At 41.6% G+C, this 72,089-nt stretch overlaps 1 protein-coding gene and 1 pseudogene across 4 annotated transcripts; both read left to right on the forward strand.

Annotated features, from left to right (window-relative positions):
• Positions 1 to 1,694: 1,694 nt before the first annotated feature.
• On the forward strand, positions 1,695 to 7,876 carry LOC111588292 (sulfotransferase 2B1-like; annotated as a pseudogene).
• Positions 7,877 to 18,839: 10,963 nt separating this feature from the next.
• LOC111588291 (sulfotransferase 2B1-like) lies at positions 18,840 to 52,511 on the forward strand. Of its 4 annotated transcripts, none has more exons than XM_055004582.1 (6): positions 18,840 to 19,100; positions 28,216 to 28,427; positions 28,527 to 28,653; positions 28,851 to 28,945; positions 29,049 to 29,229; positions 50,422 to 52,511. In XM_055004582.1, the coding sequence occupies exons 1-6, from the start codon at positions 18,962 to 18,964 to the stop codon at positions 51,291 to 51,293; spliced, it is 1,626 nt and encodes a 541-aa protein (XP_054860557.1). In that variant the 5' UTR covers positions 18,840 to 18,961; the 3' UTR covers positions 51,294 to 52,511. The 4 variants fall into 4 exon arrangements, with proteins under 4 accessions (XP_054860557.1, XP_023154347.1, XP_054860558.1 ...); XM_023298579.3 differs by lacking the exon at positions 50,422 to 52,511 and adding an exon at positions 36,669 to 37,380 and having other exon boundaries at positions 18,850 to 19,100; XM_055004583.1 differs by lacking the exons at positions 18,840 to 19,100; positions 28,216 to 28,427; positions 28,527 to 28,653; positions 28,851 to 28,945; positions 29,049 to 29,229 and adding an exon at positions 43,052 to 43,742.
• The last annotated feature ends 19,578 nt before the right edge of the window (positions 52,512 to 72,089 follow it).

Here is a 72,089-nt window from a genome sequence, read left to right on the forward strand (position 1 = left end):
TCCAAATACATGATACTGAATAGTAATGGAACTTGGAATCCTCACCAAAGAGAGGATCAGATACCAAACTAAACTGTTTAGACTGTCTCCTCAAGTACTGACGATTGGGAAGAAAGACAATAAGATGCCTTCTTACAAGGCTGCAGCATTAACTGATTCATTTAAACCATAATGTTAAAAAGCTAATAATATTTTCGAAGTTAAGGACTGTATGGACAATACTTGGAAGAAAAAACCTGAAGGTATGATCAGTAGGACCTATTCTGTCCTGGCTGACAGATAGCGAACAAAGTTGAGAGACTCAGTAGTTCCGTCTGAAGATGCTTTACTGAATCTTCTCAATACGTTTTTTGTAAAACTGCAACACAATGAAATATACACAATGTTACAATTAAAATATGAATGAAAATAAATATATGCAGCAACACTGGTCACACTTTCCTTCTTCCTTTTCAGGTTGTAAATCAGGTAAGTACATCACACTTAAATAAAGCAAACACATCTTTTACAGTATGCTTCTGCATGTAAGTAACAGCATAAACACAATTAACAGCAATACTGGTTCACACATAAACATAGCATACAACACAACAGGTTTAACAATGAACTGAATTAGCCATAGCAGCTAAACTAGCCTCTTGCTAGCGGTTAGCTTCGCGATTAGCATTAGCATCGTTAGCACGGTTTTCGTGACTCAAAATAAACGTCCTAAACACCATCTTCAAATTCACAGTGCCACAAAACAACTAAATTAATCATTGCATCCATACTCACTGTTGGTTCCACTCCAAGACTCAGACAATCAACTTTCTGTGGTGGAGCACTTGCAACGTATGCCTTAACACTGACACTGCCTGGTCCTTAAAGCTGCAGTAACTAAAAATCACCACCAGGGGGAACTTAACCTTTCAGTCACTGCCAGGAGTCAGAACAGGACCTTTTGATGGTTGGATGGAGTTTATTTTTTCTGCAGTGTTTGAGTAAAGTGATTGAATTTTATTTAAAACAAAAATTCCTTCAAATTCAGATTTTTTTTATTTAATGTCAAACCAAGTGTTGTAGTATAACCAGCAGGAGACAACTGATGGCTCCAGTGATTTTGGTGACACTACAAAGTATAAGAGTGAAGTTACTGAATTTTATGACTAATAAAATAATAATAAAATAATGAAAATTCCTTCAAATTCAGATTTTTTTTTATTTAATGTCAAACCAAGAGTTGTAGTATGACCAGTAGGAGTCAATTGAAGGCTCCAGTGAATGTGATGACACTACAGTACATAAGAGTGAAGTTATTGAATTTTATGACTAATAAAATAATAAGAAAATAATAAAAATTCCTTCAAATTCAGACTTTTTTTATTTAGTGTCAAACCAAGAGTTGTACTATGACCAGTAGGAGACAACTGAAGGCTCCAGTGATTTTGATGACACTACAGTGCATAAGAGTGACGTTATTGAATTTTATGACGGATAAAATAATAATAAAATAATGAAAATTCCTTAAAATTCAGATTTTTTATTTAGTGTCAAACCAAGAGTTGTAGTATGACCAGCAGGAGACGATTGATGGCTGCAGTAAATTTGGTGACACTACAGTGTATAAAAGTTAAGTAATTGAATATTTGTGTAGTGTCTCTCTTCGCTGTTGCAGCGGTTTTGCTATTTGCAGACGGTCCCTGTTCACTCGTTGCACAGCCAGCTGCTCATAGACATCAATGTTATTTCTGCAGCTTGAAAGACAGCGACTTTTGATAAAACTGGCCTTGTAGCACATTGTCTAGCTTACAACGATGGGAAAGAGGCATTGTTTATGTTTTTACAACGTATATCTCATGAGTTATTGATGCCGGAAGTCCGAATCTGTGAATATCTTGCCAACTTTACCTAACGGGAAGACCGTCTGATACTGAACCCAGGTACAGTGGAGTCCAGCAGTTTGAGCTCCTCCAGACAGACAGATAGACAGACAGACAGTAGTTGCTCTGAACCATGACTGAAGCAGACCTATACACGCTGTATAAGGGCGTTTATGTGCCGACATGTGTGCATCCTCCTCAGAGCCTGCAGTACTACGAAGAGTTCACCTTCCGTCCAGATGATATCCTCATTGTAACGTATCCAAAGTCAGGTGAGTTATCGGCTAATTTATGCACCTAAACAAACAGCGCTGTTAGCTTCACGTACTCCTGTTCGAGACCTTAAAAACAACTTTTAGTAACTTCTACGACTTAATAGTGTGAGTTTTCTTTTGTCCAGTTCCGTATCTTGTTGTACATATGAACTGTGAGTAGTATTGGCTACATACTGTTTTAGCACACATCAGGTGAAGTAAGCTAACAAACGAGTGCTCTACTGTTAGCCTTATAAGACCCATTCAGTCTCTTCCGAAAAGTCTCGGTCGGTCCTCGGAACTTTTCCGGTTCACTTTGGTATACATTCGTTGCTGGTATGGGTCTTTTCAGGCGATTTAGTGGCAGTGAGAGAAATCACAAGTCCTATCCTCTAACCGAGAATCCAATAGATCAGAAATGATGCAGCTCAGTTTGTGAAAGTCCAGTCTGATAATGAGTGTTTCATGTTTTGTCTTGAAGGCATTGACGTGAAAAGAGAAACTATATTCACTGCAGTGGACACTGAGAGTGGGCTGTACATTTTTATCACATGTAGTGTTAGCAATTTTTTCGAAAGAGTGATAGAAAATGGGAAGTAATGCAACCTCAAACTGGATGTGAACCACACAAAAAAGAACTGCAACATCCAATTTATTGTGTGGTTTCTTTTCAGCTGTATATTTTCCATAAAGCGTACAATTCAAGTGGCATAGAGGTTATTGTACATTGACAGCATTTTCCATTTAGGAGGGATAAACCTAAGAGATAAATGAAAAGACAGATGAATAGAAAACATGCATAAGTTGCTACTGTAGCTAAACATTTCAGACAAGCTTGTTTCCTCTGTGTAGGTACAACTTGGATGCAGGAGATCGTCCCTCTGATTATGAGTGGAGGCGATCCAGCCTCTGTTGAGACTCTTCCTAACTGGGACCGTGTTCCCTGGCTGGAGGAGCAGCGAGCCTGCATCCTTAACCTTGAAGAGAGGCCATCTCCACGCATGTTTGCAACACACTTCCACAACAATATGATGCCTCCATCTTTTTTTAAAGTAAAGCCAAAGGTAAATCTGCTACATTGTAGTCGTATTACATAGTGTCACAGATAATTAAGGCATTTAGGATGACTGTTATGTTTCCTTCAATAGAAGATATGATCAAAAAGTTCCAAGAGTGTTTGTGTTGCGCATGCGTATAGGGAGACAGTAACCTTGGTCCAACATATCTGAGCAGTAACTTTCATGAGTCAGGATACCACTTGACATCCTGCTATAAACTTTGGTATCTGTTTTTCACATTTTATGTGACTACTTTAAAGGTACACATTTGCAATTTTGCCACAATCCTCACACTGAATTAGAGAGCAACAATCCCATTCTGTGTCACTCAGCTGCCTAGACGATCCAGTCGTCAGCAGGACAAAAATCATCCCTGGTGATGAGACCTCGGTCTGTGGCTCCCACCAAGTGAAGAAACAGTAGTTTCCACAGTGGTAGAGCCGTCTGCAGAACTGGAGACTGGATTGTCAGGTCCGGAGCACATTTGGAGCATGTTTGCTTAAACATGCCATCATTCTCTGCGAGTTCAGCCCACATGACAGGACTCTCAACTCTGAGTCCTACTGTAGTGTCTGTGGCGTCTGAGGGAGAACTTTGGATGCAAACAACCTGAACTGTGATGCCATGTCATGCAGTAGCTTCAGTTGCTCAATGTGCCTAGTCACAGTACAGTGACCTACCCTGCATGCTGTATTGGGCTCCCTGAGACTTTCTCTTCCTCAAAATTAATTTCAAGTTGAAGTATTGTTGTTTATGACACATTTTAGGAGACTGAGTGCATATTGTCATAGTGATTGAAGCACTGACATAATGGTACTCCCAAACGTAGCCATAGCACTGGAGAGCTGGATTGATGCACAAGGGACTATCATGAAGTAGATTACAACCAAATTTTATTGAGCTATGGGTTTTGATTTTTATAGGCAGTGTCAGAACTTTTTGATCACATCTCATACAATATATATGAAAAAAAACCTGAAAGTAATGTATGGCACAATAAGCTCACTGACTCAAACACACCTATGTTGTTGCATAACTAGAGCTTGAACTGCAGTCTGAGGCCTTGCCCACACGTAGCCGGGTATCTCACAAAACGAAGATATTTTTCTACGATTCGGCCTGTCATCCACACAAAAACGCAGATTTACGTCATCAAAAACGATTCTTTTTAAAAACTCCAACTAAAGTGAAGATTTGCGAATTCTCCGTTTTATGCGTCTGCATGTGAACATCAGTAACCGGGGTTTTGCGTTTCGAAACGCCACCGCCTGCGACAAAATATGTTCTTACGTCACATATGCGACCTGTGTTTACATTCGGTAACAGTATGGATGCTCTCACAAGGTTTTGGGCGCTGTTTCTTGTACAGGCGCTTTTTACTTGCTTGTTTTTACAAGCCCAGATACTGCTCCACATTCAACAAGACAGGCGAAGGACGACGTTAAGGACGGTTATTCTCCACCACCTTGCTAGGATTTGGGGAACTACTGCCATCTAAAGGTCCGGCATGCTTATGAATGTGCTGAAAAACGCACTTATGCGGTTAGGTGTGGATGAAGTTTTTTTCTAAAAACGAGGTGGTGTGTACGTACGTTTTTTTCTAGATGGAGGGGACAGGATATTTGGTTTTACAAAAACCCTGCTACGTGTGGACAAGGCCTGAGTAACAAAAAAAAAAAAAATCCAATTTTACAAGTCATGTAAAACCACATGTAGTTGTAATTAAACAGAGTAGTTGTTACAGTGGATGCAGGCTTAAATGCAGGAAATGAGACTTTAGACCAAGGAGCAAATTAAAAAGGTTTTATTTAACAATTCAAGAAAAGATACAGAAACCACAACCGGAAACTGGAACTTAGTCGAACATGTGAAGGCATCCTTCGATACTCAGGACAGCTAGATTCTTCCAGTCGGGGAGGTGGACTAATTACAAGACAGAAAGTTATATTAGCAAAAACCCACATTTGGTAACACCAAGGCAGGAATAAATCAAGAAGTATAACAGAATATAACTTGACTCAGATATAGACCTACATATATTAACAGTAAGACAGGAAATATTTAGAAATACAGATTTAAGGAGAACCCTAAGAACTAGCAGACCTACATATGGAAAACCACAGCAAGAATATTCTAATCGAAAGAACGAACAGACAAATTGTGATAAACTACCAACTATGACTGAGGAATATGCATAAGCCACAATAGAACTACCAAGTCTAGTATTGCTCGAGAAGGAAGACTTAGCTGGCATGGATGTAACCAAATTAGGCCGGTGCATAGGTAGGTGGTTGTGGAGAGCCAGCGGTGGTGTGGCAGCTGTGGGTGGCAGTGACTGGATCAGCGGTGGCGTGACAGAACTCCAGCAGCTGGAAGCTGGCGGCTCCTTGCTGTCGAAGGTGGCTTGTAAACCAGGGTTAGTGGTTGGGCAACAGAGGCAGCGAGCGGGTGACAGACGTCCAAAGTTTAGGAATGGAGGAACCAAATCCGTGGGAAGACCACACGAGGAATAGCAGGAGGTTTTTAGGAAGAGTGAACCAGGAATCCAGGGAAACACAAGCAGGCAGGAGCAGGTCTGGAACACAGCAAAAATAAGATTACAAAAAAACCCCAAAAGCCAGAACTGAGCTGTGCACTGCACTAACGAGAGCACAATAATGGTCCAGCTCCAAATAATGAGTGGCATCAGCTTATATGGAGGAGCTGAAGTGGTTGATTAACTGCTCACACCTGCTTGTCAGAGCTCTCACTGATTAGTGATATGGATCACCTGCTGCCAGCCTCTGTGCCCAAGCAATTAGGGAAGGAAACCAAAACACACAGCAGAGGGAGAGAAAACTGTGGCTACCTGGCATCTGCAGCCGCGGTTGTGACAGTAAAATCACTGTTAAACTTGTTTGCTTCAACTGTGGTTGGCCTACTGTGAAAAGTGGAAGAGCCTACTATAAAAACAGGCCTGCCTCAACACGTCATGCAATCAGACAGAGATGTCAAGAAGAACTGACATTTCAAACAGAGTAGACTAGAATGTCTGAAGACTGGTTTAATGAGTGATTACTGAATGTCATATGATCATTGCAGGTGATATATGTCATGAGGAACCCCAAAGATGTGTTTACATCTTCCTTTCACTATTATGGGATGACCTCCTTCTTGGTGAAACCAGGCCCACAGAGCGAATTCCTCTGCAAGTTCCTCGATGGACAAGGTTGGTCTCATTGTCATACCTACAGTACGCAGTATTTGTGTATAATACAGTACAGTACGTTCCATTAACCTTCAAATGTATTTCACACTAAGTAACACCATTTAAGATAGATGGTGTCCAAAGAACATAACATTTTAAATGGGAAAAAATGTACCTTTGTATTAGATTTTACAAGGAATACTTTATTTTCCTTCCAGTTATGTTTGGCTCCTGGTTTGACCACGTAAAGGGCTGGCTGAATGCTGAAAATAAGGACCACATACTCTACATCTCATATGAAGAGCTGATAATGGTGAGACCTAGTACAAAATATTTTTTTCCTTTTAGATCTTTGACAATTTTTAATGAGTTAATATCAGTTCACCATGAATATGAGCCTGAGCTGAGGGTTCTGTGTGTGATGCAGGAGCCTGAAGTGACTCTGTGGCAAAAATCTCATCAGTTCTTGGAGAAATCTCTGGGACGCTGAGGTGATTAGCGAATAGATTAGCCTGACACGATATGGATGTTCAAGAACATAGAAGTCGAAAACAACATTTCAACGGACTCTGCAGTTCCTCGTGAATTCATGGACCAGAAACAAGAAATCTGAATTCCTCAGAAAGTGAGGTTTCAGTAAATGACATTTCCAAGGCGTTGGGGGTGACCACTCTGCTACTGGGATGTTAGTTCTTCCATGAGTTGAACATCAGTATTGGTATTTAAAAAACAAATTCCCAAGAATGATTAACCTAGCACAATCTACTATACAAAACACTTCATGCAATTCATAGAATTGTTTGCTGTATTTCTTGAAAGCAAAACCATCAAGTAAAGCAAGGATTGGACAGTTGTAATTAAGGGCATTAATGACTAGCAGTTAATTAATTTTCATTAGCTCACTGAAAATATATTAACCGATAAGGCAGAACACGAAGGTCATGCATTACGGAAAATGTATATTAGCTGTAGTACCTGGTTACACCACCAGCTGGAGCCTTTTACTGTTTATCACTGGGGAAACTTGATGAGGCGGTCACTTGGATTTCTTTGTTGGTGAGCAGACAGCATTGGGTGGGTTTGCTAGCAAAAAGGCCGCCGTGACAAAGTCTTTTGTGATCGTTATCAGCTACCTGCAAGAGATCATGTATTGAAATGTGCTGTAGTTTCCTCAGACAGTGCTCTTACAGCCTGAGGCACATGCAACCTGACTTAATGACAAATATCCTATCCGCTATTGAAAGTATATATATCATCTTATTAAATGGTGTGTGCAGTACTCACTTCGTGTTATTAATTGAGCATTTTATGATTGACAAAGTAGCTGCATCTTGTTTAAATAAATAGTATGAAATTTGCATCCCAAGTTGTAATCTAAATCCTCTCTGATATGTTGTTTTCAGGAATTGCTGAGAGACTGGAAAAATCTGCTAACAGCATCAGAAGCAAAACACTTTGATGCCGGTTTACAAAGACGAAATTGAAAAATGTCAAATATATAAGTTTGTATGGGATTAATAGAAATCTCATGAAATGCACCAAATTATACCAAAATATACTAAAACCTGCAAAGAAGTTTTGGCTGCCTGCCATTTACTGAAAGTGGTTATTGGGTTTGTGTAAAGGGCGTACTGAGTATTTGTATCATCAGTCAATAGATTTGCACTGACTGTACTGAAAAACCATGATGAATGCACGTTTTCTCACTGTAAACACTGTCATCTGTGTCCATGATGACATTTTTTGCTGAACTTAAACATCACAGCAACAAAAACTTAATCGTATGTTTGTCGCTTTCTTCCAACCAACCAAAGGGACTTTTATTTTTAATATCAAGAGACTTTAGTTCTGTTGAGAGGTCAATTGCTGTTATTTACTTTTATATCAACAGTATGAGTGTGCCATACATTATTTACATACATTGTTGTTAGTATGAAAACATTGAATGGACAGTTGAAACCTGCAATATAAACATAGTATAGCAGTCTGTTTTATAATAAATGCAATTGCTGTATTTGTACTCACATTGTCTGAACAAATACACAGAGCAATAAAAAGTTCATTTACGGGGTTAACTGCTTTTGTTGCACCATAAAACGTTATTTGTAAATGGTCATTTATTAATTGAACAAAAGTGAATAAAATTGCTTTTATAAAATGGTATTGAGTTGCATCTTAGTCCAGTCACGTTCATTGGCAATGGTCGTCCCAAAGACAGTTCTTATCTCTGGAAACTGTCACCGTTGCCTTATTCCATTTCAAAGTTAGTATCTCCATTTTGTTGTCACATTCTGCTTTCTATTTATCATACTTTAAGGAATATCTACAAGTCCATAGAACACTTGCACTCAGAGAGCACAGTACTCCGTCAGGGCTGCTCAGTCTTTGTATCATTTCCGACGGATAAAATCTTTAATTAACAATGATCTTGCGCAGAGCACATGCCTGTGTTGTGCATGTATACATTACTTAGGGATACCGAATCGTGTGACCTAAATATGTAGTGGGTGGCGGAATTGATTTAACTCAGAAACACCCCCACAATTTAATTGATTGTTCCTTGCATGATATCCGACGGACAAGTCCCAATAACTCTGCAACGGTCGATTTTTAGTAGGATTGCAGTCATGTGATCGTCAGCAGGCAGCTGACGTAGTGTTTACTGGTAGTCATAGTTACAGTGGCGGCACTCCCGTTATCTCACAATGATACAGAAATCTTTAACAAATCCATGGATCCAGACTATAAGCTGCATCACTGCCAAAATCTAACCATTTGGTGCCATGTCATTTCTGACCTTCCCTGAAAATTTCATCCAGATCTGTTAGTCTGTTTTTGAGTAATGTTGCGAACAGACATACAGACACCCATCATCCAAAAAGTAATAATCACCTGTCCCTCAACAATGCCACAAATATCTTCCAAAACATTGTAGTTTCTGCCTGATGCCACAAGGAAGGAGCTTAGGATGGAACTTAAGGAAGGACCCACAAATTTGTTCTCATAACAATAATAACAATAATTCATATACTATTAATATATAATATATTATTAATAATAATAATAATAATAACAACAACAACAACAACAACAACTATTATTATTATTATTATTATTATTATTATTATTATTATTATTGTTGTTGTTGTTGTTGTTGTTGTTGTTGTTGTTGTTGTTGTTGTTGTTATTATTGATTAAGTCCATCAACAGAAAATTAATTACCAGATATTTCAACTGTAGGTTTTGTAATTTTCTATCATTTTTTTTTAAAATGAGACTTTCCTGGAATCCACAAAATCCCACATGGTTTCACAAGAGCAACAGTATCAAGACACAGAGAAAAAATGAAGTTTCTGAGTTCATGCTGAACAGTTGACATCAGCAGAACTTCAGGTGAAGCTCGAAGAACCGAGGTACCACAATGCTGCTGCTGTTTCTTCATTTTTTGACAAGAAATATCTTGTCAGCTTTTTGGACCAGCTCTAATTTTCCACCCTAAATTATATGTTGTTATATGTAAGACAATCATATTTATTTCAAATACCAATTCTCATTTATTTCATTACAGACATCAATGGACTGATTGTTGTATAAAATGTCAGGAAGCAGGTAAACCTCAGTCAGAATACCTGAGGTGATGTCCTCAGCTGTTTTGCTTTGTGCAAGACTCAAAGAGACTCAGTTCATTGTCAGAGAAATTCTTCCTATTTCATGTTGTCAGATGGAAAAGGGAATGCATTTTATTTTGAATGACTGTTGAAATAATATCTCTGTGCCAAATTATTTATTTCATCTCCTAAAGCTGATTTCTAACTATTGTAACTGAGCAGAGCTTCTTTTTTTATTTATTTTTTTACTATTTTCTCTTCCTTGGTAGTTTCTAATGTGTATTTTTCAATCAAGTGCAGTGTTCAGAACTATATTCCCTCCAGATCTGCTTGTGACCACATCTTTAACAGACCGTATGCATCCTCTGAGCACATGAGGATGTAAAACACATGTACATAGCAGCTTTTTGATGATTCTTGTTTGACTCTTGACCAAGCTGATCAGGTGTCTCACAGCAGCAGGCGTTAGTGTTTTCTTCATTGATCATGACCGTGGCACAACTGTCGTGCACTTTATACTTAAAAAAATATTGTTTGGACAGATATTACTTTTGAACAGACAAATTTTAAGTTATCTAAGTGGTTAGATTAAAGAAACCAGCAAACTTGCCTTTATATGGGAGAATATGGAAGCATTGGCACCACCGAGTGGCTGGAGGCCTATATATCCTCGTCTTCCATATTAATCAAGATAAATAAATACAGCTAAGTAGACAGACTTTGTAAAGAATAATCCTTCTAACTTAAAATGACAATTGGTATGAATATAGCTGAAGTTCTAATAGCTTCAATGTCTTCAGTCAGTGAGAGCTTTGGTCAGCACACTGTACATTGAGATGACTTATGAAAAAACAAGTCCTGATGCAATGAGACTCACACTGAGTGAAAGAGGACAAAAATGCCTACATGTTTATGTAGAAAGTGTTCATGTAGAGTAGGAATTGTGAGAAGGAGACAAGTTTAATTGCACATTTTAATAAAAACTTTTCTGGTCAAAATGTATGTCTGAACAAAAAATCTGAATTTTCTGAAAAAAAATATCACAAAACTTAGACTGTGACTGTGTAAAAACTTTAAAAGATATCAAAAATGGTTCTAGACAAATAGCAATCAAAGCCTTGTGACCTGTTTAAACTTTGAATATAGTCCTACTGTGAAGTATGCCAGAGCTACAGGGTTCCAAAGATGGCTGGGCTTTGGCAGTTGTCCGGTCGACTTTCCATTCATTACAATGTGAATTTTTAACTTAGTTTTTTAGAAATTTTTTTTTGAAAGAATTTCATTTAAAAAAAAATGTACAGCAAGTCACTACCAAAATTCATAGCACACCATTCTCAATCAAGCTACACTTTTTGATACAGAATTTTTACAGATTTCCTCAAAGCAGTAGAAATTAGACCAGAAGAAGAATCTATGAGAATAAGCCAGAGGAATAGTTTTTACTAGATTCAGTCCTTTTGTCACACCCTCCACCTCAGCTGCAAGGTAGTGTCAGATCCTCCTTCCCTTGCCCCGTCTCTCTCCCTCTCCTAGGTGAGCGTTGTGTGTGGCATGCGGATGGGTGCTGGGCACTAGTTCTCTCTCTGTTCCAGTTTGGATTCCTGCTTGCTCATCCTGTCCTGCCTTGATCTCCAAGGATCACCACAGACTTCAGTCAACCACCACAGCACCAGCCAAGACGCCAACCCATGCAGCGCCTGTCCAAACTCCGATCACCATCAGACCACACGTCACCTCACCCGCTCTATACTCCTGTCACCAGTTCTTAACCTCGGAAGTTAAGTTCTGTTCTGTTCCTAGAATGCCTGGTTAGTTTTCTGTGTTCCCACTGTTCATGGTAGTTTTGCTTTGCACTGAATTATTGGTAGTTGTTTTATTCTTGTACCTGTTCTTTTTTTCCCCGCTTTCCTGCCTTGGTAGTACCAAGTTTGAGTCAGTTTTGCTAATCCATTGTTCTTGTGTATTGAATTTGGTTAGAAAAACCCACCGGTCCTTGGGGTGGGTAATTTCCACCCCAAGGACCCCGGTCCAGGGGCCCTGTTCTGTTCTAGCACTCAGTATTTTACCATCCTGTTTTGGTGATCTCTTGTATGTCACATCCTGTTGTTTTTATGTATTCTGTAATAAGTCTTTACTCCAAGCACAAGTCTGTCGCTTCTCTGTTGCCCTGCATCTGAATCTCGGCGTCGTAACACTTTATGCATTGGCACACTTAATAATCTCTTCAGGGAAGATGAGGAGACACTAAGGATTGCTACTCATGTTGACAAAAAGCACCTAATATGTAGCTAACTTCATTCATTGCAATCTTACTTTTTCCAGTCATGTGAAAGAAATGACAGTCAACCTTTTACTTTCACAAAAACAGCCAAGCTTAAGGCCTCATGTCAAAACAGTGATCTAGAAGAATTTAGTCATATTTGCATCTTTAGCAGGGTTCACTGCTGTAGTAGTCTTTCTTCCTTCCTTGCATCTTCCTTAAGAAGCCCTCAAACAACTTCCTTTTGTGTAAAATTCAACTGCTGGGGTCCTTCCAAAAACCAAAAGAAATGAGTCAGATTAATCTCCATAGTTATGCTCTAAGGTCTTAATATTAGTAACATTAAGTTCTGTAATTAGGGTCTCAGCTGTTATACAGTTGCAAAGGGAAAAAGTATGTGAACCCTTTGGGATTGCTTGGATTTCTGCATGAATTGATCATAAAATGTATTCTGATTGTCATCTAATTCACAACAATGGACAAACACAGTCTGCTTCAAATAATACCGTGCAAAAATGATGTTTTAATATTTTTACTGAACACAACATGTTAACATTCACAGAGCAGGGTGGAAAAAATGTGAGCCTTTGGATTTAATAACTGGTTGACTCTCCTTTAGTAGCAAGAACCTCAACCAAATGTTTGCTGTAGTTGCAGATCAAACCTGCACAACAGTCAGGAGTAATTCTGGACCATTCCTCTTTACAAAACTGTTTCAGTTCAGCAATATTCTTGGGATGTCAAGTGTGAATCGCTCTCTTGAGGTCATGGCACAGCATCTCAATCGGGTTGAGGTGAGGACTCTGACCAGGCACTGCAGAAAGTGTATTTTCTTTTGTTGAAGCCAATCTATTGTTGATTTATTTCTATGGTTTAGCTCGTCCTGTTGCATCACCCATCCTCTGTTGAGCTTCAGTTGGCGGACAGATGGTCTTATGTTTTCCTGCAAAATGTCTTGATAAACTTGGGAATTCATTTTTGTCTGACAGGAATTTGTCCAGCCCCTAAGGCAGCAAAGCCTCCTCAAACCATGATACACCCTTCCCCGTATTTCACAGTTTTGATGCTGGTGTGCTGTGCCTTTTTTTCCCCTCCACACATTGCATGCTCCTTCCAAACAACTAAATTTTTGGTTTCATCTGTCCACAGAATATTTTGATAGTAGTGCTGTGGAATATCCAGGTGCTCTTTTCCAAACTTCAAACATGGAAACAATGTTTGTTTTTTTGGGACTGCAGTGGCTTCCTCTGGTGTCCTCCCATGAACTGCATTCTTGTTTAATGCTTTACTTATTGTAGATTTGTCGACAAAAATGTTAACATGTGGCAGAGATTTCTGTAAGTCCTTAGCTGACATTCTAGGATTCTTCTTCACCTCACTGAGCATTCTATGCTGTGCTCTTGCAGTCATCTTCAGGATGACTATGCCTAGGGAGAGTAGCAACAGTGCTGAACTTTCTCCATTTGCAGACAGTCTGTCTTACCATGGACACATGAACATCAAGGCTTTTCGAGATACTTTGGTAACCATTTCCAGCTTCATGCAAGTCAACAATTCTTAATCGTAGGTTTTCTGAGAGCTCTTTTGTGCGAGGCATGGTTCACATAAGGCAATGCTTCTTGAGAACAGCAAACTCAGTGTCAGGCCTGCTGCTGAGGCCTAGATAGTGCTCTCCCCTTCCCCCACCCTTTCTTTTTCTCCTAGGTGTGCTTGGCACAGAGGCTGCAGCGGCAGGTGATTGTGATCAGCAATCAGCATCAGCCGATGCAGGAGCAGGTGGAACGCATCCAATCAAGAGCCACTCCTGCTGCAATAAAATCAGACGCCACTCACCATTCCATGCTGGACCTGTGATTCTATCAGTAGTCAGTTCTCTGCACTGTTCTTTCCAGCCGCTGAAACCTTTTGGAACTCTTGGTAATTTTGTCTTTGTTCTCTTCCAATCTGGATTCCATCTGCTCCTGCTCCGTTCCACCTGGTTCCTCCGACTCCGTGGCTCAAACACCTGTAACCATATTCCCTCCACCTGTGCTGGCAACTCAACTTGGATTCACTCACCTGTACCATTCACTGTCACTGGCGTCTCCTGTCACAAACCTGTAGTTTAGTCTACTAGTTGTTGTATTCTTGCATAGCTTACAAGTTAGTATTCGTAACTTTGTTTCTTATTACTCATGTATTTCTCTGTATCTTTCTTGCCTGGGTTTTAACCTCCATGAGCTAGCGTATTCTACTTAATGTAATTATTCCACCCGCCTGCTAGTGGTCTTCCTGAGTCAGCCTGTGTCTGTAGGATCTAGTTTTATTTGGCATTTCCGGTTGTAGTCTTCCAGTTGGGTTTTGTAGTCCTATTCTGTTAACATCTGTAAAATTCTTGATTCTTTATACTCCTGTCTGTCATCTCATTTCCTGCGCCTGAGCCTCTTGGAAACCGTAACACTCGGAACTGGTGTGTGTGTTTTTTTTTTTTTTTTTTTATAGGGCAGAGTAGCTTTAACCAACACCTTCAATCTCATCAAATTGATTGGACTCCAGGTTGGCTGACTCCTGGCTGCAATTAGCTCTTGGAGAAGTCATTAGCCCAGGGGTTCACATACTTTTTCCATTCTGCACTGTGAATGTTTACATGTTGTATTCCATAAAAAACATGAAAACATAATTTTATGTATGGTATTAGTTAAAGCAGACTGTGTTTGTCTATTGTTGTGACTCAGATGAAGATTAGCATCCATTTATGCAGAAATCCAAGTAATCCCAAATGATTCACATACTTTTTCTTGCAACTGTATATGTTGCAGTCAGGTAAAGGAGTATTTTATATCATTTTTGTAGGGTTTTAATCCCTAATTTGTTATTACTCAGGTAAAATCACACCATTAACACTTTAATAATATAAACCTCAATATCTAAATTGGCAGGGTTAAATTGTAGTGCCAAATAATGCTCCATGTGGCAAATAAAAGACAAGACTTGGCTTTAGCATTGTTTTATCCTTGATGAAAGGAAGGAGATAATGCCAACCTACAGTCAGCAGCAACATTCAAAGCAATGCTCCCTCTGTGGCAGACCTGAATCACTGGTGTATGATTACATGTCTTAGTATGAGTGCTGTTGGATTCTCTTACCAAGATGTTTGTATTTACTTCAGTCTGCATGAATCTCCTTCACATCTATGACTTGTGATGTTTTCTCTTCAGGTCAAGGAAAAGTGCTTAAGAAAAGATATAAGCCATTTAACTGTATTGAAGGAAACTCACTCTGTGTCCTCTGAAGTTTGCTGTAATGAGTTGTGTACTAGTATTCTGTTATGCGGTGGGTTTACCAACACAGTCTGCAAAGGTAAGCCAACCCCAAACATTTGCAGAGTACACATTTTAAAGTGATGGTCAGAGGGTAGGGAGGGGCTGTATGTAAATACCAAAGTGAATAGTGGTTGGTATGCATATAGCTGCTAATCAGTGAGAGAGGGTAAGAGAAAAAGAACAAGAGGTGATTGAATAAAGGAGTCTGGTAGACAACAAAAGGTATCATGATCCATAAATAACAAATGGGTAATGGAATGAAGGGTTAACATTAGGACATGACTGTAGAAAATCGATGTGCTATTTCATCATCAGTCGCTACCCTAGAAACAAGAATACTTAAAAGCAAACTGTTTTGAGGTGCTTTTTGTCACCTGATCTGCTGTATCTGGACCATCTGTAGTTATGCTGCAAGAGGCCTCTCACTACTGGAGGACCTGTTAAGCCTTAATTATACTCTTGGGGATGTGCATACAGACAGCTACAGACACTACAACTGATTGGTGTTGTTACTCTCCAGTCTGCTTGGAGGACTTGGTTGTATACATGTACATTAGATTGCATCTCCATGTTCTGCACTCTACTGCCATTGTAGTGTAGCTTCTGCATGGTCAGAAAGTTTGGGCTTGACGTCCATGGAAACTTGGCGGACCCTTGCGTAGGTGGGAAGTATATCCCCACCTTTATGACACACCAATCTCCCCTACTCTCCTCTCTTTGACTGCCCATGCATTTAAAATTAACTTTGTGTTTTCTCTCTCCCGTAGTTCTGCCATCTCCGTCCTCTCTCTTCCTGTACTTCTCTGCAGATACAATATGGACCTACTTAGTGTTGACTGTTTTTTTCTTTCTGGTTGACCTTTAACTGATTAACCCTTGTACGGTGTTCGGGTCTGTGGGACCCGTTTTCATTTTTGTATCAAAGAAAAGTAATACAATAATTTTTTATTTCAAACTCAGACTCATTGGCCTTGGCTCATTTCCTGTGAAGAACATATATCACAACACATTTTCAATGACTGCACACCGTACACCCCCCGGACACATTTATATGTTCGGGTCCACTGGACCCAGAGCCAATGAAAGTGTGTAAATTTTAGGTTCTGTGTACCTTCACTCTGTCCTCCTCCTTTCTGGGCCTCTCTCTCACTCTGTGTGTGTGTGTGTGTGTGTGTGTGTGTGTGTCTGTCTGTCTGTCTGTCTGTCTGTCTGTCTGTCTGTCTGTCTGTCTATCTGTCTGTCTGTCTGTCTGTCTGTCTGTCTGTCTGTCTGTCTGTCTGTCTGTCTGTGTGTGTGCGTGCGTGCGTGCGTGTAGATGTGTAGGTGTGTGTGTGTGCGTGCGCATGTGTGTGTTTGTGTGACAATATTGGAATTGTCCCTCCTGCTGTTCCCGCGAAGGGTTGCAGCATTGTTGTAAAATTCAAGCACCAACACCCTCTCTCTTTCGGGAACAAATTTTTATTTCCTCATACTCTGTCCCAGCTGCAAACTGGGGCCGGGACACAATAAATATAGCTTTGCCAGTGTGATTCCTTATTACAACTGATCAAGATGGCCAAAAGATTCTCTGCTCAGAGGGCCTTGCAACTGATTTTGGAAGAGAGGGAAGCATTTGATAATGACGTAGAGGAAGAGATTTCAGAATCTGAGGATCACATTTCTGAAAAATCAGGGTCTGACAGTGACTTTGAAGAAGAGAATGAGATTGAGCATCAGCTAGCTCCAAAACAAAGATGAGCCACAGGACCAGTCCATCAGCAGCCAGTCCAGGACCAGCCAGTCCCAGGACCAGAACAAGCCCATCAGCAGCTAGCAAGTGAAGAAATATGGATGTCAGTAAATGATAAAATTGAATGGTCTTCTTGCCCAAGAAATGGGCCACTCCGCATGGCTGCCAAGGTGATAAGGATGTAACCAGGGCCAACACGTATGGCAGTTACTCACGTGGAGAATATCAAGTCTTCTTTTGAGCTTTTCATCATGGATTCCATCCAGAAAATTATTCTGGATTGCACTAATTTAGAAGGAAGACTTGTTTTTGGAGAGAGGTGGAGGGAGATAGACCAAACCCATTTACATGTTTATTTTGGGGTTCCTATCCTTGCTGGAGTTCTCAGGTCTAAAGGAGAATCCACAGAATCCCTCTGGGATGCAGAAACTGGCAGAGAACTTTTCTGTGCAACAGTGTCTCTGGAAAACTTCCACATAATTTCCAGGATCTTCCGGTTTGATAGCCAAGACGACAGACCACTTTGATAGCAGAGACAAGCTAGCTGCCATCAGGACAGTGTGGGACAAGTGGGTGCACCGCCTCCCACTGTTTTACAACCCTGGGCCTAATGTCACTATGATGAGCAGCTGATGCCATTTTGGGGCCGCTTCCCCCTTCAGACAGTATATACCACCTAAATCTGCAAAATATGGTATAAAGATCTGGGCTGTCTGTGATGCCACTTGCATCAAGTACAAGAAGTACATATGCAGCACACACACAGTATAACTCTGCCCCACACATATAGGCTGGCATGAAAAGACAATGTGTTCAATGGGGCTGATGTGTTGTCTTGACTGACATGGTTACTGTACGTGTCAAGCTTGTGTTGCATAAATTGACCTGAATGGGTTAAATTTCTAATGAAGTTCAAAAAAACAAAAGTCATTAGTTATGAAAAACCTTCCTTCATTTGTAAATGTGTTTAATTTTTCTACTCTCACTGTGATTAGAATTGATTTCCTTTTTTTTTATTACATTTTATCAATGAAACAAACAAAAAACGAGTAGCACTTTAATTCATAAATGTGATCTAACAAAGGTGAAGAGCAAATATTTACCATTTACGTTGTTTATATTGCTTGTATTTGGACTGAGGAAAGCATCTATTGAGTATTTTAACATAAAATTATTTGATTGCGTTGAACTGAAAACCCCAAAATGCAACGAGTCCACCAGACCCGTGAACACTGGCTGTGTAACAAAAACATGAACACCACAAGAGGGTTAAGGCACATTCCTGTCCCACTGAATCTGGTTCTACCAGTTTTTTTCTCCCTACTGCTGCATAGTGCTTTTAGAAGGGTGGAGTTGTTGTGACTCCCTCTGTAAGATAGTGAGATTATGACCTTACTATATACATTTTCCTGAGATAACTTGTGATTTGGCGTTACCTACAAAAAAAAAAATAAAATCTCATCACTCCTCATGTTTCTGTGTTCTTTTGTCTTATCTGTAAAACACTTTACCTTGTGAGTGTGTGTGAACTGGGCTGTGAGCCATAGGTTAACTTGTCTTGTCCCGCCCAAGACTGTATCTCAGTTTAAACCAGTTTTGTTACAGTCGAGATGTGTGAGTGTATAAATGCTTCAACAAGGTCCACGGATACCTGTGCCTGTCTCATTTCCAGTTCTGGAAGACTTTTCCTTTCTATTCTGAACAATGACTGAGGCAGAGTTATACACAGTTTACAAGGGAATATATGTACCAGCACATCTGCACACTCCACAGAGTCTGAAATACTTTGAGGAGTTCTCCTTTCGGCCAGATGACATCCTCATTACAACATATCCAAAGTCAGGTAAGCATGAATTCTTTATTTTGAACTATCTTAACTCTGATCATAATAGGACTTATTATGACTGTCCTTAAACAAGGCTATAGGACTTCTTCTTTGCATTTCGAACACTATGTATGACATAACTTGACAATTATCACACAACTATGAGCACAAATAAGTATGCAATACAAAACATTTTAGTATTTAAAGCAGTCAATGTAATATAATACAGGGGAGAGCTATGAATTATAATTAGTGGCGTGAATGTATTATGTTTCTATCTCTAGCGATTTCAAAACAACTGATTTTCTACTTGCTCAGGTACATGTTTAAACCCATGATCTGGGAAAGGACTCACCCTTTTTTCTCAGCTTCCTCCAGCCTCTTGTAACTTGTATTAATTTTGACAGTAGTTTTGCCTTTCAGAAAGGTTTTTGATGCTGCAAAAGCTCACTTGTGTTTTTCAAATATTCAATATATTTACTAATCAATGTCTTTCTATTTACTTCAGTACTTGATGAATGAAGCAGAATTTTGATGTCCTGGAACTTTATTACTTGCATCTCCTGCCACTTTCTAATTCTAATTGTACTCTATGGCAATTCAGAGAAATATTGTGGTTTTTTTTTATTCCACTACAGTTATCGCAACTGTAGGGTGCTTGCCACATTTGTTCAATGATTTAAAACACGTGACTATAGTCTAGCAAAAAGCACATTTGTATTTACAGTACTACACCTACTCATTGAAGCTTTTGTCTTTAATGTGAGTTTTTTCTTGAGTATAGAACGAAACTGCAAACATCAAGCTATGTGTTGGAGCCCACATGGGTGTTTTTTGGTTTCCTTCTAATTTTTGTTGAGTATTAATATGCCATGCAACAGGGAGATAGTACCATGTTGGTAATAGGTCATGTATTTACAGATTCAATTCAATTTCTATATAGCAGCAGTTCACAACATATGTCATCTCATAGGAGTTTCCATATTTTAAACAAGGAACAGAATAATCCAAAGTTGCCTTTGGATTTCCTGTGAGCAAGCAGTCGGTGATGGTGGGAAAGAACCCAAAATAAAAATCCCTTAACGGGAAGAAAAATTAAAAAAAACCCTGACAGAACCAGGCTCAGGGAAGGCAACCATCTGCCTCGATCAGTTGGGTGAGAGTGGGGATGAAGGGGGTGGGAATAATAGGATACAAGATGTAAAGATTCAGTCTAACTTAAAAATGGTAAAAGGTAGACTGACAGCTGTCACAAAAATCATTGCACAAGCATGAACACAACTAAAGAACTTACATTCTGTGGTCTACGACTGGAAAACAGAAGAATCAAGAGACCAAGGACTGACTAATGATTATAGTCTTAAGGACACATTGTGTGTCAAAATTTGTATGTCTTTGAAATTCTTTGAAGTCGAAATCTCTTGCTTTGATAACACCTTTGCAGATTCATGGCTCCTCAATACTTGATGTTGAGATGAGCCTTCTACATAAATTCTGGAAAGCATCTGATATTGGCTGTAATCTAAGGTGCTGTTAACTGGTCATTTCTTTCTCTGCAGCAGAGGCAGTCGTCATTAGTTTGACTGAAACAGTTCTTGAAATATTCTTCAGACTGAATGACCTTCATGACTAAAAGTAATGGTGTGCTGTTTAAACTGGACAGTTCTCGCCATAATAAGCATTACTACAGTAGCTGAACAGAATATTTGCTACTACCTTGGCACAGCCGAGTAGATCATTTCAAATGCATTAAGTATTATCAAAATACAGATTTTTCTGCGCATTTTGTCCTTGTGTCCACCTGCAAACACAGTTTTAGGTCTCTGAAAACTGGGCTTTTGGAAAACTTTGTCCAGGATGGAGATATTCTGCAATTCTAATTGCATGGTGGGCATGAAGACAAGAAAAATCAGAGTTTGAGCTTGTGAGAGTGTTCACCATTACCAGCTAAGATTACCTAAGGTGATTTGGTACGTTTTGTTGGCCAAACTATCCTATTTTAATTTTTCAGTGAATGTCCTGAACTGGATTAACTCCTATATTTCTTCAAGGACTCAGTGTGTTAGAGTACAGAATATAAAATCATTACACCGTGATAACCATCTTGGAGTACCACAAGGGTCGGTGCTGGGGCCAATGCTTTTCAGTTTATTTATAAATGATCTACCAAGTTGTTGTCCACCAAATGTGGTCTGTCAAATGTATGCTGATGATACAGTGTTGTTTGTTGATGCAAAAGATAAAAAGCAAGCTGCCCAAGAGCTGACAGTTGCTATGAGTAAAGTCTTTAAATGGCTTGATAGCTCTCAATTACATCTTAACGGCTCTAATACTGCGTGTATGTACTTTTCCAAAAAGATAACTGGAGAAATCGATCCAAATATCTATGTAAAAGGCCAAACAATTGAAGTTGTCCAAGAATTTAAATACTTAGGAATTATTTTAGATTCACAATTTTGTTTTAAACAACAGGTGAGGAAGATTACTAAAAGGATGAAATTCAACCTGTCCAATTTTAGATTTATTCGGAGCAATTTATCTTTGGAATCAGCTAAACTATATTTTGATGCAATGATTATGTCAGGCTGGCTGCTACCAGGCCTAGTTAGTGCCCTCCCCTCTCCTTCCTCTTTCCTTTGAGGGCAGCCCAGCAGGGCAGAGGAGGCAACAGGTGTTCCCCATCGGCCATAATCAGCCAGCTCATTAACAGGTAGAGGGCAACCGATCAAGCTTGATCTAGTCCACTATATAACCAGACACGACCCAGCTCTCAGTGCCAGATCGTAAAAGAAAAGACATGTTCCTTCTGGACCCACCTGCTCCTGCCGTTTGTGCCGTCAGCACTGGACCCTGGACCCTCCGAGCAAAAGGAAACACTCACCTGAGCCGACTCCCTCTTTCTGGTGTCCTTCCCCACTCACCGGTTGCTGCTCCAAACCCTGGCTGTCACCGCTGGGATCCAGTTCTGAGCATTCCCAGTTTACGTCGTGAGTTGGTTGTCCAAGTGTAGTTATAGCTCAAGTTAAAGAAGCACCATAGTTGTAAAGACTTCTGTTGTAGTTACCTCTCGCTATCCTTGTAAAGATAGCCTCGTGTTAGTTTAGTATTCTTGAGATTGACTTTTCTCGCCTAGGTGTTACCTACCGCGAGTTAGTGATTATTTTGGTCCCGTTACAGTTCTGCCCGGCCCCAAGGTGCCGCTGTAAGATTCAGAGCCTAGTGCTCTCTATTTCCATTCCCAGTGTTAATCCTGATTTCCATTTGTTGTCCCAGAGAACGCTGTTAATAAATCAGAGTTGCATGCTAACCCCGTCTGTTCATTTCCTGCACCTGAGCTCCCACTGAACCTCGTAACAGTACGATCCGGCCAAGACGTGAGCTCAGCAGGATAATGTAACAGTTGGAGGCAGCCCAAATTGAGCCCAGCAGGCTCAAAGGCTGGCTCTGCCCCCTCACCGAATCCCCTGGACATTTTTTTCTCTTGTGAGGAAAACCTTTTATATTATGACCACCTGTTTGAGTTGTGGTGTGAGTGGGAGAAGGCTCAGGATAGGGAGCACTGAGATAGGACTGTGTCTCGGGGTCGCAGGGCAGCCTCCCAGATGCCCTGGTTAATGGGCCACCTACCAGCCCATATCCTAAAATTCTTGAACTCACCCTTGCGATATGTTACCCTTCCTGCTTCAGCCACGTATCCAACCGGCACTCAACCTGCTAGCCCCCAGCCCACTAGTTTCCCCGCCAACTCCGAATCCACCCCAAGGAGTGTTAGAATAGGTGTTCTGAACCTTCAGTTGGGGAGTGATCATGATCTTACACCACTACCCGATTACCCCTCCTATTCCGTTGCCCCTGGCCCCCTGGACGATTTGTGCAGCAAGTCTTCTTTCGAGGGGACCCGTCTCGCTTTTAAGCACAGCCCCGGTCGAAAGCGGGGTCCCCGACACCAGAGCTCCCAGTCACCTCCCATCTCCATCTCCTCTAGCGACCTGTGCTCCTTCCTGCTCGAAAGAGCCCGTGGACTGGACAATTTCCACCCCAGCCAGATCAGTTCCCCACCTGAACCTGGACCCCAGCACCCTTACGAGCCACCCTCCAGAACGTCTTCCAGAAGGAAGAGAGGTTCCAGGAGACCCCAGACCTCGCCGCCGCCGAGCGCCGCAGAGGTCCCGCCGTCGCCGCCGCCGAGCGCCGCAGAGGTCCCGCTGCCGCCGAACGCCACAGAGGTCTCGCCGCTCCCCAGCACCCAGACCTCGCCGCTCCGCAGCAGCCACCGAGGTTCCGCTGCCGAGCCCCGTCTCCTGACCATCTCTGAGGGGGTCCTCGACGCTGCCTCACCCGTCTCTGAGGGGGTCGACGACGCTGCCTCACCCGTCACCGTGGGGGTCGACGATGCCGATGCCGCCTCACCTGTCACCGAGGGGGTTGACGCTGTCGACGCCGCCTCACCCGTCACCGAGGGGGTCGACGCTGTCGACGCCGCCTCACCCGTCACCGAGGGGGTCGACGCTGTCGACGCCGCCTCACCAGTCTCCGAGGGGGTCGACGCCGCCGCCTCACCCGTCTCCGAGGGGGTCGACGCCGCAGCCTCACCCGTCCCCGAGGGGGTCGACGCCGCCGCCTCACCCGTCTCTGAGGGGGTCGACGCCGCCTCGAACCAGCCTGATTCAGCTGACCAACCCCCTGGCCGAGAGACTGTAGAGCCTGGGTCAGCTGACCAATCACCTGGCCGAGAGACAGTAGCGCCTGGGTCAGCTGACCAATCCCTTGGCCGAGAGCGAGTAGCGCCTGGGTCAGCTGACCAACTCCCTGGCCGAAAGACTATTGAGCCTGGGTCAGCTGACCAACCCCCTGGCCGAGAGACTGTAGAGCCTGGGTCAGCTGATCAATCCCCTGGCCGAGAGACTGTAGAGCCTGGGTCAGCTGACCAATGCCCTGGCCGAGAGACTGTAGAGCCTGGGTCAGCTGACGAATCCCCTGGCCGAGAGACTGTTGAGCCCGGGTCAGCGGTCAGCCTCCCTGGCCCAGAGACTGTCGGGCCCATGTCAGCTGACAGCATCCCAGGCCCAGTGACTGTTCAGCCTCAGTCTGCTGACCAACCTCCCAGCCAAAAGACTGTGACTGTGTCAGCGGACAAAACCCCTGCTCCTGGGCCTCCAGAGGGGTCCCGCCTTCGTCTGTCCCCAGCCCGGCCTCCAGAGGGGTCCCGCCTTCACCTGATCCGGTTCCCAGGCCGGTCTCCAGCCCGGCCTCCAGAGGGGTCCCGCCTTCACCTGATCCGGTTCCCAGGCCGGCCTCCAGCCTGGCCTCCCAAGGGTCCTTGTCTCGTCCGCCGCCGCCGGCCTCCCAAGGGTCCTCGTCTCGTCCGCCGCCGCCGGCCTCCCGAGGGTCCTCGTCTCGTCCGCCGCCGCCGGCCTCCCAAGGGTCCTCGTCTCGTCCGCCGCCGCCAGCCTCCCAAGGGGTTCCGCCTCCTTCGCCGCCGCCGGCCTCCCGAGGGGTTCCGCCTCCTTCGCCACCGCTGGCCTCCCGAGGGGTTCCGCCTCCTCCGTCGCCGGCCTCCAGAGTGGTTTCGCCTCCTCCGTCGCCAGCCTCCAGAGTGGTGCCGTCGCCTCCGTCGCCGGCCTCCAGAGTGGTGCTGTCGCCTCCGTCGCCGGCCTCCAGAGTGGAACCCGGGCCGTCCTCCGGAACGGCCTCGTCTGCCCGTCCAGCACCCGGGCCGCCCTAGGAGTATTTTGCTTTGTGTTCAACCAGCCTTTTGAACTGATCTCTGGTCTGATTTGGACTTGTTTGTGTTTGCGTGGCTTAGTGCCGCCCCAGACTGTTCTGGACACTTGTTTTTTTTTTTGTTTTTTTTTTTGTCCCTCTGTCCACATCCCCTCCGCCCACCCGTCTCTTCTTGGACTTTTGTTTCTGTCCCTCCCTGTCCATCCCCCTCCTCCTCCCGGGATCATTCTGTTCGGGCACCAGGAGGTGCCCGTAGAGGGGGGGGTACTGTCAGGCTGGCTGCTGCCAGGCCTAGTTAGTGCCCTCCCCTCTCCTTCCTCTTTCCTTTGAGGGCAGCCCAGCAGGGCAGAGGAGGCAACAGGTGTTCCCCATCGGCCATAATCAGCCAGCTCATTAACAGGTAGAGGGCAACCAATCAAGCTTGATCTAGTCCACTATATAACCAGACACGACCCAGCTCTCAGTGCCAGATTGTAAAAGAAAAGACATGTTCCTTCTGGACCCACCCGCTCCTGCCGTTTGTGCCGTCAACACTGGACCCTGGACCCTCCGAGCAAAAGGAAACACTCACCTGAGCCGACTCCCTCTTTCTGGTGTCCTTCTCCACTCACCGGTTGCTGCTCCAAACCCTGGCTGTCACCGCTGGGATCCAGTTCTGAGCATTCCCAGTTTACGTCGTGAGTTGGTTGTCCAAGTGTAGTTATAGCTCAAGTTAAAGAAGCACCATAGTTGTAAAGGCTTCTGTTGTAGTTACCTCTCGCTATCCTTGTAAAGATAGCCTTGTGTTAGTTTAGTATTCTTGAGATTGACTTTTCCCGCCTAGGTGTTACCTACCGCGAGTTAGTGATTATTTTGGTCCTGTTACAGTTCCGCCCGGCCCCAAGGTGCCGCTGTAAGATTCAGAGCCTAGTGCTCTCTATTTCCATTCCCAGTGTTAATCCTGATTTCCGTTTGTTGTCCCAGAGAACGCTGTTAATAAATCAGAGTTGCATGCTAACCCCGTCTGTTCATTTCCTGCATCTGAGCTCCCACTGAACCTTGTAACAGTTTATGCCCCACATGTTGTACTGTATAACGAATTGGGCAATGGCCTGCAAAACAACCATAAAACCTATCGTAACAGTTTACAAACAAGCCTTAAAGGTTCTAAATAAAAAAACAAAAATGTATCATTATTGTCATATTCTTAAGAAATACGAGCAATTAAACTTGGATAACATTATAAAATATGCTGATTCTGTTCTGCTTTACAAAATTTTTCATGGCCAAGCTCCCCCTCCGCTACAAGAATTTGTAAAGAAAAATTCCAGCAGATCAACCAGAGCAGGCCCTAGAGGTAATTGTGTTGTACCTTTCAGGAAAAGTGCTTTTGGGCAGTCAATTTTCTCTTTTTGTGCATCACAAACCTGGAATACTATACCAAGTGCCATTCGTGAACAACCACACCTCACCTCATTTACTAAACATCTCAAAGCATGGCTATTGGAAAATCAGATCTGTGATCATAATACTATGTAAATTTGTTCGCCATTGATTGGGCTCGTCCCTGAAGACTCTGTGTAATTTGTTTTAAATGTGTAGACGTGGGCTTTGTGCAATATAGCCATGTGTAATAGTGCTTAAGGATTATGAGCGATGGTGATAATGGGATATGTGCAATAGTGTTAGATGGGACATGTATAGGGTAATTATATGTTATGTAGATGGGGATATGTGCAATAGTGACTAAGAGAAATGTGCAATATTATTATGTGCAATAGTGGGAATGGGAAATGTGCAATACAATTAAATGTAACAGTGTCAGAGGGATATGTATAGCAGACCCTTATGTTATAGTGACAGAGGGATAAGTGTAGTATGACAATGTGCAATAATGTAGAGGGATATGTGCAATAGCAACGAAGAGCTATTTGCAATATAATCATGTGTAAATGTTAATCAGTGGTTGGTAGCTGCCTCGATATCTCAGCTTTTGTCTGTTATGTCCACTAAGTGTTATTGTTTTGTTTTTTTTTTTGTTTTTTTTTTATATATATATGTTTTGTTCAGTTATGGTCTTATGATGTTCTCTAATTTTGATCTGCCAATGGGACTTGAGACGGAAATTAGCCGTATGGCTACAATCTATCGTATTTACATGAAAATGTACATCAATACGAATTGTCCCATTTTAAAAATAAATGAATAAATGAAATGAAATGAAATGAAATGAAATGGTGGGGGGCTGCACAGTGGCGTAGTGGTTAGCACTTTCGCCTTGCAGCAAGAAGATCCTTGGTTCGCGTCCCGGCTTTCCCGGGATCTTTCTGCATGGAGTTTGCATGTTCTCCCTGTGCATGCGTGGGTTTTCTCCGGGTACTCCGGCTTCCTCCCACAGTCCAAAAATATGCTGAGGTTAATTGATTACTCTAAATTGCCCGTAGGTGTGAATGTGAGAGTGCTTGTTTGTCTTTGTATGTAGCCCTGCGACAGACTGGCGACCTGTCTAGGGTGTCCCCTGCCTTCGTCCGAGTCAGCTGGGATAGGCTCCAGCCCCCCCCCGCGACCCTAGTGAGGATTAAGCGGTGTATAGATAATGGATGGATGGATGGATGAAATGGTGGGCATTGTCAAAATAGTGTTGGTGCCAGTTTTGCCCATTGGGCTTATGACTCCTCTTTCTTTATACATCATTACTGGTAGCCTGCTGGAACCAACAATACATGTCTTTAAGGCTTCTGATTGGCCATTGTGGTTTTAAGGTTTAGGCCTTTTGCTACCTGTTAATATGGCATGTACTTGCAGTGCTTTAATTTTGTTTTTGCATTTTGTTGGAACAAGAAAAAAAACTCATTAAAAGCACCTGTGTAACCTAAGGATACAATGAATTCCACCAATTAACATTTGACTAAACTCATGTCCTAAATGAAAACCCTTCCAGGTGATGACCCAGATCTGGTTCTGGTAATGACAATAGTGTGCAAAGCCGTCATGAAGACAAATATGGCTACTTTGAGAAATCTAAAAATTAAAACTGAGTTTACTTTTACTTCACTTTTCTGTTTACAATTCTATTTGTGTTAATTCAGTTTTGATGTCTTCAAAAGCCTAAGATGAGTCTGTGTCCAAACTTCTGACCGGTACTGTACCTCTGATATGTAGTTGTAGTGGAGATTAGGTCAAGTCACATACCTCTAAAATGATTAAAGAAATATGTTAAGTTACTCTTCACTGACTATAAAGGTTAACACTGCCACACCACCTCCACACTACTCATCAAAGGTTTCTAACCACTTAAGGCAAGAAAGGCTGTCGACCTCTAATTGGTTTCAGATGCTGTTAACTGATCCTCAAGTGAGGAATTATGGGATCCTTTTTTATGTCGAACTACATATTTCGGTAAACTTAACTTCTGCTGTCCTTCCTCCAGGTACGACTTGGATGCAGGAGATTGTACCTCTGATCATGAGTGGAGGAGATCCAGCCTCTGTTGAGAGTCTGTATAACTGGGACCGTGTTCCCTGGCTGGGGAAGACTCGGGCCTCTGAGCTCAATCTCGAGGATCGGCCATCTCCACGATTATTAACTACACATTTTCACTACAGCATGATGCCTCCATCATTCTTTGAAGCTAAACCAAGGGTAAATAGGTTTCATTTTGATTCTTCTTTTTACTGTAGCACATTTTCATCTTAACAGAAATAGCAAAATGAATAAAGAATTGTTTCAACATTGTTTCAGGTTATCTATGTCATGAGGAACCCCAAAGATGTATTTACATCTGCCTTTCACTATTATGGGATAGCTTCCCACTTGGTCAACCCCGGCCACCAGAGCGAGTTCCTCCAGAAGTTCCTCGATGGACAAGGTTGGTCTCATTGTCATACCTACAGTACGCAGTGTTTGTGTATAATACAGTACAGTACATTCCATTAACCTTCAAATGTATTTCATACTAAGTAACACCATTTAAGATAGATGGTGTCCAAAGAACATAACATTTTAAATGGGAAGAAATGTACCTTTGTATTAGATTTTACAAGGAATACTTCATTATCCTTCCAGTTATATTTGGCTCCTGGTTTGACCATGTAAAGGCCTGGCTGAAGGCTGAAAATAAGGAGCACATACTCTACATCTCATATGAAGAGCTGATAATGGTGAGACCTACTACAAAATATTTTTTTCCTTTTATCTTACAATTTTAAAAGATTAAACAGTCATCCAGGAATATGAGCCGAGCTGTGTTTCTGTGTGATGCAGGACCTGAAGGACTCTGTGGCCAGAATCTCTCAGTTCTTGGAGAAATCTCTTGATGCTGAGGTGATAGACAAGATTGCAGATCGATGTTTGTTCAAGAACATGAAGCAAAACAACATGTCCAACTACTCTGCAGTTCCTCGTGAATTCATGGACCAGACAAAATCGGAATTCCTCAGGAAAGGTGGGTTTCAAATTAGTAACGTGGAGGAGGCTGTACTTTCAGGACCATATCAAGTATTCCACACAAAGTACTACTTCATATCCTACCTAAGACCTGAAAGGTTTAATTCACCCAAATAGCACTAAGACTTGTGTTAAGCAACATGAAATTTGTTCGCCTTTACGCGTTGCGTTTCGAGACATGCTTTTATTCTGAAAGAGGTATGCACCGATACACGGAAGTGAAGTATTCTGTGAGTGCCGGGAAATTGTTGGTTATCGTTTGACGGTCCTTGTTAACGAAGTTCTGAATATCTGTTCCATGAAGAAGCCTGGAATCAATTCCTTAACAGTTTGCATTTGGACAAATTGTGTAATTATCAGGTAAAATAATAATGGAATCATCTGTAATGGCCTTTGTGGTGTCAAGATCTCAAATAGCCCATTCTGAAAGGTTGGAAAGAGGCAATACAAACGGACAACTATGGAAGCAGATATATATTTATATTTATTTTATACAATAACATTGAATAAAAATAAAAGTTAAATGCACAAACACACAAAGGTAAATTAGCTCTATGACTCCCTGACATGCATAAATACAAATGTTTATAACGTTAAATGAATAAAACGTTATAAAACAAACAGCCCTCTCCGTGCAGCCCTCTCCGTGCGGCCTCCGGCTCTGCAGATACATACTATTGGGGCCTCGCGGACACGGAAAGCATAAAACAAGCTTAATACAATCCTACTGCTCCAAGGAGTGGTACAGGAGGTCCTCCCCACTGCAATAAGACTTTTCAGTGCATCTGCATTTGGCAGATAACAAAAGAATTGTGATGTTATTAAGTGTTGTAACACAAGAACTCAATTACCCAGCATGCCACATACAGGAAGTGTGCATAGCAACCCCGCGCGCTGCATGGTTGATGTTGAAGCTGCCCGCATTAAAAGCCTAGACCAGCCAACACACCTCGTCTGATTATTATAAAAAAATAACAAGACAACACATGGTGTCAGAACTGGTCGTGAGCAGTTACAAAAAAAAGATGAGCCACGAGAGAGCCACGAGAGATAAAATAAAAGAAAGGCAAAAGTCAAGTCTACAAATGCGTGAATGAAAAGTGCTAAAATAGCAACATGCTAACTGACTTTGCTGCGGCGGGGGATGGCTAAGAGCGGCAGTGGAAGTGAAACGGAGAATGAAAGACAGATCGAACAATTAGAAGACGATCTCGTGCCTGAAATAGAGGACAACCAGCAACAACATAGGGCTGTGGAAATCCCGATACCCCGAGGTGCAGTCATGGACAAGCTAAGCCCACCTACTTCTATGCAACTGACCGGTAACCTTGCTGATAACTGGAAACGTTTCAAACAGAGATTCAATATTTATCTTGCTGCAAGCGGAGCAGGAGGTAATGATGAAAAACTGAAAGCTCACATCTTTTTGCATGTTATTGGAGAAGATGCTTTGGACATTTATAACAGCTTTCAGATGGATGAAGCTAATCTGACTTTAGCACAGTTAATGACAAAGTTTGAGGAATACTTTGTGCCAAGTCAGCATGTGACCTTTGAAAGGTACAAGTTCTTCACCCATGACCAAAAGCAAGGAGTACCTTTTGATACCTTTTGATACCTGGCAGAGCTTCATACACTAAGTTAAACATGTGAATTTGACACGCTGAGAGACTCCCTTGTCAGAGACAGAATTGTTTGTGGCACAGTGGATAATACACTTAGAGAAAGACTGCTCAGAGAGACTGGACTTACATTAGATAAGTGCGTCAGCATGTGCAGAGCAGCAGAAACCACTCGAGCGCAAGCAAAAGAGCTCCGGAGAGGTGAAACAACAGTTCACTCAATAAAGAAAGAAGGAAGGACAAAGAAAACATTTACCAAACAAAAAGAAAAATCTAAAGAGTTCAAATGTGGTAAATGTGGAGGCAGCCACAAACCAAAAACGTGTCCTGCCTTTGGAAAATCCTGCAACAACTGTGGAAAGGGCAATCATTATGCCAAATGCTGTAAAGCACCGTCAAAACAGAAAGTTCATACAATAGATGAGCAAGAAGAGGATGACGACGAGTTTATTGTGGACGTGGTGCAGGCTTGTACAACTGAAAAAGAGAAATGGATTGTTCCAATTGAAGTGAATGAGACAATAATTCCATTCAAGTTGGACACAGGTGCCCATGTAAATCTGCTATCGTGGGAAGACTACAAAACACTGACTGTGAAAAGCAAAATCAATCCTGCAAAAACAAAAGTGACTGGATACACTGGAGAACATGTTCCTGTTAAAGGTGGATGTATAGCAACCTTCAGACACAAAGGCCAACAGATAAGAGCACAACTACTGATTGTGGATATGTGTGTACAACCAATCCTAGGACTCAGTGCATGTGCAAAGCTCAATCTAGTCAAAAGAGTGTTTGTAGTGACATCACCAAATGTTGCAAATGATCAAGACTCACTCATGGACGAGTATAAAGACTGTTTCGAAGGACTAGGATGTCTCCCGGGGATACACAAAATACATGTGGATAAAAGTGTCCCTCCTGTTGTGCATCCTTGCAGAAAGATTCCATTTGCGTTGCGTGAAAAACTGAAAGAGGAACTAGCGCGCATGGAAAAATTAGAGGTTATCAAGAAAATCGATGAGCCAACCGAATGGGTCAGCTCACTAGTTGTTCTGCAAAAGAAAACAGGTGCTCTGAGAACATGTTTAGATCCTAGAGACTTGAACAAAGCAATCCAGAGAGAACATTTAAAGTTACCAACCAGAGAGGAAATAATGGCACAGTTTGCTGGAGCTAAATGGTTTAGTAAGCTTGACACTTCATCAGGTTTCTGGCAGCTGAGGCTTGATGAGGAGAGCTCAAAGCTGTGTACGTTTAACACACCTGAAGGAAGGTACAGGTTTCTTTGTCTGCCATACGGGATCTTGTCAGCACCTGAAGTCTACCACAAGACTATTCACATGATTTTTGAGCACATACCAGGAGTAGAGACAATGATGGATGATATTATAGTCTGGGGGACTACTCGAGAAGAACATGATGTTAGACTGAGACAAGTACTCGACTAGAGAAGTGAATCTGAAACTTAACAAAGATAAATGTGAGTTCGGAGTGAAAACACTTACTTTTGTGGGAGATGTTGTCAGTGAAGAAGGGGTGAAGCCAGACCCGAAAAAAACATCAGCGATCAACAACATGGAAAGGCCAAGCAATAAAGATGAGGTCAGACACTTCTTAGGGATGGTCACCTACCTAGCTAAGTTTGTCCCACAGCTGTCGACAATCTCAGCACCTCTCAGGAGTCTTCTCGAACAAAAGAATGAATGGATCTGGTCCCATGAGCAAGAACAATGTTTTCTGAAACTGAAAGAGATCCTCACACAAGAATCGGTATTAAAGTTCTACGACCCAGAAAAAAGCACCAGGATTTCAGCAGATGCATCACAGTATGGCCTGGGAGCTGTGCTGCTGCAGCAATATGATGAGCAGTGGCTACCAGTGGCTTATGCATCCAGAGCGTTGACTAGCACCGAATCCAGGTATGCTCAAATCGAGAAGGAACTGTTAGCCAGCTTGTATGCATGTGAATGTTTCCATCAATATGTCTACGGTCAAACTTTTGAGGTGGAAACTGACCACAAACCTTTGGTGTCCATCATGTTCAAACCTCTGAATGACTGTCCAGTTCGTATACAGCGCATGTTAATCAGACTGCAAAAATATGATGTGCACATGATATATACTCAAGGGAAGTACATGTACACAGCTGACACCTTGTCTAGAGCAGTGGATAAGGGAGAACACGAGGACAGCGAGAAAAGTGCAGAAACACAGGCATATGTGGACATGATAGTGACATCTTTGCCAGTTACTGCTGACAAAACAGAACAAATACGGAGAGAGACAAATGCAGACGAGACAATGAAAGAACTCAAAAGCACAATACAAAAAGGATGGCCCGAAAACAAAAAGGACTGCCCAGTGAAAATACAAGACTACTGGAACTGCAGACCAGAGCTCACTGTGGTGGATGACATAGTGTTAAAGGGAAGCAAATTTGTGATTCCATCTTCACTACGTAAACAAATGCTTCGAAGGATACACGAAGGTCACCTTGGTGAAGTCAAGTGTAAACGCAGAGCGAGAGAGGTGATGTACTGGCCTAGAATCATGTTGGTGTTTTCATTTGTACAACTGACTTCCCCTCTTGACGTCCCTTTAGTTTGCCCCTAGTTATGCTGCTATAGGCCTAGGCTGCTGGGGAACCTCTCTGGATGCACTGAGCCCTTCTCTAACTACCTATGTATTTACTATATATACCATTATTGCATTACATTCACTCTGTTTCTTTCTGTGTCCTTTCTCCGGGTGTCCCTGGTCCCAGAGCTGGATGCTGGATGCTTCAGATGTGTGGCTGTGTTTTATGGTCCTTGTGTCCCACCCCCCCACCTCTCTATCTCTACCCCTCTATCTGTATCCCTCTATCTCTACCTCTACCCCTCTATCTCTACCTTTCTACCTCTTCTGTCCCTCTCAACCCGCCCGGCCAGCAGGCAGATGGGTCCCCCCCACATTAGAGCCGGGTTCTGCTCGAGGTTTTTTTTTCCCTGTTAAAAGGGTGTTTTCCTTGCCACTGTCGCCTTTTGGCTTGCTCTGGGGGTCAGGCATATGGGTTCTGTAAAGCGTCTCGAGACAATTTGACTGTAATTGGCGCTATATAAATAAAATTAAAAAAAAAAAAATAAATCAATCAACATATCAGCCAGACAACAGCTTCATGTGAACTATGTCATACCTACAAACCCAAACAACAAGCTGAGCCGCTGATGACTCATCCGGTGCCCCATGGACCTTACTACAAGGTTGGTACTGATCTATTTGATTTTGATGGAAAGAGTTATATAGTGGTCACTGACTACTTTTCAAACTATCCTGAAGTTGGATCACTGCAGACTACATCAAGTAAAGCAGTCATAAGCTATCTCAAGACTGTCTTTGCTAGACACGGTGTCCCGTGTGAACTGTTTTCAGACAATGGACCTCAGTTTTCAAGTTCTGAGTTTGCTGCCTTTGCCAAAGAATGGGGATTTAAACACCTAACATCCAGCCCACTTTATCCAAAGTCCAGTGGCTTGGCAGAAAGCTCTGTGAAAACAGTAAAAAACTTAATGAAAAAAGCAAAGGACAGAGACGACTTTCAGAAAAGTTTACTGATCTACCGAAGTGCACCTCTAGAGAATGGACTCTCACCAGCACAAATGCTAATGGGTAGGCGCATTCGCTCCAACCTACCTGTTAATGAGGAACTGCTGATGCCTAAAAGTGCACACAAAGTCAGAAAAACAAAGGAGGAACAAAAAGTAAAACAAAAGACACTGTATGATCGTACAGCAAAACCCCTCCCTTCACTAAAATCTGGAGATGTTGTGCGTCTGAGAGACATTTCTACAGGCACTTGGAGACAACAAGGTCGAGTTGAGGAAGAAGTTGCTCCACGCTCCTACAGGATCCAGACAGACAACGGATTGGTACTGAGAAGGAACTGCACTGATCTTCAACTACAGCCAACTGAAAAGGACACTACAGCTCAGGAGATGATTCAACAGGATACAGCTGAGTCTACACAACTACCAAATGTCAAACCTGATAACACTGACTCTGGTCTGACTGCAGCATGTGCATCACCAAGAGCTGCTGGACTAAAGTCACCACATGTTGAGAAACTGTCTAGACCTAAGAGACATGTTCAGCCTCAAAAGAGGTTGATTGAAAGCTGCTAAAAATGTTTTAATGTTAAGTTCAGAATTAAATTTTTAAAAAAAAAAGGAAGAAAAGAAAGAAACAAAATGTTAATATGAATGGTTTGCACTTTATTAGTTTACCACAGAAGAAGGTAAAAGTTAAAAAAAAAAGTAAAGAAAAGTTTGGTTACAGATTGAAAAGTATTTTTTTTTAATAATTCAAAGCTATGTTTGAAAAAAAAATGGCACTTTGGCAGGGCTTTATTTTTATGGGTCAAAACAACAAAAAAAAATATTTTCTTTATGGGGGAAAGATGTGATGTTATTAAGTGTTGTAACACAAGAACTCAATTACCCAGCATGCCACATACAGGAAGTGTGCATAGCAACCCCGCGCGTTGCATGGTTGATGTTGAAGCTGCCCGCATTAAAAGCTTAGACCAGCCAACACGCCTCGTCTGATTATTATAAAAAAATAACGAGACAACACAAGAATCATATCACTTTGCCTGCTGATGAAACCACTTTACATTCTAACGCCATTCATTATATCTGTAAACTTATCAATCAATCAATCAATCAAACTTTATTTATAGAGCACTTTTCATACAGTTAAAAATGCAACGCAAAGTGCTTTACAACATTAAAAACATTAAAAACAAGAAAACCCGTCCCTCCCTCCCTCCATATATACATATATGGACACAACTGCAGAAGCACGCACACGTACACACGTCCACACACACACACATACATACACACACACCCATACATACACAGACACACACACACCCACAGACACACACTCCCACCACTGACAGTAGGGAGACATGGCATGCCACTGACGATTGTGGAAAACGCCTCGATTGGGGTCGTCCGCACTGGGAGGAGTCGCAGGCCATGACCACTGGGGGCGCTGGTACCCAGACCCACAGACCCCCCAACCCCGACAGACAGGGGGACCCCCACACCGAGGTGGGGAGCCCCCCCAACCAGCCGGGCCTAAGGGACTCATGGACAGCACCCCCAGCAGCAGACCAGATACAGCCCCAAGTGTGGAGGACCCCCCTGAGGAAACACTGGAGTTAAATAACTAAAAATGTAAAACTACAAGATAGAATAAAAGACCTATAACATAAGTAAAAAGGTGAAAGGTTTAAAAAAAAAGTAAAAATACATATGAAAATGAATACAAAATGATAAGAACATAAAGATTTAAGAGGTTAGTTAAAAGCCTGATTAAAAAGGTGAGTCTTTAACCTTCTTTTAAAAATATCGACAGTCTCTGCAGTCCTGAGGTTCTCCGGCAGGCTGTTCCACAGGCGGGGGCCATAGTGGCTGCCTCATTGTGGGTTTTATCTGCACCTACTTTTGTCATTTGCACATCTAAGCACATTCTCATTTGCACATTCTGTTTATTTGCACATTTCTGTATCACTTTTGCATATTCTTGTATATTTTGTCAATTTTTTTCTTTCTATATTATATTTTCTATATTTTGATCTTATCTGACTTTATGTTATTTTATTTTGACTTTACATCCTACCCTAATATTCTGTGTTGTCTTCTTGTTAACCCCTTTGTTGAATATCCATGCTGCTGTAACAACTTAATTTCCCTCCAGGGATTAATAAAGTAAGTCTAAGTCTAATTTTCTACAAATAAATTCTAATTCTTCTTGTGTTGTGTTTCAGGAATAATTGGAGACTGGAAAAATCAGCTGACAGTAGCAGAAGCAGAACACTTTGATGCTGTTTACAAAGACAAAATGAAAAATGTCAAATACAAGTTTGTATGGGATTAATAGAAACTCGGTGACAAAAACGAATATTAATGCTTAGAATTTAGAAACTTGCTGTGTATGATATTTGTTTTACTATATATACTATACTGATCTTACAATGAGCATTTTTTTTCATCTGTTCAGTTCACATTGGACACGTTTAGTGCAACTCCTCATGTAACTGGCTGACATATTAACAATAGTCTGAAAGTTGTCATTAAAACAAACAGTAGTTGCTTTATTAAATATAATATGGAGCATAGTTTATCTAACACTTTTGATTACTACATAATTCCAAATGTGTCAGTTTTGATGTCTTCAGTTTTGTTCTACTCTGTTGTAAATAGTAAAAATAAAAACTTTTCAGTAAGTGAATGTGCCACCCGGTACACCGATAGAGAGGTGGATACATTAACAAAATAATTAACATTTTTAAACAGTCTTTAACAGATTTTTTTTGAACAAATTAGTTTTTAATGTGTTAATTTACTGATTTTCTGTATTTTGTTTCATTACAGATGAAGTGCTTATTTACATAAACAACCACTACAAAATTGTAAATAATATCCACATTAAAAATCTGTACTTTTATGAATGAAATAAAATCACAGAGATCAATTCAATACAGTGTTTATGTTACTAGTGATATTTAGTATAGTGCACAATGGAACAAAGGTAAAAACATTAAGGAATACTTTAGCAGATAGCATTTATTCTATCAGTGAGCATGTGTGTTTTTTGTCTGAGCGGTTTCATGTGTGTATACCACATGCTTGATCTAATCTTAGCAGTTAAATGGTTCTTGTTGCAGGAATCCACAGCAGAACTAGATCCAGTAAAGTCTCCCTGAGGACTGGAGGCTCTAGGTTTATTCCAGCAGTGATCGGACAGTTGATTGTTTTTCAGCTTGTCAGTTTCTCCGCGTTCTCTTGATCTCCCCACAGTGAAATTAAACATATTCACTGATGGTTACAGACAAATGTAAGGTATTAATACCACAAGCTGCATAATGCTATCTTTTTGATTTCATTTATTATTTGTACACTTTTTTGTAATGATATTTTTTCTCATATAACAGTGTTATGACGTGTGGCCGCAACTAAAGGAAGACACACCGGGAATTACAATTAAAATATATATCTTTTAAGTCAAATTAAACAAAATGGAAGCCAGACTTAAGTATGACATGGAGTTGAGGAAGCCAAAGCATAAAAAATATAGGAACATAACCAAACCCATTTGTGAGGTGTCTGTGGAGAGAAGCAAGGTGAGCGATTAGACTGTACCTAAGTAATCCAGGGCCACTGTAAGTGATGCTGACCACACTAAGCAACCAGCAGAGCCCAAAGATATATAGGTTAAAACTAGGCCAGCCTGAAAGATGACCTCAGGGGCCTTCACAAACAGCATGTTTGACTCATGTCCATTCAGCTAATTTGAAAACCAAATGGAGACAGAGAGCACTGTATGACGGACTAAGTAAGTGTAAACGTTGGCACAAGTAGCCCAAAGCAGCCAATATTATTATTAAATCGCTTTTTTTTTTCAAAAAATCATCAAAAATTATAAGGATGTATTGTTCGAGCATTTAAATATCTGTACCAAATGCAATAGCAATCCATCCAGCTGCAGTTGAGGCAGAAGATAACTACTTTTGTGCAGTTTACCACAAGATGAAAATCATCAAACATGGATCTGCAGAAAAATAAAACACTTTCTGCTTCACAATCATAGGGTTTGTGGAAGCAGATGTGATGGAGAAATAGTGTAGTTTCTCAGACATTAATGATGTGCAGGTCAAGAAGAAACACCTGTTGACACTGACTTGCTTCATAATAAGTTTATTACAAAGGAGACCAGCATCGATCAGACAGAGCTTGCTGGGGACGATTCAGCCAATATGAACCTTGTAAAATAACTTTCTGAGTTCACTTATATAGGTTTATGGTTGCTTGTAAAGCCTTAACCTATGTTCTTCCGTTGGTGACCGAACCCTTCTAATAAAACAAAATTCTAATATTCAAGGTCTGGCATATAGGAGCCCCTCTCAGCAATAAACTATCTACACATTCCAGAACATGCAGTAATTAACACGTCTCAGGACAGATACCACAATAGAAATATTCTTAGTAAAGGAATTCAACTGCCAATTAACTTACAATTTGAATTAAACGTTTCTCTGAGATATTTATACTTTTCTCTTACAGAGACCATTACCTTGGCTGAAGTGCTGTAATGCTGAGAAGATGTGCAGATAAATTTGGAGAGACAGCGAGATCCCAAAATGGCTTTTGCCATATGGCCGAGCGGTTTTGCCATATGGCAGAGCGGTTTTGCCATATGGCAAAATGGCTTTTGCCATATGGCCGAGCGGTTTTGCCATATGGCATTCAGCAGTGGCTTATGACAGACTCAGGATTGGTATATGGCGAAATTGTGTGACTAATCATTGTTGACGCTAGTCACAAAATACTGTCATGCAATGTGCTTTTGATTCACGTGCAGTGCGATTTAGGTTTACTATATTTTTTATGTTTCTCACACTGACGTCTGTACACGTATGACCGCCGATGAGTACCGTAACGTCACAGGCCGTGTTAGGTGGCTAGGCTAACCGTGTTAGACACCGGAGCCAGCCTAGCCTTAACCGGCCATATGCCCTAATAGTCTATACACTGTATATACTGTGTGTGTGTGTGTGTGTGTGTGTGTGTGTGTGTGTGTGTGTGTGTGTGTGTGTGTGTGTGTGTGTGTGCAATCGCAAGACGTATGCTTGCACTTTTGTTTTTTTATGAACGACTGTACATTATTAATAGCGCTATATTAAAACTGTTACAGTTGCATGTCATTTCCAAGGGTCATAAAGACATTCTTTTAATTTTGAAATCAGCCATATACAGTTTCACTTGTGAAATATAAGCCACACAGTTTGCACCACATCTACCAATTCTACAGCGATTGGTAGTAATAATATTACTAATAAAGGCAGGGACAGGCCTTGCGTGTATGTACAGATGATACTTATTTTTTCACTGAAATATCCGCTGTATGAAAAAACTGTGCTTCTTTCACACGGTCAGATATCTGCCAGTAGGGGGCGTCGTTGGTGTATTTTTCCATGTCAACAATGACACAGTTTTAGAGGTTTCTTAGGTGAAAGATGAGAGATTGCAGAGAGATGACTCAGAATTGAAACTCAGTACACGCCATTTTTAATTCCTCTACTTATCCACCACCGCCACATGGTTGATTGTGACCAGTGACATTATATACGCCATTACCAGTGGAATAGAGTGCCACACGCCATCATCCTTGCCATATACCGTTTCAGGTTTGCCATGTGCCGTTGCATTTTTGCCATCTGGCATTTCGGTCTTGCCACATGGCACTTCTGGTTTGCCATCTGGCATTTCGGTTTTGCCACATGGCATTTCCTTTTGCCACATGGCATTTCTGGTTTGCCATCTGGCATTTCATTTTGCCACATGGCATTTCTGGTTTGCCATCTGGCATTTCATTTTGCCACATGGCATTTCTGGTTTGCCATCTGGCATTTAGGTTTTGCCACATGGCAATATATATAAGTCCTTTATTTCTCCCCACGCCAGGGGAAATTCACATTGTTACAGCAGTTTATGTAGCAATAGACGTAGTAGTAGAAATAAAATAATAATAGAACAGTAGTAATAATATTTAGGAGGGTGGCAGGGGGAGGGGTGATGGTGGTGGTGGGGGGTGAGACAAGGAGGGGTGATGGGGCTGTATGTAGAGTCCGGAGGTGGTGGAGGATGGAGGAGAGGTGGTGGTGTTGGTGGTAGAGAGCTGAGGTGTGAAGAAGGAGTTGGCTGGTCGGTGCTTTGATGAGAGGGGGGAGGAGTGGGAGCAGAGTCAAATCTCTTAAAGAACAGATTCAGCTCATTGATCCACTCCCGGCCTCCTGCTGCAGCTCCCCTCTCATGGCCTCTGCTGGAACCAGAGATGGATCTCAGGTCTCTCCAGACCTCCCTTGTGTTATTGTCCTGCAGGTAAGATTCCATCTTGGTCCTGTAGCTGGCCTTGTCCGCCTTGATCTTCGTCTTTATCTCCTTCTGCACCCTCCTCAGCTCCTCTTTGTCCCCAGATCCAAAAACCCTCCTTTTCTCCTTCAGCAGGGCCTTCAGTTCCAGGGACACCCAGGGTTTGCTGTTAGAGAAACACAGTACTTTCCTGGTCGGTACGATGTTCTCTGCACAGAATTTAATGTAGTCCGTAATAGTGTCAGTCAGTGAATCAATGTCCTCCCCATGTGGACCACACAGCACATCCCAGTCTGTGGTCTCAAAGCAGTCCTGCAGCACCTCAGTGGCCTCGTCAGACCACTTCTTCACATACCTGATGGTGGGGGGTTGTTTCTTCACCATAGGTATGTAAATGGGCTGCAGTCTCACCAGGTTGTGATCTGAGTGGCCCAGCGGGGGGAGGAGCTGTATGCATCCTTGATGTTTGCATACAGCAGGTCCAGGGTTTTATTGTGTCTGGTATGGCAGGTCACGTACTGGGTGAACGTGGGGAGAGTGGCAGAGAGCGATGCATGATTAAAGTCTCCTGAGATGATGATAAGAGACTGAGGGTGAGATGTTTGCAGCTGGGACGCTTCAATGTGGATGAGTTCACAGGCTGCAGTCGCATCAGCTGAGGGAGGGATGTACTGTGTACATCCCTCCCTCGCCTGTAATGGCTATTACATGTGATAGCTATATGTATATATATATATATATATATATATATATATATATATATATATATATATATATATATATATATATATATATATATATATATATATAATGAAAGTCGGAATATATATAATGAAAGTCGGAATATATGGAATGAAAGTCTGAATATATGGAATGAAAATCCGAATATATTGAATGAAACTCTGAATATATTGAATGAAACTCTGAATATATGGAATGAGAATCTGAATATATGGAATGAAAGTCTGAACACTTTCATTCAATATATTCCGACTTTCATTCAATATATTCAGAATTCTAGATTTTATATATATATATATATATAATTTCCTAAACGGCATGCCATATATATATATATATATATATATATATCATGGCATATATAACACATATACCAGTGGTACCAGATCCATTAGAGGTGGGAGGGCCATGGAGGTTGTTGTGCAAACCAGGGGCACATACTCAGTTTTGTCACACTGTAATGTCAGTGCGTATTTCCAATGACAATCATTGGATTATTGATTAAAGTGCTACATTTCTCTTAAATATGAGAATGTTTTAAACTGTGGATAGATATTTCTCCTTTGTTGCAAATTCGAGCAGAAATGTGTATATAAACGTGTATATAATTTGCCTTGTTTTTCTCACTTTAATTATTCTATGTTTCTACAGAAATACCTTCAAGTAAAGTTACAGAAAGTGAGATCCTTGACTTCAGCTTTTAAATTGTCACTCTGACACTCTGTTGGTCTTGATCATTACATCATTGCTATTCATTGTTCTGAGATTCAACGCAGCATGAGAGACAGATTTCGAGAACTTCAGCTGTGCCTTAAACTGGCAGAACCGGTTCTTCAGGGATGGAGGTGAGGGTTTCACACATCAGCAGAAGTGTGAATGGCCCTAATTAGCATTTGAATCTTGCTGTTGTCTGTCATGACTGGTTGCCACACACACTTCAAGATTCAAGATTCCTACCTCTTAGTATACAAGTACACAAAAATAAAACGAGAACGAAAACCCCACTGCAGTGCAGCAGTGCAGTGCAGCAGACGTCCTCTGCAAGCTGCCACTCATCTAAGAAACAGTGTTGATTGATTTGTTTGGTTTCCGTACAAGGAAATGACATGCAACTGTAACAGTTTTAATTGCCATATGGCAAAAGCCGTTGCCATATGGCAAAAGCCATTGCCATATGGCAAGCCATTTTGCCATATGGCAACGGCTTTTGCCATATGGCAAAAGCCATTGCCATATGGCAAGCCATTTTGCCATATGGCAAAAGCCGTTGCCATATGGCAAAAGCCGTTGCCATATGGCAAGCCATTTTGCCATATGGCAAAAGCCGTTGCCATATGGCAAGCCATTTTGCCATATGGCAAAAGCCGTTGCCATATGGCAAGCCATTTTGCCATATGGCAAAAGCCGTTGCCATATGGCAAGCCATTTTGCCATATGGCAAAAGCCGTTGCCATATGGCAAAAGCCGTTGCCATATGGCAAGCCATTTTGCCATATGGCAAAAGCCGTTGCCATATGGCAAAAGCCGTTGCCATATGGCAAGCCATTTCGCCATATGGCAAAAGCCGTTGCCATATGGCAAAAGCCATTTTGGGATCTCGGCGCTGCTGTAAATTTGTCAGCTTGCAGCTCTTAATCAAAGGCTGTCACCTTTTAACACGAAGCTGCATTCGGAGTATCAAGTAGAAAAACCGTCTGATTTTATTTTCAACTAGAATCTCTCTGAAATCTTGATAGTTTAGCTGTGTGTATGGGTGCAAAAAATGTACTATTACTTCCTGAAAACAAGCATAGTTAAGAGATGTTACGGAGTGACATTTCATTGCAGTTAGTACTATGCAGTATATGAGCAACTTCTCATATTTACTATTTTCGTCGTGTGACTTGAATGCAGCACCGACGTTAGCTAGGAAAACGGCTAAGATGTTACCGCCTTATGAGTTTCGATTCCGATTTTTTTCCACAAATTGTATTTATTGCAGCAATATTAAGTTTCCGGAACACAGGTGCTGTGACACTGGACATTTTACTGCTCTTCACTGACCGACTAATACACTTATTTTGAGGTTAAATCATAATACTTCTGGTATTATTTGCTAACGTTAGCTGGACATAGCAGGTCTGCTAGCTGGTCCTCTGTTAATCCCTCATCACAGACTAAGGATGATGCATGAAGGCAAAGACACAGAGCCGACAACTGCAAACAAAGGGCTACTGCTATGATAACAGGTAGCTGAAGAGTCTTCTTTTTAGTTATTCAGTGTTAAGAAATCTTAAAGTTTTGCTAGCATGTAGTTTGTCGGAATCGGGTGTTTCAAACTCTAAAAAGTTGGACTCGTTTGTGTGCCAGATACACGTGTCTCGGCAGTTGTTTTGAAAGTCTACCAGGTTTCCTGTAAAGCTCCTTTTGCTATCAACATTCTTTGTGCCAGTCAGGTTTAATTCTGAAGCACCTTGTCCTCATCATTGTACATGATATGTGCACAGTATCATAAGCGGGGAATTTCAATGATAGTCTTATTTTAAGGGAGAGAACTGTAGTATGACAAAAATGTATTTTGGACACAGTTGTTCCTGTTTGACCTCAGTTCACTGTAGGTGGAAACCTCTCTGTGTTTCAGAATACTGAATCATGACTAGTTGTATTCCAGTTTCTGATATCTCCACTTTCATTCTGACTAGTGATAATTCTGGCAAGCCCTTTTAACATAACACAGTTATACTGGATATGTATTGACAGATATCCATAATCTAGGTCTTCTGGTCTAAAAGAACGCTCTTCCTATAGACAATTGTAATTGTATATATATATATATATATATATATATATATATATATATATATACACAGTATCTCACAAAAGTGAGTCCACCCCTTGCATTTCTCCAAATATTTAATGATATCTATTCATGGGACAACACTGACGAAATGAAACTTTCATACAATGTAAAGTAGTCACCGTACAGCTTGGATAACAGTGTACATTTTATCTTCCCATCAAAATAACTAAAACACAGCCATTAATGTCTAAACTGCTGGCAACAAAAGTGAGTACACCCTGAACTGAAAATGTCCAAATTGGGCCCAAGTGCACATTTTCCATCCCCAGTTTCATGTGACTTGTTAGCGTTAAAAGGTCTCAGGTGTGAAAGGTGAGCAGGTGTGTTTAATTTGGTAATATCACTCTCACACATCTCACATTGGTCACTGGAAGTTCAACATGGCACCTCATGGCAAAGAACTCTCTGAGGATCTGAGAAAAAGGATTGTTGCTCTACATAACGATGGCCTAGGCTATAAGAAGATTGCCATCACCCTGAAATTGAGCTGCAGCACGGTGGCCAAGAGCATCCAGCGGTTTAAGAGGACCGGTTCCACTCAGAACAGGCCTCGCCATGGTCGACCAAAGAAGTTGAGTGCACGTGCTCAGCGTCGAATCCACAGGTTGTCTTTGGGAAGTAGGCGTAGGAGTGCTGCCAGCATTGCTGCAGAGGTTGGAGGGGTGGGGGGTCAGCCTGTCAGTGCTCAGACCATACGCCACACACTGCATCAAATTGGCCTCTATGGCTGTCGTCCCAGAAGAAAGCCTCTTCTAAAGATGATGCACAAGGAAGCCCGCAAACAGTTTGCTGAAGACAAGCAGACTAAGGATATGGATTACTGGAACCATGTCCTGTGGTCTGATGAGACCAAGATAAACTTATTTGGTTCAGATGGTGTCAAGCGTGTGTGGCGGCAGCCAGGTGAGGAGTACAAAGACAAGTGTGTCTTGCCTACAGTCAAGCATGGTGGTGGGAGTGTCATGGTCTGGGGCTGTATGAGTGCTGCCGGCACTGGAAAATTACAGTTTATTGAGGGAAGCATGAATGCCAAAATGTACTGTGACATACTGAAGCAGAGCATGATCCCCTCCCTTAAGAAGCTGGGCCGCAGGGCATTATTCCAACATGATAATGACCCCAAACACACCTCCAAGATGACCACTGCCTTGCTAGAGAAGCTGAGAGTAAAGGTGATGGACTGGCCAAGCATGTCTCCAGACCTAAACCCAATTGAGCATCTGTGGGGCATCCTTAAACGGAAGGTGGAGGAGCGTAAGGTCTCTAACATCCACCAGCTCCGTGATGTCATCATGGAGGAGTGGGAGATGATTCCAGTGGCAACCTGTGAAGCTCTGGTGAACTCCATGCCCAGGAGGGTGAAGGCAGTGCTGGAAAATAATGGTGGCCACACAAAATATTGACACTTTGGCCCAATTTGGACATTTTCAGTTAGGGGTGTACTCACTTTTGTTGCCAGCAGTTTAGACATTAATGGCTGTCTTTTAGTTATTTTGATGGGAAGATAAAATGTACACTGTTATCCAAGCTGTGCGGTGACTACATTGTATGAAAGTTTCATTTCGTCAGTGTTGTCCCATGAATAGATATCATTAAATATTTGGAGAAATGCAAGGGGTGGACTCACTTTTGTGAGATACTATATATATATATATATATATGTATATATATATATATATATATATATATATATATATATATATATGTATATGTATGCATGTGTGTATGTGTGTGTGTGTGTGTGTGTGTGTATGTGTGTGTGTATATAATTTCTTCTGAGGACAAAAACTATTACTTTTGCTGTTCATGTGTATGACGTTCCTCACTACAGTTATCCACAGTTCAAATGCACTTTGAATTGCAGCTGCATAATGATTAATTGTACTTCCCGTTTCTGGTATCAATGGTTTAATTCTGACTAGTCATAATACTAGTTTACAATCCTTTAACTCTCCTCTTTTTAGATCTTAAATCAAATCTGAACTAGTCAGAATGATGTACACTACCGGTCAAAAGTTTGGGGTCACTTAGAAAGGTCCTTATTTTTGAAAGAAAAGCTTTTTTTTTTTTTTTTTTTTTTTTTAAAGAATGAACATAGCATTAAATTCATCAGAAATACACTTTAGACATTGTTAATGGGGTAAATGACTAAAGAATGACTATCTGGAAAGTTGGACTAGCTGATTTTTAATGGAAGATCTACATGGGGGTACAGAGGCCCATTTCCAGCAACCATCACTCCTGTGTTCTAATGGTACATTGTGTTAGCTAATTGTGTTGAAAGGCTAATTGATGATTAAAAAACCCTTGTGCAATTATGTTAGCACATGAATAAAAGTGTAAGTTTTCATGGAAAACATGAAATTGCCAGGGTGACCCCAAACTTTTGAATGGTAGTGTAGATACCTAAAGCTGTAATCCTGTCAAGTCAAAATTTCATTACAGTTATCCTAATTCAGAGTTTTCACTAGGTGACGTGGCATTGCAGATGTCTGTGGTAACAGCAGAAGCTTTTCATACATGCTGTGGCAGTGGAATTATAACCACATATAACAAAATGTTGTACCACCATGTGAAAGCAGCCTGAGGAGGGAATTCACCACAACTTCCTTGATGATGAACTCTTCCTTTTTCCACTGTGTTTTCTAAAGATCTAATACACCACTGCAACTGATATTATTTCTGCAACCACTATTCAAATGTTTGTCTCGACCAATATCCAATGAGGAGCCTTGCATGAGCAGCATCATACACAACCTATGTGACATTTCTGCTAACTCTTACTGTTACTGCTTAGTACTGAATTATGTATGTCACAGACTGTCAGAACAACATTATAAATATCTTGAATAAAATTTCTGACCAGTCACAATGTAATTATGGCTTGATGTTGTCAGCATTGGTAATTTTACTTCTAGTCGCACTCGGCTATTAAATGTGAAGATGACTTGCCAGGCTGTAATGTTTGGACTGACCAGTACTCGGCCTTCTAAGATGAATTAGACAGTGGCCTGATGCTCTTTGGCTGTCATTGCTTGCTTTTGTGTCCCCGTCATCATATGCTACTCTTAACGCCTGAACTCCCTATAGAGACAAGGGATTTGATGCACTGAGCAATATTGTCATTGGTTTCTTTTTTACCACTTGTGTTTTAAGGTTTTTCCTTAATCTAAGCAGTGCACTAACAAATGCCACTGCCATCTAGCTGAGTTTAAGACAGAGCTAAAAAGTGAATTAGATCCTGGAAGAAGTCAGGTTCAGCAGCATCATGGATTTTGCCGTGCACTTATGCTTGTTTACTTACTCCATGTTTTACTGTCACTGGTAAGCAGGAGGAAATGTGAGAGAATGGAATGTTCAAAGGTAAATATTGTGCTGAAAATTCTTCAGTCAGCCAGCAATTCTGGTTAGATTACCAAAAGATGTAGTGGGTGTGGTGATGTGACCTTGTTAAATAACCTCACAGTTATTCACAAATTGACAGATTTACTTTCCTACCCTCAGTTTCATTTCCTTGGAAAGGTTTGCTTTTAGAATGACAAACCAGCTGGGCATTTAAATCAGGTCACGTGGTGTATTACATACCAGCTGCAGCAAGCCAGGAATGTGAAACTTAGAGCCACTGTTTCTTTATTCTTCCTTCCTCATTTACTCCTCTATCTGGTTCCCCTCCTGTTTTATCATTTGCAAACCTGTTGTGCTTACTTTTATTACCATGCTATCTAGTCTATAATGAGTCTTTATTAACACTGTGCCTTGTTGGATTACTTTTAAAATATAAACAGGTATTTACATGAAGTAGTGCCTCAGACAAATAGGTTTATTGTACTGTAGGTCATGAAAGATTGTCTGTGTGCTGCTCTTCCACACCCAGCTGCCTTAGTCTGCTTTGTGGTTTCTTCCTTATCCTGCTTTACCTGTGTGTGGTGACACCATTTACAGTAATTTGAGTGTGGCTCTGTTTAATGATGATGCCAATTACTTTCAGTTTCGTTTCTCTCTGTTTGCTTAGAATGAAACACAGCAGGGGAGGAGGGAGGGAGGAGTATATAAGAGAGAAAGGAAACTTGCTGTTTCACATACAGTGTTTCTTCTGGGGGAGTTGGACTGCATGTCTTGTTATTTGAAAGTTTAGGTAAGATAGCTTCAAGCAACTTTCCGCTGTAGTTTATGTGTCTTGATATAAATATTTTTTAATGTTTGTGCAGTATCATACATAATCATGTCAGTGCAAATATTATATTTTCTGCTATCGGCATTGTACAGATAGTCGTAAACAAACTGTCAAACTAATGCTATTTTGTGTGTTCTTGTGGAAGAGAAAATATTTCACCTTATTAGTTAATGAGCTCTACATGTCACTCTGCTTTCTTGTCTGCTTGTTCTTAAAGAGAGGTAGTTTAGTCTGGTAGAGGTGAAGGATTTGTTTGAGCCCTCTGACGCAATGTTGCAAGTTTATTATTTGTCAGTGTTGCCAAGAATAATAGCTGGGGCTGGGTATTAATTCACAGCACATTCTGAGTACTGGTTAAAATATGTTCATAGTATTGGATATTGCATCTGTTGTGTATCAAAACTTTTCAAATTAAATGGCAACTGATACTGGCTTTTTGGGATCAGTGTAGAGACTGAATTTAGCAAGTGAAACATTCTGATATTGATTTTTTTCATAGATATATTTAATGCGGAAAATAGTTGGCCATTGTTCATTATCTGTCTTCTAAGGGTTTTTTACAAGTTAGAGACTGACCATTAAGACGTTGTTTGACTCCACTCAGCTGTGATGCACACTCTGCTACATTTGCTGCAGACAGTGCTGAGAATATTGTAAAAAAAAAAAAAAAAAAAAGCTCTGCAAATAGTATATTTTAATATTGGTGTTTTTGGAAAACATATATTTTGATACCCCTCTATTTGTAATAAGCCAATATCAGCAAATAATATTAGCTGATGTGTCGGTTGGACTTTACCATGAATAGATTATTAGTCTTACTTCCAATCACATATTTCAGCAACCAAATCAGAAGATTTGCTAGTTAAATGCTGCATTTATTATATTAAAATGTCTTGAGACAAAATTCGGGGTTGAGTTGAAACTCATAAATGTAATATTTTAATCAGACATTGGTGCACTGAGATTGGCATTTTTGTTAATTTTTTAAGAAAATATGTTTAAATTCCTTAAACATGAAAAAACTGATTTGTTTTTGAGTTGTTAGCAAGGTTTATTCACAACACAGGCAGTAACTCACATTATCAACAATAAAGTAATAACTGCTTTTTTTGCCGCTAATATTGTGGGGCAGTGTTGACTTTTGGCTACCTAATGCATGTAAATCTAAAAATCACTCTTCTATTTGTTCTCTGTTTTGTTTTTATGGATTGAAATTGCATTTTTATTGACTCAGGACCATGGTTACATGGAATGGAACACAAACATACAAAACATAGGCCTGTTTGAAACTACGTGTTTCTTAAACAGAGGTAGAAAGGCACCTATTACCTAGCAACCACTGGTTGCCTGATTTGACTGTTGTAGTCAAATCGTTTGCTACCATCAACTAGTTGCTAATTTTGTCTGTTATTTAGGGCTGGGCAGGAAGTGTACAATGTTTTCTAAGAGCTTTAATGCTGGCTGCTGGGTCAGCTTTAATGTGTGTTGTGTTTTATTGCAACTAAAGAATTGCATAAGAATCTTTGACAAAAAGTGTTGACACCAAAGCCAGGCTAATACATACAATATTAAGAGAAAAGAGAGAGAAATAAATTAAAATACTGGACAATATTCATTTTGAAAAAAGCAGTACCAGACATTTCTGTATCAAGTGGACATTTTACAGTTAAAAAAATAAACTTTGAGGAATCATCTCCCCCGTTTACTGCAAATATATTCTTGCCATATCTGTGCTACGGTTTCTCCTTCTTACAGTAAACAAATGCTAGCTGCTAAATTGCCCCAATCCACTGACTGCTCATTTCGTACACACCATTGTATGACTTTGTTAGACTAATGGCAAACTAATTTGCAGCGTGATCCATTAATGGTGATCTTTTTTCTCCCCTCATAGCATTAATCACAATGGAGGAGGCCCAGGAAAATATAGTGGCCATGGTGAAGAAGCACCCAGATGGGATCCCGCTGAAAAAGCTTGCACTGTACTACAACAAGACATATCACAAGAACCTGTCTTTGTCTATGTTGCACTTTGATTCCATGGCCAGTCTGGTGGCTTCTCTGCATGAGGATCTGGTTGTGGAGCAGGAGGTGGTGTTTCACAGGGACCATTGCAGTGGAAGTCGGGCTGTAGCTGGACCTGCATGTGGAGCATCGGCTAGACATGAGGAATCATCGAAAGCTTCAGAAGACAATGAAATGACTGAGAAAATTCTGAAAAATGTAGTCGACATGATTAAAGAACATCCAAACGGGCTTCCTCTCAAGAAGGTGACTTCAGCCTACAACCAGAAATACCACCACAACCTGTCCTCAGCCTCTTTAGGCTACAAACGTATTTCCCGCCTGGTCCGATCTTTGGAAGATCTTGTTGTGAGGGGGGACATGGTTTTCCATAAGATTCACCTGCCCCAGAATCAACCTCAAGTTGGGCTGTCAAGAAAAGCTACAGAGGACAGCAGGCCTGCAACACCACGGACACCAGAGTCCCTTACTGAGAATAGGAGCAATGCTCCTCTTGCTGCAGTCACACAGCCTGATGCCAGCCCTCATTGTGGGTCACTCACACCAACAAGGATGAACCTTACAGGCTCTTCTGTGATTTCCACTGGCTCTTTCTTCTCCACCCCTTGCATTCCTGTTACACCACTCTTTCCTGCATCCAAGCCAGCTAAGAAATTGACCCAACAGAAGCTATACCAGAGGGTCTTGGAGGTTAGCGATGTAAAACAAATGTACAGATCATTATGTATGCACATCTTTTAAAAGAGGGGCCAAAATTCAACGATATTTTTGACTTGTAATCAATCCATCTCATATTGAGTTGATAGCAACTCTCAATCAACTGATTTGTTTTTGGTGAATTTTTAAATGAGGCATGTAGAATCGAGTGATTTTAAGGAAAGAACAATTTTCTTTTTAGATTTGGTAACAACAGGAAAATAAACAACCAGAAAAATAAAATAAACCGGAAAATAAAATAAACAATCAGAAAAATAAGATAAACATCTGGCAAAATAAAATAAACAGCCAGAAAATAAAACATACAACTGGAGAAATAAACAATCAGAAAAATAAAAAGAAAAAAAACACAAAAATAAAATAAAGCCAGTTGCAGCTGATGAGGATCATCATCAAGGTCCACGGAGAAGGGAGAAGAAAAAAGCAACATCTCATTTCCAATAGCTGAGAGTTGTTTAAACTCATTGTTGATATTGATATTTTCCTGTGGAAAACTGTTCATTACCTCCTGTAGAGCTGAGAAATGTGCAGTGTCAGGCTCAGTTTGTGACGAGTGTTTTTGGAAAAGTTGTAGCTTGGTTCCAAAGGTTTTGATGTGTGCAGACAACTGGCTCACTGCTGCATCTTATGCTTGAAGACTCACGTTCAGTGCATTCAGATGCTTCTTTAGGTCAACTAAAAACACCAAATCTGCCAGCCATATAGGATCTGATCAGTTTCCCCACTGAGACAGAAAAAGTGCTGCTGTGAAGCAAAGACATTTTCCAGTTACTTCACGTTCTTAATGCAGTCACTCCTGGATAAGTTGTCGTGCCCTAGAATGTTTTGACTGACAGGGTCTTTTTTTTTTTTTTTTTTTTTAAATCTGCAGTTTCCATTTCAGAAATCATCTGGAAATGATGGCAGAAAAGTTACATATTCAGAGGGGGTCAACAGAGTCTTGCTGCTAACATTCAGCAACACAGAAAATTGCATTTTGCATCAGAGATATGCATATTCTGTTTGACAGCACTGGCAGGCCAGAAATTATACATTATATGATAAATGCATGTTTTTAAAGAGACAAGCTAATAGGGCTCCTTCTGTTCTTCTCCTCCACATCCTGACTCTTCCTGCCCAGATCTGCCTTCATAGTTGTGCTACTTCCTCCTCAGCTTCAAGGTAGTTTTATGGGCATATTTTTAAATTAATATTCAACCCTACCATTCAAATGAAAATAAAGACAGATATTTTGTTGTTGCACATGTTCTTTTATTGCAAATATCTGTATAGTACAATAAAAAATTAAGGTGAAAATACAGGCAAGTCCACCACCAAGATGCAACATCATCAAGCACATTGATGTTCAGATTGCAGAATGATCACGATTCATCCTCCCATCCTCAGGAGTTCGTACTTCAAAGATGTCACTGTCAAGTCTGCAAGTCCATACTTACCGTACTTGATATTTATTTGATGAGAAGGAGAAGTTAAGAATGACCAAGAGACATGAGAAGAGACGAAGGAGGATTAAGGACAGTAAAGGGAGGAAGAGACGGAAAAGTAATAGGACAGGAAGAAGAACAGGAAAGGGGAAAAGAAGGGAAGAACAATAAAGAGAAGCAAATGGTGAAAAAGGGAGGAGTGATGATGGAAGGAGCAGGATAAAAGAAGAAAAAATTAAAATGGCTGAAGAATAAAGGAGAAAGAGGAGAAGGAAAGAAGGAGGAAGAGAAGGAAGAGGAGAAGGAAGAAGAACAAGCAAAAGGGAGGAAAAGTAGCAGAAGTAGTAGGAGAAGGAGGACAACATGAAGAAAACGAACAGGAAAGGAAAAAAGAAGAGAAGAGAGGGGAAATTGGAATTGGAGTAGAAGGAGGAGACAGGAGGGGAATGAGGAAGAGAAGATAAAGAAGGAATAAGAGAAAGAGAAGAAGAAGAAGACAGGGACCAGGAGGAGAAAAAAAGTGAGAAAGAGGGAAGAGATGAAATGAATGAGGGACAGAATGAGGAAGAGTAGAAAGAGAAAAAGGAGGAAGAGGAACAAGGAGCAGAGGGAGGAAGGAATGGAGAAGAATGAGTCATAGAAGAAGGAGAACACGAGGAAAAAGTAGTAGTAGCAAGAGAAAGGAGGACAAGAAAGCAGGAAGAGAACAAGACAGAAGGACAAGAGAAGCAGGAAGAGTAGAAGAAGGAAAAAACTAAGAAAAAAGAAGGAGAAGATGGCATCCGATGAAGAAAGAGGAAAGGGAGGACGGGATGAGAAAAGGGAGCAGTAAATGGAGAAGAAAAAGGAGATGGAGAAAAAGGAAGAAGAGAAGAACGGCAAAGTGGAGACAATGACAGAAAAGGAGAAGAATCTTCCTTTTTCGTACAAGAAAGAGAATTAGAAAAAGGAGGAAGGAGGAAGAAGAGCAAGGAGTAGAGAGATGCAGAGATGAAGAAGACAACAGAAGGAGAAGAAGGAGACAAAAACAAAAGGAGGAAGAGAAGGAAACAGCAAAAAGAGGACAAAGTAGAGAGAAGATGAAAAAGGAAGAGGAGAAAAGAATGAGGTAGAAAAGCCAAGACAAGAATGAGGAAGAGGAAAAGGAGAAGAGGAGGAGGAGGAGTAAGAAGATGAACAAGGAGTAAAAGGAGGAAGAGATGGAAAAATAATAGAAATAGTAGGAGAGGAAAAGAAAAAAGGTGCAGAGGAGAAATAAAGAAGAACAAAGAGGAAGGAGGAAAAAGGATGAGAAAAGAATGGCAAGACTGAAGGAAAGGAGAAGGAAGAGGAAGAGCAGAAAGAGAAGCAAGATGAACAAGGAGCACAGGGAGGAAGGGATGAAAAGAAGAGGAAGAAGGCAACAGAGAAGGAGGAGGAGAAAGGAGACAAAGGGTAGAAGGAAGGATATGGAGAAAGAAGACAATGAAGGAGAAAAAAGTAGACAAAAAGGAGGAGGACAAAGGAGAAGGATAGATGAAGAAGAATGAGTGGTGGAAGGGGGAAACAAAGAAAAAAGGAGAAGTAGAAAAAGATGGAAGAGAAGAAAAGCAATAAGCAAGAGGAGAAGACAAGAATGACAGGGAGGAGAAGAAAATGAAAAACAATATGGAAGAAAAAGGAGTAAAGGGAAGAAGGGATGAGAAAAGGGAGTACTGTAAGGAGACAAAGACGATTAGGAAGAGAAGATGACAAGGTAGGAGAAAGGAGGAGGGTATAGAAAAGAATGAGGCAGAAAACCAGAAGGTGAGACTGAGTAAGAAAAAAGAAAAGGAGGAGAAGGAAAGAATGAATACAAGGAGTAGGAGAAGAGAAAGGCAAGATGAAAAGCATAAGGAGAGAATGAGGGAGAGCAGGACAAGAAGATGAAGAGAAGCAAGGAGTCAAGGGAGGAACAGGTGAAGAAAAATGAGTTATAGAAGAGGAAGGAGGAGAACAAAAATGGAGAAGGAAGAGGAGAAAATTAAGATGGAAGGAGAAAAGGGAAAAAGAGATGAGAAGAGGGAGTAGTGCAAGGAGACAAAGATAGAAAAAACACGAGAAAAAGAAGGAAAAGAAAAAGAATAGGAATAGAAAAGGAAGAAGAATGAGTAGAACGAAGAAGAGATGGACACAAAGGCAAAAGGAGGGAGAAGGAAAAGAAAAGGAAAAGAAGAACAGGAGGGGAGGAGTAGAAGAAGACAGAAGGAGGATGATAAAAATGACAAGACAGAAAAAGAAGAAAAGAATGAGGAAAAGCAGAGGAGAAAGTAAGAAGAGGAGAAAGAAGACAAAAGACAAGGAGGAGCAGGAATGAGGAGAAGAGAAGGGGAGATGAGAAGAATAAGAAGAAGGAGGAAGAGAAGCAAGAGATGAAAAAGACGAGGAAAAAGGCCACAGAGAAGGAGGACAAAGGAGATAAATACAAAGGAGGAGGAGAAAGTACAAGACAGAAAGAGGAAGGAAAAACTGGGAGATGGAGTAGAAGAGGAAGATAGAAGGAAGAGGAAAAGAAAAAATGAAGAAAAGGAGGAGAAGAAAAGAATGAAGAGGAGGAAGAAATACAAGGAGCAGAGGGAAAAGAGATGGAAATGTAGTAGGAGAGAACAGAGTAGAACATAAAGGGGGGAGAGAAGAAAACAGGAGAACAGAGAAGGAAGGAGAACAATAGAAGAGTAGTAGAATAGAGGAGAACTATGAGAAAGAATGAAAGGGAGAAGAAAGAAGAAGCAGAAGAAGAATAAAAGAATGAGGGAGAGAACAGAACTAGGAGCAGAAGGAGGAAAAAACTCGTAGTCAGAAGAAGACAGAAGAAAAGTAGAAGTCAGAAGGAGGAGCAGAAGAATGGAGAGGACAGAAAGTGAAGGAGAAGGAGGATGAACAAGGAGTAAAGGGATTAAGAGTTTGAAAACTAGCAGGAGTAGAGGATGAAGAAAAAAGGGATAGAAAAGAAGAAAACAAGAAGAGAAGGAGGGAGAAAAAATAGAAGGATTGGATAAGAATGACAAGACAGAAGAAAAGAATGAGAGGAGTAGAAGAAGACAAGACTAAAAGAATGAGGGAGAGAAGGAGAAGAAGGAAGGAGAGGAACAATGAGTAAAGGGAGGAAGAGATGAAGAAGAATGAGTAGAAGAGGAAAGTAGAAAACAGGAGTAGAAGAAGGAGGAAGAGGAGAAGAAAGGAGAACAGAGAAGAGGAAGAAAATAGGAGGAGTAGAAGACAGGACAATAAAACAATGAAAAGGAGGAAAAGGAAGACAGAAAAGGAGGAGGAAGAAAAAGAGAAGAAGGACAAAGGAGAAGAAGAGAAGAGGAGGAGATGGAAAAGTAGTAGATGCATTAGGAGGGGGAGGAGAACATGAAGGAAAAAGTGGTGAATGAGAAGCAAAAAGGACAAGAGAAGAGGAAGATAAGGAGTAGAAGATAAGGAGTAGAAGAAGAAAAGAACGAGGAAGAGACGAATAAGACGTAGACGGAAGGAAAAGGAGAAGAGAGGAATGAGGAAGAGCAGAGAAGAATGAATGAGACAAAGGCAGAAGGAGAAGAAAAGAATGAGGAGATGAAGAGAAGGGGAGATAAGAATGAGGGAGAGTAGATTGGGAAGGAGGAAGCACAAGATATCTAAAACAGAAGAAGAGAAGAATAAGGAAAAAGCAACGAGTAAAAGGGATGAACAGATGAAAACATAGTAGAAGAACAAAGGAAAAGGGGGGAACAGAGAGCAGGAAGGAGAAAAACAAGGGAGGAGAAGAAGACAGGAAGACCATTAACAAGAATGAAAAGGAGAAGAAAGAATGAGAGGACAGGAGGAGAAAAGGAGGAAGAAGGAGAAGACGGAATGGGGAGCAGAAAAAAGAAGGTAGAAAAGGAGAAGAGAATGAGGAGGAAGAATCAGAAGGAGTAAAGTGAGGAAGAGATGGATAAGCAGGAGGGAGAGAGAAAGGGCCAGAGGAAATAAAATGTAGAAGGACAAAGACGAGAGGAATAAGAAAAACAGGAAAAAGAAAAAAGAAGGAGAAAGAAAACTCAAGGAAGACAAGAATAATTAAAAGCAGACAGAAGGAGAAGGAGAGAGGAATGAGGAAGAGCGGAGTAGACAAAGAAGGAAAATGAGAAAGAAGGAGAAAAAGAGAAAGGAGGAGGAGAAAGGACAAAAAGGCAGGAGGTAGAAAGAAGGACATGAAGAAGAACAAGACAAAGAAGGAGAAAGAAGACAGAAAAGGGAGGAAGCAAAAGAAGGAGAAGAAGAAAAGAATGAGGGAGCACAGGGAGGAAAAATGAAAAGACAGAAGCAGGAAAAGATGACAGAAGGAGAAATAAATAGAAGACAGAGGAGTAGGGGGAGAAAAAAGGAAAAACAGAAGGAGAATAAAGAAGAAGCCAAAAGAAGGAGAAAAAACAAAAGACAAAAGGAAAGAATGAGGAAGAGAAGGAGAAAGAACAACAAGGAAAGAGGGGAAGAGTTGGAAAAGAAGCAGTACTAGGAGAGAAAGGAGGAGGACAACTCAAGAAGAAAGGGGAAGAGAAGAAAAAGGAGAGGAGGAAGGAGTAAAAAAATAGGAAGATGGGATAAGAAAATGACTAGACAGAAGGAGAAGGAAGACAAGAGAAGGAGACAAAACAGAGTGAGGAAGAGCAGAAAGAGGGGGAACAAGGAGTAATGAAATGAAAAAGAATAAGTAGAAGAGGAAGTAAAACACAAAGAAAAAAGAGTAGAGGAAAAAGAAGGATGAGGAGAAGACAAGAGAGACAAAAAGAAGGAGAAGAAGAACAAAAGAATGAAGGAGACTGAAGATGGACAGAAAGAAAATGCAAGAACAAGGAGTAAAGGAAGTTGTGTAAGGAGACAATGAAGAGAGGAGGAGAATAAACGAATGAGAAAAATGAAAAGAATGGCAAAGAAACAAATAAAACAGTGGAGGAGAAAGAGGGAGACAAAGACAGAAGGAAGAGGAGAAAGAAGAGAAAGATGGAAGGAGGAGTAATAGAGAAGGAAGACGAAGAACAAGGGTGGAGGGAAAAGGAGATGAAAGAAGAGGAAAATGACAGGAGGACAAAGTAGGACAAGAAGACAGAAGAAGAGAAAAGGCTAAGAAGATGACAGAATAGGAAGAGGAGAAAAAGGAAAAGAAAGGAGGAAAGAAGGAGGAAGTGAAGGAGGTGGAGAAAAGGATAAAGGAAAACAAGAAGTAGAGGGATGAAGAGATGATGATGACAGAAGGAGAAGGAAAAGAAGATGGAGGTAAAGAAGGAATCGAAAGAATGAGTGGAACGAGGGAGAGAAGAAGGTGAAGAAGAAAAAGTAGTTAAGAGAAAGGAAGAGAACATGAAGGAAAAAACAGAATGGAGGCAAAGGAAGGGGAGAAGAAGACAGAAAAGGAGAAGAAAATGGAGAAAAAACTGGAGGCAGTAGAAGCAGAAGGAAGGGGGAAAAGAGGAGGACAAAACAATGGAAGGAAAGGGATGAGATGACGAGAGGGGAAAAAAGGAGGAGAGGGAGGAAGAAGAGAAGAAGGATTAGAAAACAGACAAGAAGAAGAGTAGTAGGAGAGGAGGAAGGCAGAAAACATGATGAAAAAAGGAAGACAATAAAAGAGAAGACGAGGCAAAGAATACAAACAAAAAATGAGTGCATTTTATAAAACGTGTACAGAACAGCATTCAAAGGCCACCTATCTGTCAGGGATTAAAGCAAAAAAATTTCATTTGACTGAAATTTTTCTTTCATGTCAAAATCACTGGCCACTTATAAAAATGTGGCAATACAATACTACTATAGCGTATAAAAGTTTGTATAGTGAAATTTGGCTGTAAAACACTGAATGGAAGAATGAACAGGAATAGAATATTAATAACATGAATATAAAAAGTGTAATGAGTGGTATTGTTTGGGGGTCCTCCCCCAGAATTTTTTTAAAGCTAACAAGCCAATTTTGGTGCTCTCAAGTTAATTTTAAAGGGTTTGGAAAATATACTCAGTCACCTCAGGAAATTAACCAGATCTTCTATAATTATTACCAGAGTTTATACTCAGCAGCAGCTAACCCAAACATGGAAGATATTCATAATTTTCTTAACAATTTAAACATGCCCAAACTAACGTCAAATTACAGAGACATATTAGATGCTCCATTGACTATGAAAGAATTACAATGTGCATTAGACAGTATGCCAGCAGGCAAGGCACCTGGTCCTGATGGTTTCCCTGCTGAATTTCTTAAACATTTTTGGTCAATGTTAGCACCCCTTTTCTTCAGGACAGTGACAGAGATTAAAAATAATGGTTATATCAGTCCGCACATGAATACAGCTGCAATTAAATTATTATTGAAACCAGACAAAGATCCTACGCTTCCCTCTAGCTATCGACCTCTGTCACTAATCAACACCGACATCAAAATTATCTCAAAAGCTCTCGCCTCCAGGCTGGAGAAAATCATCCCATCAATAATTCACAGCGATCAAACAGGATTCATAAATGGCCGACACTCCACCAACAATATCAGAAGACTTCTAAATCTAATCTCTTTGACGCAATGCCACAACAAAGAAGCTATTGTTGTGTCACTGGACACAGAAAAAGCCTTTGACAAAGTCAATTGGTCCTTTCTCTTTGCTGTGCTCCACAAATTTGGCTTCGGAGAATCGTTTATCCAGTGGGTATCAACTCTGTACAACTCACCCAAGGCTACAGTCACCACTAATGGGATCACTTCACAAAGCTTCAATCTGCAAAGGGGAACGAGACAGGGATGCCCACTCTCTCCCTTATTGTTTGCGATCTTTATCGAACCACTAGCAACAGCTGTACGTCAGAACACCGATATCAAAGGTATTCGCTCTCTGGAGTCTGAACATAAAATTAACCTATACGCAGATGACATTTTACTTTATCTACAAGAACCTAAAACTTCAGTAAAGGAAGTATTTAACCTCATCACAACCTTCTCGCATCTTTCAGACTACTCCATCAACTGGTCAAAATCAATTATATTACCTTTAACAGATAAGTCGTGGAATCCCGCAGTTCAAAACTCGCATTATTCTTTTCCTACTGGCAACATCAGATATCTGGGCATAAATATTTCCTCCAAACTCTCAGAATTAGTTCACCTGAACTTCACTCCACTTTTGGACAAAGTCTGTGATGATCTGAGGCGTTGGAACAACCTCCCCATCTCCCTTTTGGGACAAATAGCTACAGTCAAAATGAAAATATTACCTAAAATCAACTATCTTTTCTCCATGATTCCATTTAAACCCACATCAAAGTGGTTCCAATCGTTAGACTCCGCTATTGGTAAATTCTACTCAAAGAATAAAAAGGCTAAAATCAGTTTGACTACCCTCCAGAAGAATAAATCCGAAGGGGGACTGGAGGCTCCCAACTTCATATATTATTATTTATCCAACCAAATACAATATCTCACCAAATGGATACATCCACATGAAGAATATAACTCCTGGCTGGAACTAGAACAGTTAGATTGTAACCAAATCAAAATCTCTGACCTTCCCTGTATCACTTCTGCCCTTAAACATCACTCCTGCTTCAAGAACCCTATGATCGCTTCCACCTTGTCTGCTTGGTGGAAAGCATTGGAAATCACAGGCTCCCAATTAAAACCCAGTATACTCTCCCCAATCTGGCACAACCCTGATTTTGCAAACAACAAAATAGCTCTTTATTTCAGCACATGGGCAGAGAGAGGAGTCACTCACCTCCATCACCTTCTGGATGACAACACATTTAGGACACATATAAACTTATTCCAAACATTTGAAATAAGAAATGGAAATTTTCTTCAGTACCTACAGGTAAAGAAGACGATTACAAGTAGAATTCCATCGCTTCAGACTACTTTACAGCCAACGGATTTACAGCCACCTGAATTTGTCGAATACATTGTGAAACTGTCTCCAAGAAATAAAAAGAATCTCTCAAAAATGTATAGTTTACTCTCAAAGACACACTCTATACACCTACCAACTCAAAAATGGGAAAAAGACGTATCCAAATCTCTTGACTCTGACTTTTGGACCCAGATCTGTGAAAACACATTTAAAATGACTAAAAACACCAACTTACAATTGATCCAATTTAAAGTGCTTCACAGAACGCATATAACGCAATATAAACTGTATAAAATGGGCTTCTCGCGCTCAGACACATGTACGCAATGCACCCAAAACATGACGGACACTTACTTTCACGCTCTGTGGCTTTGTACACCCGTCTATCAATTCTGGGTAACAATCACACAGAAACTCTCCAATATTTTGGACTGCGGGATTCCGCATTCCCCAAACGTTTGCCTAATTGGTGATCTAACGCAAACAGCCCTTCCAGACATTCATATCCAACCCACACTTGCAGCTATCGCCATTGCCAAAAAAAACTATTTTAGTTAACTGGAAAGATAAGAAAGCCCTCAACATCATCCATTGGCTGAACCTCCTCACAGAACACATTTCACTAGAGAGAATATCTGCTATCAGAAAAAACCAATTAGACTCCTTCAAAGAAAAATGGTCTCCATTTATTAAATCAATAAATATTAATCTATAGCCTCCGCTTGTATGTGGGCGTATGCCATTTCCTTCATAAAATTGTAATTATTATTCTGTCTGTGTGTATGGTCTGACTTCTGTCTGCTTTATTTCAGTTTATTAACCCTCTACCTTTTTAAGTAGGATGGCACCATGGACTTCGAGGCTGTGTACATGCACTGGTGGTGTCCCTTCCCTATTGCTCTTGGGGTTGCTCTCTGGCTCTGCGGGGCCAGCGTGGCTCGGGCCCCTCTGCCTGGGGGTGGGTGTCCCCGGTGTCTCTCCCTTTGAGCCCTGGGTCTGCTGGGTCTGTGCGCTCTCCCGGGGCCTTGGGGGTGGCGGCGGCTGGTCTCTTCTGGGGCGCCATGGCTGGCCCTGGGGTTTCGGGTGGGTCGGCCCTCCGGTCGCTCCCCTGTCCCTTCCTGCTCTGCTTCCCTCCTCCTCCCTCCTCTCCTGCCTGGCCGCTCGTCCTCGTCCCTCTCCCTCTCCCTCTCCCTCCCCTGGGGGGGCTGGGGGCCCTCCGCTGCCTGGGGGACTGGCATGGGGGCCGGGTGGTCTCTCTGGGGGGGTGGCTCTGGCTCATCCGGGCACAGGCCTTGGTACTTGCCTGTGTGCCGCCACTGGAGATTAGTTTCTGCTGGCTGGGGGCTTCTGTCCGGGCCCGGTGCTGTCCTGGGGGGTGGTGGGGTGGGTGGGGTCTCGGTGGTGCTGCGGTGTGGGCGCCCTGCATCCTGGACGTGCCGGCTCCGGGGTGGGCGTGGGGGCTCATGGCCCTCGCTCCCTGGTGGTGCGGCCTGGTCTTCCCTCCGGGGCAGGGTGCTGCATGCGGCTTGCCCGTGGTGGGGCTGTGGCGCCTACTGGGGCGCTGCTCTAGCGCTGTGACTTCTGGGGGTTTTGGTGCTGGCTGGACCAGTCGGGTTTGGGTGGGCCCACCTCGGCCTCTTGCCTCTGGGCTCTGGGGGCCCTCTGTATCAGTACCAGTGGTCTTACTACCTGTCTCCCCTGCTGCTCTGTCCTCATGGGCCGGATCCACACCAGACTGCCTCTTACTGTGCACTTCACATACTTCACACATCAATGTATATAGTTACTCTTAGGCACATATAGGGACACAACAGTTAGGGCCCCGAGAGCAGGTGGGGGCAGGAGTGATGGGCTCTGTGGTGGGGTGGATGGCAGGGCTCTACGGCCTTGTCTCTTCCCCATCACCCTCTTGCTTGCCTCCCCTGCTCTCTAATTTCTTTTTAATGCACCACACACACTCACACCTTGGGGGTAGGTCTGGGACGGCTCGGGGAACTTGGGCCAGGGTAGGCTGCAGAGTAGCCATCCTCTGTGGTCCTCTGGCCTGCCCCCTGGACGCCTCGCCCATCCTCCCCACTTTTAATGCACCACATGACACTCACGGTTACACTATCACGGTGCAGGGATAATGTCTCCAGTCTGGGATCGGGAGACATATTAATAGGGAGTAATGGGGGAGATTTCACTAATATGGCCTCGCTGGTGGGACCCGGCCCCCTTATGGATATGGGGTGGCGGGGGTGGACCATCATCCGTGTTGCTGTGGCTGGGGGGGTCCCCGGGACCTGGGGGCTGTAGTCGGGGGGGGTTCTCCTGCATGCCCGACGGGTCCAGGCTGGTGCGATGGCTCTTGGTGGGCTGCGGGGGCTGGATTGGCCGTCCTGGTGGGCGCTGTGGATGTACTGCGGGCTGGTGGCATGTGGTGGCTCTGTCCTGGTGGGTTGTCAGGGCGCATTGCGGGGTGTGGGGGCCCTGGGTGTACTGCGCTCCCCTGGGGCCTGGTGCGGGGGGTATGCGGGGTGCCTCCCTGTTGGCATCGCCGGGCCCCACCACACTGTCCATTTCTACCCTCTGGACTCGCATCGGGTCCCGGCTCCGATTTCCTCTGACCGGCTCCCGGTGGCGGCCTGCCTTGTGATGGGCTGGTTGCCGCCCCTTCGGTGGGCCGCTCGGCCCCTGTGTCTGGCTTCCTGGCTGCGTGGGGCCGTTGGCCCCCTCAGGGGAGGGGGTGGGGGGTATGGTGGGGGCTGGGGTGGGCGGGGTTGGGGTTTGGGTGGCGGGTGGGTCCTCGTGCCCCGGGCTGCCTGGGTCGGTCTTGTTGCGCTGGGGGTGTCGGTAGCTGCTCCCTCTTGTTCTCCGAGTTCGCGTCGTTCACGGTGGCCCCGGTGGCTCTCTGGGGGTGCCGCCCTGTGGCTCCTACGGCCCGGGGGGAGGGGTGCCCTGTTGGCTTGGCCCTGCCTTGCCGTGATTGCTGTTCTGGACTTCAGGGTCCTTCACACTTGCATGTTTGATCAGGTCTCGTCAGCCACTGCCGAGTCCCATTTCAGCGAATGATGGGACCCGCCAGAATGTGCTGAGAATCTCTCCAGACTCTCTACCCTAAACTCATTCTCTCTTGCACTAGTATCCTTTTCTGGCCTATTCTATTCTATTCTATACTATCAAGACATCCACAATTATGGTGCTCAGTACCGTTTGTTTAATTATTTATTTATTGATTTTCTTTATCTTTTGCGCTGGTTTGGTTTTCTTTTCTTTTTTCAAATTTTTATTTATTTTTTTATTCATTGATGGACCGGATGGATTAGTAGTTGGGAATAACACACCACCTTACAATCTTTAATTGCAATAGCACCGCCTGTTAATTTCTATCCCTGTTCATCCTGTTCATCTTGTTTGTCCTGTTCGTCCTGTCCAGTCTTTGTTTCCCCCACACATCACTGAGGTGTAGCACTGCCCTCCCTGGCTTATAATAGGGAATTCTAATGACGAATGTCTGCTTAGCTTTCAGGGAGGGCCGGTGATGGTCACACACATGCACTAAATATTAAAATATTTGGCTGCAAGACTAAAATATGCATCGATCTCATACAATGTTGACTCCCCTTTTGTGGAGTTAAACAATGAGAACAAATGCAGACAAAAAAAAAAAAAAATTTTAAAGGGTTTGAAAATCTTTGAAACAAGTGAACATTAAATAGGGAAAAAAAACTTACTGCACTAATTGAGTTATGAAAAACTTATATTTAGCAATTTACAAACTCTTAAAAATAAACAAATAAACAAATGTAACCTGAACTAACTAATATTTTACTAATATTTTACTTTCTATGCTTTTTGGCACTGAAACCAAAAGTTTCAATTTTGGCCATTCCAGAGGTACGCTTCTGTGTTTTTCCAGAGACACATGGCACATTAGTAGAATTTTTCACTTCAGCAGTGGAAGTGGATGCTGTTGCAGGGACAGTGGAGCTTGTGGTGGAGGCTCTGGCTGGAACAGAGGAGGTGGGAGCTCTGGCTGGAACAGAGGAGGTGGGAGCTCTGGCTGGAACAGAGGAGGTGGCAGCTCTGGCTGGAACAGAGGAGGTGGGAGCTCTGGCTGGAACAGAGGTGGTGGAGGCTCTGGCTGGAACAGGGGAGGTGGGAGCTCTGGCTGGAACAGAGGTGGTGGAGGCTCTGGCTGGAACAGAAGAGGTGGAGGCTCTGGCTGGAACAGAGGAGGTGGAGGCTCTGGCTGGAACAGAGGAGGTGGGAGCTCTGGCTGGAACAGAGGAGGTGGGAGATCTGGCTGGAACAGAGGAGGTGGAGGCTCTGGATGGAACAGAGGAGGTGGAGGCTCTGGCTGGAACAGTGACTGGAGAGGAGTTGGAAGCTTTGTTTACCTTTTTTAATCTAATAGCTTGCAGTACCTTCACAGCTTGTTTTAGTTTCAGCTCCTTTTGTTTAATCACTTTCTCCCTTCTTTGCTTTAGATGCTCTTTATATCTTGTGTATGAAGAGAGACACATTCTCCTCATGGCAGCACTGATGTCAATACTGGGAGATTTTTTTCCCAGAGGCCTTAATATGGGACTTAATAATGGCTAAAGCCTCATATGTCTCAATATGTAGCCTAGCCCTGTCTGTTTCCACAATGTCATCCATTAAGTTGAAAGAGCCCTCCACAAGAGGGCCTGAAAACACAGACAAAAGAGCCTTTACTAATTTCCCCATGGTGGGAAATTTCACTTCCCCATTTGGCATCTTCTTGGACAGAATGGGACTCCACCAGTCAACATCAATCCGAGCATTTTCCTCCTCAATATGATGGGCTTTCTCAATAAGATCGAGATCAATCTGGTACGCCTGAACCTCTTCCAAAAGCTGACCAAGTTTTTCTGGCTCCACCACATTGGGCAAGGCTTGACCTAAGGTCTTGAACGCATCCAGGGTGTTATCTTGAGAAATGAATGATGGCGCTAAAGCAGACATCGAAAGAATCACTTTGTTGTTTAGAGGCAGGTTTTTGAAAAGAAACGTTGCTGCCTTCACATATCCTGCTCTGAGACATTTGTAAACATCTGAAACCCAAGGTTTTCGATCAATCCTTGCCTTGTTCAACGCATTAAGACAGAAACGTCCCACACACATCTTTTTATCAGGGTAGTGCAGAGCTCCATTTCCAACATCTAATTTCAGTAAGTCCTTGACAGTGACAGGGATGGAAGACGGCCTCATGAACTTTGACAGCAGCTCCCTGATAAGGTTCACCATCTCCGCATGCAAGACATGCACAAGTGGCTTCTCACTCGCAGCCTTTTGATGAAGCCTTGGAATGTGGGAAATAGTCCTAAAGAACACACAAGAACAAACCAAAAGTAATATTTAATACTGTGGCCTTCTCAATATTAGTTTTAGGTATTTTGACTCAAGCTTTATATAAACAAGCACAGTTATATTTATGCATTAATAAATAAAAGCAAAAATGGTATACTCTAGCCAATTAACATTGAAGGTTTTATCTCTTCATACAGTCTGAAATGGGGAAGTAATCTTGCATTGGTAACTTTTATATTTGTAACTTTTTTCAACGTATATGTTAATCTAAGACTGTGTAACTGGAAAATGTATCACAAAAAATTGCCTTTTTTTCCATAAAAGTGAAGCCTTAATCTGAAAAAGTTATAAAGCTTCATAATATATATTTCATGAGTGTATATTATATTTGCACTAACACCGTACCTCTGTACAAGTCGATCAAAGTAGTGAGCTTTTCATATTCCCAAAAGAGAACACATATGCTTTCTTTTCGCCTCTTGTTCTCATTGGCTCCCACTCTGGCAGATTTCTGGATGCTCTGTTGAAGGATCCTGATTCTGGCCCTCTCATCCACTGTAACTTCATGCTTCTGAAGGACGCGGTGAAGGAGCCCTCTGCAAATATACATCCATCTTAGCTTGGGAGTTTTTATCATAACAGGGCATAAAATCTTAAATGGTGATACAATACTCTGTATACTGAAGTTTAAACTAAAATACCACAAGGTCAAGTCTAAGGTCTAAGTTATAATAAGAATATTATTCGTTGAATATTAAAGTTATATTTCAGTGGACTTTAAAAAATGAAAGTGTCGTAGTTTCTCTTAGACCTCAAGGATGTGTAGATGTTGAATAAAACATCCGTTGACACTGTTGCTTTTATAATATAATTTATTTATATGAAAAGACAGCATCTGTTCAGGCGCCATGGAGACTTCAGAGCCAATGTGAAAATCCCACTTGAACAAAGGGCTGGATCAGACACTTCAAAAGTAAGAATATTGTTTAACAGTAATCTAATAAAATACAGCTATTATTAGATAGAAATATTACCTGTATTTGTGCTTTTCCGCTGGTGCCAAGATGCTGTGATAGTGAACTATCAGTGGATCCAGAAGCTCGTGGACTCTATTGCAGACATCAAGCATCTGCAGAAACCTGGTGTGGATTGGACGTATAAGAGACTTGGGCTCCAAATGCAGCGGGGATCTACCGGACCCTAGCTCAATGGGAAACTCCTGTAGGCTATTTCTACATTTAGTTTAGACTAATCCTGGCGTTCCTGCATCTGTCTTTGATGTTAAAATAAGGGCAAAGACTCACTTTTTCCTCTGCTCATTCCATGTGCCTTTTAGCTGCTTCCCCCCCCAAACAAGCCAAGGCCAATACAATTACTACAATTAATGTCAAGTTATCAGAGTCAATCGCAACTGACATAGGCCTACATCTCAAAAATATTGGCAAAGGAGGAACAGTTTTTCTGACCAGAAACGGTTTCATAAAATTAGGGAATATTAGACAAAGGCTGCTATTTATTATGTGTTGTTGTCTTGCTATTCTTACAGAAGTTGTCCCGCACTGCAGTGCGTAAAGACGCAAAGGTTGTTATATTGCAGGAAAATGATGAAAATATGTAGGACACACCAACTGTCCCTGTGGAACAATGTATTAATCAAGTACAAAATCACTATGTTGGGCTTTATTCTGTGTAAGAAGAGGTTTTCATTATAGGAACTGCTTCACTGCAGAATGTTTCCTAATTTATCCAAATTTCTACTATTTCAAGCAAATTCTGTGAACCTTTTTGGTCTTATAATAATCTACATATTTTTGTGATTATTATAAAGGCAATATACACTGCAAATTCTGTTTTTATGTCTTTATCATGGTCTGTATGTCACAGACTTTTAAGCATTAAACGGTTACGCACCAGTCCCAGCAGCTGAAGCTCGTTAGGTTACAATGAAGTATAGGCTTTATCCAAGAAAGAATTTTGCAATATCCTACCTTTAAAAATGCGTTGCGTCGTGTCTCTGTCATTATGTGTACTGTAGCTACGACGTCCATCCTGCGCGTTATTGTGAAGACAAAGCGGCGTCAAAAAGTAGCCTATCCTGATCCCGACATTCATAAAAGGCAGCTGAGGAAATCCAGGTAAATCCTTGTTTGTTCGTGAGCTCCTGTTTATCCACACGGTCAAGGAATACGCAGGAAATGGCCATCAAGGAATGGTCTGTGAAGCGTGGAGCTCTCATTGGGAGCTCTTCACTGCGTACCTGCGTTGGCGCCACTGGCGCTCCAGCGCGCGCTCCAATCAGAAGCACAAGGCGCAGCTATGACTAGCCTATCAGTGCTGCGCTCTTCACACACCTGATATCTCGGGCAATAAGCAGAAAAACGATCTGGGCACAAACTCATGTAGAACTATCCACATTGTATCACTGTTTCCCCCTCAATTTTTCCATTTGACGGAAATCCGTCAGGTGACGGAGGACTTTAATCCATGCTATCTGTCGTCTCAGAGGTGGGAAGGTCCACAATCACATCAGGAGACCTGAGGGTGGAAAACAAAAGTCAAACACAATGACTTCCTGGACAGTTTCACATGTTAAGAACTGTTGGTGACATTGCATTAAATAGTAAAAGATCACCAAAACACAAATGTTCCAACATAATGTTTGAGGTCTGTTTTGATTCACCAAAATGATGCCATGTGCTTTCATATTTGTATTATGCCAACATTCTTCAGTCTGGATGGCTGTCAGCAGCTACAGGGACGGAAAGTTAAATAAAGAACCAACCGGAAAAGGTCTCAGGAAAAACACGGGTTTCCAGACCATTCAGTGCAATCATTTTCAGTTTGAAGAAGCACTTATCGTTTCTGATGCTGAGCAAAGCTGCAGTCAGACATTTAAAACACTGAAAAGTCGTTTAGAGTGTAATGACATTTTATCTGAATAAAAACTGTCCTGGAATCTCTGATGGAGTTCAGGATTCATCCAGAACAAGAACATTATTTACCATCAGGACCAGTGTTAAAGTGTGTAAATACAATCATCACTATCAGTTTGAAGAAGCACTTGCAGTTTCTGATGCTGAATAAAGCTGCAGGTATTTAATAGTCAAAAGAAAGAACGTCACCCACAGTCAGCTTTAGGTAGTAAATAGGTTATCTGTAGGTATAATGATGTTTCTGAAAAATCCACAATTAAATTCTCGGAAATCTGAATATTACTGTTTAACAAATCAACTAGGAATCCGAGAGTTTGAAGAGAGGGTCAGCTTATGAGGCCACATTCTCCATCAGCTATGAAACACTGATACAGTCAATCAGCTGCAGTGAACAAAACCACTCAGAATAACGCTGAACCTTGTTGACATTATGAGCAGTCAGCAACAGGCCTCATCCGAAATAAGCAAACAAAAGTGTGAGCTACTGTGACAGCCTCTTATTCTCCAGCTTAGAAACTGGAAATCAAACATCGGACAGGAGGCAGGAAACACGCAGTTACTCACACGGTTATGGAAGAAAACAGCAGAACAGCTCGGTTTGACTCGGAGAGATGAAATAACAGGTGGAGCATCAGACCGACACTGGTTCAGTTCAGCTCTGAGTTCAGAACAACACAAACCTGACTGTGTGTTTTAAACAACATCGTAACATCTGTTCACAGACAGGATCAGCACTGAACTGAAAAAGCCCCGATGTCCAACAACATTTTCAACATCCAGCTAAACTCAGCTACGATCTCTGAGCCTGGATGCTGTGACATCATAAAGCCTCTCCGAACACTTCTGCTGACTGTTCCATGGATTCCACAAATAAACACTTGGAGCATTTTTTGAAAAATGGCCTCGACGCCATTTTGTTTCAACACCTAATTCGAGAAAAATCCATATCCTCAAACCAAAATATCAGTTTTCCCAAATGACTACAGCATTAAAAGCACATTCCATACATTTCCCTCAACTTTTCACATAAAATAAACACGGAAATTACACCAAGAAACCGTCTGTATCACTAAAACAGTTTTTCAAACAGGTCCTCAAACATTGTTACTTAACAAACTTTAAATTCAACAATTTATTCTAAATTTTCTCCTGAAATCGCGTCCAAGGTGTTTCTGAAGGTCAGTTTAGGAGTCATGCTCAGCAGAAACACCAGTTTTATTTTCTTACCTGTGTGCTGACTCTCCAGGTCTGTCAGGCCTCCAAACAGCAGCTGCTCTTCTGTCTGATCCGTTTGTCCAGCGGGTCGGTTTTCTTCTTCTTCTGTCAGTAATCCACTGAGTTTGTTCTTCAACAAGGTACCGTCAGATTATTTGTTTCTAAATGATGTTTTCCACCTATATGCACCAGTATTAAAAAAATATACGGGGCCCAAATTTATCTTAAACAACCAGTAAATTAAGTTTTTCCAACAAGATCAGACTCTGAACGATCATGTATTGATGTACAAACCATCTGTTTGTTTGGGTTCACCTTCAAAATAAGAGCCTACACTGAGTAATGAAGCTTAGTAAGAGGCTCTACTTTAACCTTGACCATTATTTTTTTTTCTTAGTTCTTTTTTTCATGACCAAAGAAAAATCCCGGCAGTGACAGGGAGCTACCAAGGCTCGTTGAAGTATGCTAAAAAAAAAAAAAAAAAAATTAAAAAACAGACAAAGGAAATTACCAGGGTTTGTGTAATATCCTGGCTTTAAAATGCTTTTTTTTTTTTTTTTTTTTTTAACATTTCAGGTGATGTCTGCCATCGCCTGGCATCTTGACATGGATCTTTGGACAGGAGGGGTTTGCCAGATTTCAAGAAGAAAAAAAAAAAACGTAGATAGAGGAAGCTACCATAATACTTTGTAGGATGCCAGTCTATCAATATAAAAGCACGGAGACGTTAATAGAAACACGTCGGGGTCTTGCCAGCCTCGAAGAAGATACACAGGATGTATTGAGTAATGACAGCGCACAAGAAAGTTTGGTGAACAGTGAAGGAAGAAGAGACGACATTAAGCTTGTTGGATGCAATATTTTCTTATAACAACTGGAAAAATAAAATAAACAACCGGAACAATAAAATAAACACCTGGGGGAAATAAAGACTCAGAAAAATAAAATAAACAACCATAAAATAAAATAAACAACTGGAAAAATAAAATAAACAACCAGAAAATAAAATAATCAACTGGAAAAATTACATAAACAATTGTGTAATAGCAATTTCAGCCAACCCCTTTGGTTTGCTGTTTGACTTTTACTGATGGCTGAGTTGGATTTGTGTCTTGACACGTGCAGATAAAGATGAGTAGTGGATCCAGTTCTTCCCAATGACCATTTATTGCTTGAATGAATTTACAGATAAATTGAAAAATAAAATAACAAAGATTTGAAGGAAAGAGTCTTTAGAAGGCCTTGTTCCTTCTTGCAGTTGCATGGTCCAAAAACTGTTTCCTTCCTCAGCCACACCCAGACAGATGCTGTGGCAGCTGGTCTTGAAGCCTTCACCTTAGGCTCCACCTACAGCTTCCTCAAGGGCACACCTGCACACACACTCTCTCTCCATTCCTCCCATTCACATAAACATACTAATAAAAAGAAAGAATGTATGAAAATCAACACAAATCGCAATTTGGCTCCTACAAATTGGAAAACTGCCAAAAGTAAACAATTAGAATATGAAACAACCAGCAAGGAAAACAAATAATTGGAAAAATAAAATAAATAACCAGGAAAAAAATAAACAACTGGAAAAATAACATAACCAAAAAATGAAACAAACCACTGAAAAAATAAAATAATAGATCTCTGGAAACTCCTTCAAGACTGTTGGAAAACCATTTCAGGTTCATTCATTGAGAGAATGACAAGAGTGTGCAAAGCAGTAATCAAAGCAATGGGTGGCTGTTTTGAAGAATCCAAAATATAAAACATGCTTTGTTGTTTAGTACATAATTCCATGTGTTCATTCATAGTTGAAGAAGATTCATGAAGAAAAACCATTAAATGAGAAAGTGTGTCCAAACCTTTGAGTGTGTGTGTGTGTGTGTGTGTGTGTGTGTGTGTGTGTGTGTGTGTGTGTGTGTGTGTGTGTGTGTGTGTGTGTGTGTGTGTGTGTGTGTATTTTAATCCAGAGGAAGGCTTGTAAGGTTTGAAATCTGTCAAAAAATGTTGGAGATTGAGTAAAAACACAAAAGAACCAAAGATTCATTGCTTTTTTATTTCATTCAAAAC

The sequence above is a fragment of the Amphiprion ocellaris genome, chromosome 18, assembly GCF_022539595.1.
Source record: "Amphiprion ocellaris isolate individual 3 ecotype Okinawa chromosome 18, ASM2253959v1, whole genome shotgun sequence".
Taxonomy (NCBI): domain Eukaryota; kingdom Metazoa; phylum Chordata; class Actinopteri; family Pomacentridae; genus Amphiprion; species Amphiprion ocellaris.

Bases quoted from the DNA above. Each gene is read 5' to 3' on its own strand.
- LOC111588291 (XM_055004582.1), top strand. From the start codon at position 18,962: ATGACTGAGGCAGAGTTATACACAGTTTACAAGGGAATATATGTACCA. The intron at 28,428-28,526 runs GTAAATAGGTTT...ACATTGTTTCAG, and splicing joins TCTTTGAAGCTAAACCAAGG to GTTATCTATGTCATGAGGAA. The intron at 28,654-28,850 runs GTTGGTCTCATT...TTATCCTTCCAG, and splicing joins GAAGTTCCTCGATGGACAAG to TTATATTTGGCTCCTGGTTT.